We start from the raw sequence: 72,089 nt of genomic DNA, 5'->3' as shown, positions 1-72,089 counted from the left end.
TGGATAAAACATTGGTGCACAGGATTTGTTAAAAACACACTTCCCTGGTCAATTATACTACCTAAAACAGCTATTCAGCAATGCTAAATTAAGTTTATTGAAATATAGCTGTCTGAGTGGTCGAACAACATTAATTTTGTTGGAAGCTAACATTAGCATAAACCTTGGCAATTATGTAGCATGTAAGACCCACAAACTCAGAAGCTGTAATATAATACATGCATTACCCTTCACATAAACAAAAACTCCACATTTTATTCTATATAAAATCATTATTTAGCACTTTGCTCACTTACCTGGCTTATGCTGACAGTCGCCTCCGTTCCACTGCGGGATAAGAAAATGGCGGCAGAAACAAAACTTAAGAAGCGAAAATGGGCGTGGTCTTTCTATATTACTCCGATAGAATTTCCTCTGTTTTTTGGCTCCAACTCTAGCGGCCAATTGAAGTGATTAGGTTCCAAAACGTGCAATAACTACTCTTTTAGATGAAAATGATGTTGACTCTGGAAAAATTACTCTCTCCGTTTTCCTGTGTACCACAGGTGGAGGAGGCCAACTTCAAAAGTGTTTAATTTTTGTAGGGAACCTGGATCTGGATTTCGGGGCAGGAATTTAAGGGAAAATACTTTTATTTATAGATTTAAAAATACTCTTGAATTTTAATGTATATTGTGGGTCCCTCTTAGACCTAAAAAAAATGAAATTCTCTGTGTCAAATGGGGTGTCTGTAGCTCAGTAGAGAGAGGTAGGGATATAGCACTTAGTAGTAGTACAAAAGTACTATATAAGAACTACTCCATGAACCATTTACCACATTTTTTGGAGTTCCTTTTTTAGTGTTTGTACAATTCACCACATGGACTTTTTAGTTTTAAGCTGAGTTTGGGTTACATGACATAGGGACAGTTCATCAGCAAAGCTTAACCCCCTACTTAATTATTTTTCAGTTGAAATCAAATAGAGGATGAAAAACTTCCTGAAACAAATCATTGTTCATGTAGACCTCTTCACTGGGAAACCCCCACCCCCAAAACATACAGTATCTCCATCTACTTTTCCTTTCCTCTTTTTTTTCTCTCAACCTAAACCACTAACTTGAGCAAAATACAAAATTTACAATATATTTTCTGTTGTCAAATGTCAGTTTCAAGTCCTAAATTCCTCTCACCTCTTAGACACAGAGATGGGTTGCATGAATCATGACAACTACAATTTCAAATCTGTACAGTGGCTTTGCTCCCGTGACAAACTCCCAACACCAAGTGGGAAAAAACACATCAGTCAAACTGGCAAGCAACACACACACAAAGTTTTCACTAGCTAACTGGGGCTGACAAGCGAACTCAACAATCCAGCGTCGACTGAAGCTCAGCCACACAGTTAAACAGAGAAGCTGGCAATGAAAGTATCAGCTGCAACTTGGTGATGGCTGATGAGCCGCAGGTGTGGCTGCCTCCAGCAGCCTCCTCGGCCTGATGACACTTGTAAACCAGTCCTTCAGGAAACACATACACACGTCCAAACACCTATACAGATAAACAGGGAAACAGAGGACTTGGAGAGGAGCCAAGACAAAACACACGACAGCAGAGTATGCCTACACAGACACACAGGCAGGGCGACCCGTGAGGACTGCCACCCCAAGATAAATCCTAGCCCAAGATAAAGACATGTGCCCTGAGTCCCCCAGTCCCCAGACCAATGCTAATGGGGCCTAAGACAACAAAAGAGGCACAGTCTGACAGCTGACATGGCCGAATGCTGCCTAGATTCAGGGTCCATTGGGGGTCCAGAATAAACTTAGCTCTTGTCCTTAATCTTTGGAGAGGCCCTGGTCAGAGTTTCAGTCTCTGGGAAGACCAGGTTAGCAGCACACACCAACATCTCTGAAACTATCCCTGCCACAGACAGACACAAACCAGTCTCAAGATCAGGAAATTCAGAAACACAAACCACATTTGAGAGAGCACAGGTATAATATTTTACCTTAGAGCAAGGCAATTCGGCAGCATAATCAGTCTCAGAATTAGCTGCCTGAGTCATACAAACAGAGTCTGCAACTTCATAAATCGTCTGTGAACAAATTTCCTCCGTAGTTAGCTCTGGAGGCTAAGCGTCCTCATACCCTGGAGGTACTCGAGACCATGTTGGTGGTGAGGAGCACTGGTGACATAGTCACCGTTTCCTCTTGGCAATCTTCGCACTGTGTCTCCCATGGCGATTCTCCCCAAATCCCACACAGTGCTCGTGCCCGTGGCATGAATCGTGACAACTCCATCTCCATATCTGACAATAGGTCTAATATCACATAACATAACCCATAACTAAAGAAAGTCTGACCCTAATGATCTTACAGTTTATTACTACTAGTACACAGCAAATTCAAAAGTGTTAAATGTTTTGGTGTTAGTAGTCTTCTTGCAAAAGTAGAGTTAATTTTACTCTAAGCAGAGTCACATTCTTTTAATGTAACTCTGAGGTGTAAAATGATAGTAGTTAAAATCGAGTGTTAAAAATGAGTGTTTCTATTTCAAATCTGGGGGTGTTACAATGGAAACATTAACTCTTGACCTCTTAACTCTGAACTCCTAGAGGGGCTACGACACCAACAGAGTAAATTCACAGACTCCGCCCCCAGCACCATAGGCTCCAATCGAAGCTGAAGTGAAGCCGTTTCAGAACATTTTGCTCTACATATTTGAGTTGTTTACTATGCTTGGTAAGTCATTTTTTCAAAGATTGTTTCAATTATTATTATGAGCTTTTACGTCTGTGGCTCTTTGGAGTTGAAACAAAGCTGTGTGAAAGGCATTAGCCATGTTGCTCAGTGATAGCATAATATTCTGTTTTAGCTAGCTGAAAGGTATTGTCTGCGGGCAAATACCACAGCCTTGAAAAAAAGCTTGCATGTGAATTTTCAGTCAAACTTTTGGTCAAATACACCTAAAACAATGTCTAGAATGTGAAATATTGGTATAATGGTGCTACTTGAAGCCTGAAAACGATCTCCCATAAAAAAAAAAAAACGAGCACACAGCAGTAGCAGACGTCCTGACTGGGTTCTACATTAGCATTTAGATCCCTCCAGAGTTTTGTGCACACGGTTTAGGTAAAAATGAAAAAGGTTGAGGTTTTACATTTAGTTCAGTATTACCTGTTGCCTGTGTCCTTGTCTTATGGGAAAATACTTTACACAAGTAATGGCTCAAAACGGATTCCTTTTTTTTACTGTGCTGCAATTGATTACTGGATTATTTGTGCCATTAATCAACTAATTTTTATTCAATCTCCACATAGGATATGCTTGTGAAGATGGAATATGGGGGAGAGCAGAAGTGCGTTGAAGTTCCACAAAGTGATGAATGAAGGACATGCATATTGTATTGAAGAAATAAGTGATGAGAATGCTGTTATTTGCATTTACCAGCTCATCTATGTCAGACCTTTTGATAAACAAAATTCTAATGAAAGTGAGAACATGTACACTGTTACAGCTTTCAGAAAATGCTTTGAAATTGTGGTGCACAGTTCAGAATAAATGTTTTTCAAAAACCATTGCGTCTTTTTAGTAAATGTTTATTTCCAAAAGAAATTTCTAGAAGTTCAGAACAGTAAAATTCCCGCTTTTTAGAATTAATTAGAAGATAACTCTCACGTAGTTAAACTAAAATACTCTTTGAGAGTTAATATATAAACTCTTAACACCAAGTGTTAAATTATCAACTCCAGAAAGATTTGGTGTTTAACACTAAATCAGAGTTAACGTACCAACTCTCCAAAAAGAGTTAAATTAACACTCTGTGGTGTGGACCCATATAGACACTTTAATAGTGTTGAAATCAAATCCGACAGTGTTAATTTGGACATGCTGGATTTGCTGTGTAGTTACAACATTACTAACAAAAATCAAAACTAGAGAAAAATTTGTCATCATCGATAAAGAGGTACCACCTACAAACCATTTACTTTTTGGTGGTTTTCTTTGCCCCTCCACAGCATCTGTTGCCACTTTTATTTTCACCAAAGCAGGTGAAATTCAGAATGGTTTATAACTCCTAGCTGTCCCTTTACTGATTTTGCATTATACTCTGATAGTCCAGTGCTCCCAGTTTTTTCAGTGTATTTTTTATGCAATTATACTTTTTTCTCATTGCAGTCACATTTCAGATAAAATGTGTAGTTTTAAATGATAAAAGGTATAATACATAATAAGTATTTCTTGCAATTCTGAGCATTGGCCGGGAAACGAACCCGTGTCTCCCGCGTGGCAGGCAAAAGCTCTACCACTGAACCACCAATGCGAGGCTGTTCCAAAAGCTGAGGTAAATGTAAGAATGTAGAAGTAGAGAGGGCTGTAAGTTAGGCTGGTGTAAAAAGTTATACCTGTAACATGTGACACAAGGTTCAGTAAATAAGAAGCAACTGTATTCCCTGTGTGTGGATCATTGATTCCTAATTTGGTTTTTTTGAAGATGCAACACTTATGTTCAGATTTTTTTGTTTGAGTAAAAGCCCCAACACTAGATGTAAGCCTGTGTATCAAAGCATTTGAAGGAATTTTAGGCTTTTTCTTTTAGTAACACTGAAATTCCTTTGTTATTTTGTCACTTTTTGGAGAAAGAAGGGATAAGCATTTATTTTTGTAGACAAGCATAAATACATGCTACCCAAAAGGAGAACTAGTTTTAAGAACTAGCATTGCTTTTCTTTCCATGTAATGACAAAATTTTCACCCCTGAGACATTTATGGAAAAAGACAGAATTTCTTTACACTCTTTATCTATAACATGAAACATGACTGTTTAACTGTTCAGCTACTTGCCTGCCAAGCACTCCTTTAATTTATTGTACTACTTGTACCTCATGCTGCTCCGTGGTAAAGCTTTACTCACTGTGCTAAGAGTTTCATTCAACCGCAGCCATAACCTCCAGTTGACCCTGCTCTCTCACTTTCTCTCTCTTGCCACCTACTCTTCCAACACACTGCATGTGCATGACTTCCTGCATCCCAGTCTCAGAGAATGACTGAAGTATGATGAATCACTGCCTTGCTGAGAAATTGAGATGTATCTTCACTTGTGTGGGCAGAGAGGGGAAAGAAAAACAGTAAACCTCAGCAACGACATTACTTGCAGTTTCAAATTAGCTCACTCAATCAGGAATTTTATTTCTGCTTTTAAAAAGAATTCCTATAACATTTGTCTGTCACTGGAAATACCTGCTCTAATTTCTAGGGTGCCAGATAAGACTGTTTTGTCACATACAAATAGTTCTGAGGGGTTGCATAGCACAAAAAAAGTACAATTTCAAATAGGAGCAACATGTTTTGCTAGTGGACTCAGTTCTCCCTTTTTATTTCATTGCAAATGTCACTGGTAATTAAAAAAATAAATAGAAAGTACACTGGTATAAATAAGCTTCCCTTCTCAATGTGAGTCAACTTCAAGTCAAAGGAAATTAGTATGTGGTAAGAGACAACAGTCTCTACAAAAAGGATGTCAGGTAAAATAGCCACACATCAAATTCAGACGTTTTTTTTTTCTGGATAAGGGTCAATATCAAACTGCAAGAATTTCATTTACGTATGCAAAAAACAACAACAAAAAAAACAAAACATTGTATGGATGCACTCACCTCAACTATGACCCTCTTGATTTAATCAAACACCTAATATGTTGTTCCATAAACATAACTGATTAAAAAATAATATTCTGGTGCACATAAATTAAGTCAATTTTTTACCATTACAGTAAACCTCCAAATATGAATTCACTGAATTACACTGGCAAATGCTGTATTATTATAAACATTCAAACCAGAATAAATCGTTGGTTGACTGTCCATGCTACATATTCCACATATTAGTTGGCAGCACACTAATCGCTATTGTTTTTCAATTTTTTTGCCTGTCCTTTCCCAAGCAGATCATTACGGATTTTACCATACAGGACCACTTGACTGTCATAGTTTGTTCAATCTTTATTATTTATTTATTTTTTTACTTTTAAATTATTACAATCGAAACGGACAGGACTGGCAGATAGGAACGAGAAAGAGGAAGGAAAGAGAAGTTGGTAAGAGGCTCAACAGAAGGAGACGGAAAGAAAAATAGAGGAGAAAAGAGACAGAGTTAACCTGCTGGAAAACAAAAAAAGACAAGCAGAAAGAGAACAACACGATAGGAAATCCACAGCAACAACCAACATAAGCATAAGTAACAGTAAATAATAAGTATTGAATGCTACTGAGCAGAAAACAGTACTTATAAGGCATGATATGTTTCGAGGCAGCAGCCAACCAAGATAGTGTGTACAAACAGGTACTCAGGTGTGAACACCCATGTGCACATAAGTGTGTGTAAGCGCGCTTGTATTCACAAGGTTTCTCCATGTAAGTGTCTAATAGAAGGTGTGGGGAGCCATAGCCCTGCCCACTAGGACATGAAGCAGGCATGGAGGAGATCCAGGCCCCACACATCTAGAGGCCCCTCCAGAGCATTAGAGCTCCAGAGCCCAATGACTTACAAGTCTAATATTAAAAGATGAAATCTCTCCTAGCAATCTGAACTGCAATGACCTCAAAGGCATGGTCCTCAGGGTGTCCTGCTGCACTAAGATCATCATACATTCACCAAATGAACTATTGGATGCCAGATTCATGCAGTAGAACCTGATGAAATAGACTTGTTTAGTCAAGGAGGCCACTGCACAGAATTCTGAGAGAGAAGCACTTCGCCATGAAACCAATAAGGTGGAGAGACCACATACACCCTTGCAAGGGTTAACCTCACTGCCATTTCATATGCCTTTTGGATGACCTCAGCGAGAGAGTGTTGTCTTAGTTACCTGAGCAATTAGCTCTATAGTAGACAAACAGCTGGTCTGTTGTCCTGTGGGCCTGGGTCAAAAGAAGGTACACTATATTTGTCAAAAGTATGCACTCACCCATCCAAATCACTGAATTCAAGTGCTCTAATCACTCCCAAGGGTGACTGAAGAAATTTCTAATAACAAAATGGTATGGGGGCAGTTTGGAGCCACTTTGACCATATGCAGGAGGGAGTGAAGGAGAAAAAAGGAAGGGAAGGTATACAGTAGATATCCAGACATTCTGTACTGATTTTTCCTGTACCCTACCTGGGGGTGGGGTTGCTGGTAGTTCAGAGCTGGGCCCACTGCATCCCGGGGTTACTGCTGGTTCTGGGGGACATCTGTTTATCCACACTTCTTAGGGTGGGGTTCCAAATATATATTAGATTACAAAAGATGACTGACAACCTACATAGATGATGTGGATGGATGTGTGTATCTTCTCGCGCAGTTTCTCACCACAATCAAGATTTTGCATGGCAGAGGTCTTAGATATCTGTTGAGGCCCCTTAAGTCCAAAACACCTTCTTGGGAATGAGGAAATAAGGTGTGTAGGACCCAGCTGCCTATGGCCTATCATCTCCCTGATTGCCTTCATTGCAAAGGAGAATAGAGATCTCTCCTGTAGGAAACTCCCTGTATTAAATATCTGTTACCACCAAAGGGGTGCCTGTCCCCAGCACTGATAATTAATATAGGAACTGGAGATGATAAAAGCCTCCCAGGATAGCTCAATCTTATACCAATGCCTAGAGACAGACTGTAGAGGCTAACCTGGGATTTCCCTGAGACCCTAGTTACCCTGAGAGGTAGCAAGGAAAGATTGTGCTCTATGAAATAGGGCTTCTGGGCCTTCTGAGAGCCTATTTCATCCCACCTGGTCAAACTGCCTTCTGATAAGCAGTTGACTTGCATAAAGAACAATTCAAGGGTGGAGACAAGGCGAGATCTTCCTACCAATTCACCTGAGGAGGAAAACTACAGATAACCATCCAATGTTAGACCAAAAAAACAACAACATTTGGAACACTGCTATACTGAAATCTGGGTTTGTTGATCCTTGCTGGCACGCACACTCACAGGAGAGTCATTCACTTACAAATATGCACAAAAGTTTAACAGGTTTTCCACAGGGACCACAGTGTCATTGCCAAGGTTCTGTGGTACTCGTCATAAATAAAGTATTTAAACTTCATTTATGTTTACATTCCAATCCAATATTCGTTGTTTTTAAAAATGCTAAGTATAAGCAATATATATAATATACTCTTTTTTGTCAGTAAATGTAGATAAAAATATATTGAAAAGTAATTGCTGTCCTTAAACTATGAAATATAAGTGACAGTCTTTTTAACAACAAATCTTTTTCAATGTTTTGAGAGATTGAAATGATCAGTGATGTTTCTGCAGAGTGATTTTGGGAAACATCAGCTGTCAAAGGCTGACTGTAAAGGACAGACTTCCTGGCTCTGTTGCACAATTTATGAGTGAAGTTCAAAGCCTTAACAGTAACTTCAAACACTAGCTTCACTTTTTTGCAACACTATCGCAACTTCCTAATTGCTTTAAAAAATAAAAATTATTTGGTTGCACTTTCAATTACAGCTAATAGAAATAATAGAAATAAAGTAGTAATAGTAGTGAAAGAAGGTGGAAACAATAATTATTTTAGTTATTACTATTCATTTATCAAAGTAATAATCAGTTAATAGCCAAGTAATACCATGGTAGCAACAGCCAAGTAATACCATGGTAGCAACAGTGGTTACAGTAATATTACACTGAAATTTATGTAATGTACTTTATTTACATAAAGACACATTCAAGACGGTGCATTAAAGGTCCAGCAGTATGTTTTTCAGTTGAGTTAGTGCTGTGTGCTGTTGCAGTTTGTTTTCTATTAATCTAATATCAAGTAAACACAGGCCAGTATTGCAGATACCAATAATGATACAGATACCTTTAGCCTATAAAGGCAGCTTACGTAGGGGAGAGAATGTTTCATGATCAATTTGCAATTGCATCAATTAGGAACAAATTTTCATGACGACATAATTGGTGATTTTTACTTTCCACAATAATTAGTTAATACAACAAATCACACCTTTCAGCTTTTTATGTATTTTGAAACAGATTTTTGGGAGAGCTGGAATATAAATATGCCTCCCTAGTTTACCTTCCTTTGTTTAAATTTGCTATAGGCTATAAATAAAATAGATATGACAGTCAACACAAAAAGGTTCAGACATTTTTCATAGTGTATGACTGAGATATATATTTTTAGTTAAATATATTTAATTTAACGTAATTCATTTGGCTACATACTAAACTTAGAGGATAGAAACAAAGTATTGATCTTGTTGTGTTAGTATCGGTAGGATACTAATACTAGTCACTGTACTGATACCACCAATATTTGAATTGATCCACCCACCTCTAGTTTGTGCATATCACATTTCAATCTGGTGAAGTCAATATGTTTATTTTTATACTTTGGAACCATCTAAAATTGAGGAAATACAGATTACCTTAGCAAATGTGTTGTTTATTACCTTACTGTTTTCAAAAAGTTAAGAGTTAATTGTTATAGTTAGGCTTAGGTAAAGTACAGCAGTGTATAAAATATATTTATCAATACCTGAAGTCACCATACAGTATAGAACATGAAGTATTTTAATTGTAATACATAAGTATGACACTTCACGGACTCAGATCCCACCACACTTTAGTCGTTCAGGGCAGCCTGTGCACTTCTTCACCCTTACATAGTAGCCCCTTACACATACAAGGCTTCATCCCTCCCCCACATCGGACAATTGTACCACATCTCCATACTTCTCACCCCAGTCTACAGACCCATCAACAAACGGATTAGAACAACATTCAGAGAGGTGAGAATGTGGCCAGAGGGGGCCATACCTGTTAACAATAATAAAAATGGATTGCATTTATATAGCGCTTTTCGAGACCCTTAAAGCGCTTTACAGTTCCACTATTCATTCACTCTTACATTCACACACTGGTGGAGGCAAGCTACAGGTGTAGCCACAGCTGCCCTGCGGCAGGCTGACAGAATCACGCCATCGGCCCCTCTGTCCACACCGTGGACCTGGAGGAGTACACAACCTCAGTGACCAGCTACATCAGCAAATGCATTGAGGATGTCACTGTCTCAAAGACCGTCATCACCTGTGCAAACCATAAACCCTGGTTCCAACCTGGTGAAAATCAGAGACTCTGGCTTTAAGTCTAAGGACTGAGTACAGGCTCACTGCAGGGCTGTGTCCTTAGTCCACTGCTGTTCACCCTGCTAACACATGCCTGTACTTCACAGTAAAGGTCAAATCACATCATCAAGTTTGCAGATAACATAAGTGGTGGGTCTCATCACCAACAATGATGAGTCTGAATGCAGAGAGAAATAACAACACCTGGTGGACTAGTGTCAGAATAACAACCTGTCTCAGCAAATATCAGATGACCTCTCCTGGAACCTGAACACCCACCATCATGAAGAAAGCCCACTGTCAGGGTCCCTGTGCCTACCCAGTCGGCTCAGTATGGCTACATATGTTTTGTATTCTTTTTTTTTATTTGTTCCTGCTCTCTCCCTTCCCCTCTTTCCCTCCTCCCTCACCTGTGGGCTCCTGCCCTTGGCCCACGCACCTGTGGCTCATCACGAGTGATCCAGCTCCTTTATAAGATGGCAGCTCTGTGTTTCTCGTCGCTGGACCGTTGCCGACCCTCGTCAGTGTAACCCCAGCTCAATTACTTCTAAAGTGTTTTCACAGCGATTTGCCTTACTATCCCTTCGTGTCTCTGTGTACAGATTCCCTGGACCTACCCCTGTGTTACCCGAGTGAGTGGAGTGTGAAGAGGAGTGGACGGAGTGTGTGTGTGTGTGTGTGTGTGACTATCGGCGTCTTTCCCGTTCGTGTGTGGACCCCCGGAGCCCGGCTTTCCCCTCACTTTTGTAAATAATCACCTGGTGTATCATAATAAAGACTCTTGTGCTTTCAAGACCTAGAGCCTGCGCGTGAGTCCGTTCAGTCCCGTTGTGACACCCAATGTCTTCAGTTTCTTGGGAAACTGAAGAAAGCCAGTCTCCCTCCTCCCATCCTCACATAAATCTTACCAGGGAACCACTGAGAGCGTCCTCTGCTGCTACATCACTATCTGGTACGGGAACTGCACTTTCACTGAAAAGAAGTCTCTGCAGCGGATAGTGAGAACAGCAGAGAGGATTATTGGAGGCCCTCTCCCACCCATCTCCCAACTCTACGACAAACACATCATCCAACATGTGAACAACATAGTGAAGGACACTTTCCACCCTTCACATGCACTATTCTCCCTTCTTCCGTCTGGTAGACGGTTTCGCAGCATCAAAACTGTAATGGCCAGACACTGCAAGAGCTTTCCCCCCCAAGCAGTCAGGGCCCTCAACTCAGACAAAGGACTGATAAACACACAATTTTACAAACACCTTACAATACTCACCAAAAGACTCAAAAACAACTTCACAAGACTTCCACAAATGCACTATAAACTGGACCTGCAAACAATATGCTTATTTGCACACCCCAGTCACATAGCTGCTCATAAACATCTAAATTATATTATATTTGCACATTTTGCATCTTGCACATGCCCTCGTTCTGCCTTGTCTACAATATCCTAGAGAGAACTTGAACCTGGTATTCAATAGCAGACTTATCCGGCGCCCCCCATGTGTGGCAGCCTGTTACAGCAGCTCCGCTCATTCTGAGCTTCTTTCTTATCTCTTTATTTTCTCTTAATTTTTTTGTAACTAAAGTTTTAGCAATTACATTCTACAATCATGGACTATGGTTTTGTGCTAGTCTTGGTTGTTTTTCTCTGTTTTTTTCCACTTTTTTCACCCGTATTTGGGGACCCAGTGCATAGATCCTTTGTTTAAAGTAGGGATCAGCTGTTAGCTCTGTGTCCCGCAGCGGTGTGGCTGCCGGACAGGCACGACATTTCCAGCAAGCTGAGGAGGAAAAGACGGGGTGTCGTGCTGGGAGGGAGCGCCGTCGCCTGAGAAGGAGACGTTACAGGCCATCTATTCCTTCTGTGATCACTGGAAATGTAAGATCGCTGCCCAATAAGATGGATGAGCTCATGTCGCTAACCTGGTCACAGACGGAGTACCGGCAATATAGCATCATGATGCTAACGGAGTCCTGGCTAACACCGCTAACTCCGGACACGAGTGTGATGCTACCTGGATTCCAGCTGCTGTGGGCGGACAGGATGAAAGAAAGCAGTAAGAGGAAATGAGGGGGACTGGCAGTCTTTGTGAACGACAGATGGTGTAACCCTGGGCACATCACTGTGAAAGAACAACTCTGCAGCAGAGACATTGAGCTGTTAGCCATTAGCATGCATCCGTACTACATCGCCAGGGAATTCTGGCAAGTTATTGCGATAACAGCGTATGCCCCCCCCCTTGGCCAACGCGGATACAGCCTATGACTCTCTCCACTCCGTAGTCAGCAGACTGCAAACGCAATCTCTGAGAGCCCTTCTCCTAATATCAGGGGACTTTAATCATGTCTCACTGGACTCCACACTGCCCACCTTCACCCAGTATGTAACATGCCCAACCAGAGACAATAGAACACTGGACTCACTGTACGCCAACACAGAAGAGGCATACAGTTCACCTCTCCCTCCTCTGGGCAGATCTGATCACAACCTAGCTCAGTGAGATATGGAGCCATTCTCTGAGCGGAAGGCCTGGGTTCGAATCCCACTTATAGCAACATTTCTTTCAATTAACAGTTAAACTTTTTAAACTCTTTTCAACACAAATTTCAGCTTCTTCACCCCTTTTCAGCAAAAATTCCAGATTCTTCAGCTGTTTTCAGCTTAAACTTTAGCTTCATTACCTCTTTTCAGCGCAATGTTCTGCTTCTTTACCCCTTTTCAGTAGAAAGTTCTTCTTCTTTACCGCTTTTCAGCAGAATTTTCAGGTTCTTGGCCTGTTTTCAGCTGAATTTTCTGTTTTTTTCATCTCTTTTTAGCAGAACATTCAACAAGTTCACCTCTTTTCAGCAGAAAGTTCAAAAGTTCACCTCTTTTTAGCGGAATTTCCAGCTTTTTCACCTCTTTTCAGTTACCTGAGATCCAGTTTGGCTCAGTGAGATCAGTAGCCTTGAGACCAGGAGGACCCAGTTCGAACCCTGCTCATGGCAACATTTCTTTTCAGCAGACAGTTCAACTTTTTCACCTCTTTTCGGTACAAATTTCAGCTTCTACACCACTTTTCAGCCGAGTTTTTGGCTTTTCAGCAAAAATTTCTGCCTCTTCACCGGTTTTCAGCAGATAGTTCTACTTCTTCAGCTGTTTAAACAGATTCCACTACACGGCATTCACACTGCATTTTCGCAGGAAATGCAACTTTTTCTAGTTCCATAGTTCATGTTCATAGTGTTTCCCAGTTCATGTTCATAGCATCATACTCACGTAATCTGATATTTCATAGTTGACGTTCATTTGCCTTAGCCTCATTTCTAGCTTTAACACTTGTAAATATTGTTGTCACAGCGTCACTGTAAATAAAGTTCTTGTTCACATAATTTTGAGCCTCCGTTTTGAGTCTGTTTTTGGGTCCACCTCACATTCTGACTTTGGTCCTGACATGTTTGGGTTTTTTTTGTAATGTTTGTTGGATAAGGCTCTATGCAGCTGTGATAGTCATTATTAACTGATGTATTGGGCCATTAGGTGACAAGTAAGCAGAGTGGAGTTCAGCGAGGATCACTTTATTTGCAGTTGGTGATTTCTTAAATCATTCTATTAGCATGCCAGAGCTGCACTGCTGCATTTTTGCTGAGGCATTCTGTTTCATTTAAGCAAGTTTGATCCAGGACCCTTTTTTTCTACCTCACATTGTGAAATTAATTATTAATATGTAATACTCTTTTGATTCACTTATCAATTTTAAAGGACAAACATAATCTAGAGTAGGCTCTTTCTGCCAGCTCTTACCCCTGAGGACAGAGTCAGACTAGTAGAAAGTAATAAAAGAAACTAAGCAGTAATGTTCCTGAAATAATTTCATACAAACAAAACTTAAGCTGATGAGACCTGAATGGCTGCTGTTCCAAGGAATCCAAAGGAATAGTGGATTGTTTATTATTTCTAAGTGCACTGGCATTTAATGTCTACATCCTTCATAAAGAAATATAACACATACAAGGTGGTGTATATTAAAGGGGGGAAAAGCAAAAGGAAATTATACCCACATGAGTACTTTGCGGTATCAACATTTTAGGGTGTTACATGTCACGATGAGTGGCACTGCTGTTTTTCTGTTGCTCTTGTTTTTCAGGTGTCAAACTTCCACCTATTGGCCCATTCACAGTTAATTGGCACATGTGTATTGGCTGATCTCGACACTGTAAGCCAATCCCCTGCCATGGATCATTACAAAAGGGCAGCTTCCTAGCCAGCTAGGCCTGCTGTGAAGTGGTTGGCAGTTGTCGGGTGGAAGCAGCACGTGGAGGTTTTGTGGATTATCGGAAGACTGTTTGAGTGGATTGTTTAGTTTTGGCTTTGGAATACAGATTTGGATCACGGATTTTGGCGATTGGCATAAGTTGGTGTGTGACTGGACTAGAATGGCACACAGGTAGAGGACGATGATGACATGGATTTAGGAGACTGGAAGCCGGTTATAGGACAGGGTCAGGTAGAGGAAGAAGAGTAAGAGAGGATGGGAGTATGTTAGGAACTCAGAGTAGCAAACAAAGTTTATAGGGGAATATCTCAGATGACGGGGGTGTAATTCAGAAAAAGATTGTCAGAGAAGAGTTTAAAATAATATAGAGATTTACGCTGGAGGATAAGGGAGTGCAATTAAGCCTGATAGTTTTATCAAGACAGCTGAAAAAGAAGTTTGGAGATGTAACACTAGCTAAAGTACTAAGAGATGGAAGTTTGTTCATAGCCATTAAGACGGAAGCGCAGAAAAATAAAGTGTTAAATTGTGAGAGTACTTGCAAAAAGTGTGTCAGAGAAAGGAAAACATTGGGGGAGTTTAAGGTGGTGTGGGGAGTAATCAAAGGTACCAGTAGAGGGAGATCTAGAAAAAAAAAAAATCACACAAAGTATTTCTGGCAGTGATGTCAGCAGGATTAAAAGACTGCTGAGAACAGTCAGTGGGGAAAGAGTTGATAGACTGTCTGTAATGCTGGAATTCCAAGAACCGTTTCTTCCAGGTTCCTCTGTTAAAATAGGGTGCATGAGTTTTGTTGAGTTTGGACTTTGTTATTAAAGGGTATGAGAGTGTTTGAAGTGGTAGAAGGAAGGGTAGAGGAGGAGGTTGTGTTATATTTATGAAACAAAGAATTTAGTATAGAGCTTTGGGAGAAGGAACACAGTTGGAGTATACTGTAGTTGAAACTTGGACAGAAAATGGAAGCATCAAGAACTTGGGGTACACTTAGGGGGGAAAGTAATTTGGTGTGGGACTTTAATGCTCATAGAACATTATGGGGAGATTACAAAGACCAAAATGAAGCAGTAATTGAAGAGTTAATGGAAGTTAAAAATTTGCTATGCCTAAATGATGGAAGCAGTACAAGAATCAGTACTAGGGATGGTACATAATCACCAATTGATCTCACATTAGTATCAGATTCATTGGCGGGTGTTTGTTCATGGCAGGTAGTCAAAGAGATAATGATGGGGAGTGACCACTATCTGGCATGGACTGAGACAGAACTGAAAATAGAGAGGCATGGTACAAGAGGTGTGCAGAAATGGTGTTTTGGGTATAATACTGGATAAATATGGGTATCCAGTATTAAATGATGTCAAAGTTATAGCAGTGATATCACAGTCTGGCAGAGGCAGACTATATGGAGTGACGAAGAGCACCCATAATGCAGACACGATGGAACGAGGACGAAAACTTGAATATTTAAAGAAAGTGAGCCGTTTATTAAGGCTGGTAAAACATTACAAAACACAAGGCAGAGGCGAAGCTAAACAATGACCTAAACTGGGGAAACTAAAGATAAACTTTAAAAAAAAAAAAAAAAAACATGAACCCTGACGTGGATCCAAAGTTACCTGGAACCTGGAAACGTGGCACAAAGGACAACAGACAACCTGACATTGAACATAGGAGGACAGAGGACTTAAGTACACAGAGGGATAATGAGGGGATGGAGAACAGGTGGGAACACAGCTAGGACAAATCAGACCCAACGAGACAAGGGGAAGAAAAACTAGACACAGTGCACATAGGACAGGGACTTTCACAATAAAACAGGAAACAGCATGGAACACAGACATGACAATGTGAACTTGACAACATGGACAAGAAGACAAGAAACATGACAGACTAACACAGAAGACCAAAGTGAAACATAACTGAACTAAACTAAACTTAGGGCAACCAAAAAATAATCCTATTATACAACATAATTAAAGGGCTAACTTAAAAATTCAAAATGTAAACAAAATGCTGGGTCAGAGACCCGGGATAGTGATAAATGAAATTCACAGCTTAAATAATATTAGTAAAGAAGGTCAAAGGGGAAGAGAAATGACAATTGCAGAAAATCAGAAAATAGGGGGATACTGCAGCAAGTAGACAACACAAATGATGCATTGAATACTCCGTTTACAAAGACAGAATAAGCATATGATATGATGTGGAAAGAAGGTCTAATAATTAAAATTAGGGAAATGGGTATAAATAGTCGACTGTTCAGATGGATTAAGGATTTTATTTTGGTTGGAAGACTGAGCTATTCAGGAAGTTTGCCAATAGAAAATGGAACGCCACAAGGAAGCATAGTGAGCATATTATTGTTTTCATTGCTGATAAATGATGTGTTTAACAACATTGTGGGTGTGGGTGTGATAGCAACCATTCCCCAACTCTCTGTGAATGGTACTCATGTTCATTGATCAATGGCCTTTGATCAGTGGTCGTTGATCAATGGTCATGACAATTTGCATATTAATGATCAAGGAACTGACCTCACAGCCCATTGTTCATTCAGTGAGCTGGTTTCAGTCAATGTCATTTTCTACTGATTCAGATTTGGGAAGGTCAACAAAGGCCACTGAACTCACTCTTGCACTCATGAACCCACTTTGTCATGACTTTTGCTTTTTCTACATATGGAGCATTACTCTGATCGAAGTAGACATCAGAGGTATAAACAGCAACAATAATGACTCTGGCTGTGGAATTCTAAATATTAGATTTTAACATTTTTTTTTTACTTTACTCCCAAGTCTGTTTTGAGACTGCATACAAGTCATTTTTCATGTCCACAAACAAGTCCACAACCCCTTTATCCCCATTTGCACAATTCATTGTGTCAAAATTTAAAAGACACTGGAGAGGCAGCCTATGGAATCTCCAACCATTGAGACGATTTAGGGCACATATTGGCAAGTGTTTCACTTTAAGTGAACAACCTAATTCATTTGAATAGATGTGATAAGGTGCCCCAGCAAAGTTGCTCTTTATGTGGTTCAAAAACACCACTGCTACACTAGTGATGACACCCATGCTGGACTGTAGAGGGCTTTCAATGCCATTACTGCACAAAATAATTAGGAATTTGTTCAATCACAGGTCCCAGAGAGACACCCATTTCCCCAGAGAGGTAAAAGTGACCTTCTACTTACAGGACGGTCGGCTTAAACAGGAGGTTGCCCTTCATCATGCTGTCTCACATTCTGAGAATGTATTATATGTCCGTACTATTTAGTGCCTTCCATGATGCATTAGAAGTAAAGTGACTACAATGTTCATCTCTAGAGAGGACTGAATCCCTGTGCCAGAGACCAAAGTGATAATTCACTTCTGAAGCCATTTTAGCAAATACTACATTATTAGGCTGAAAAGATTGCTATGTCCGTCTTTGGGTCCAATGCACCTAGACAATTACAAAAGTAAGCCATGCATATCAGTCATGCGCTGGCTAGAAATAAAACCCAGCCATTGCTTTTCTCATGATGCATCCATATAAGCTTGTTTGGGAAATTGGATACTGTGGCAATCATTTATTACTCATCACTCATCTCTCTCTCTATCTCATTATAGACAGGTGTCACCTTTCATTTGTAAAAATCTTCATTTTTTTTTCCTACTTCCTAACAAGGATGAACACAAGCAGAGTAATCTGTGATGGAATTCAAAATCTAGCCTGACAAAACACAAAACACTTATTTGTGTTTTTTCCCCACACTCTGCATGTTAACAGCAAAGAGAAAGGTAGAGAGAATTTTTTCCCTGAGTGAATGATTGATTGAGTGAATGACAAGAGTATGATTGCTTCAAAAATATTGCTTTCTCCATGTGCTTGGTCCACTTTTAATACACAGGACCACTTGCTTCTGAACTTGGCCTATGTAAGACAAATGAAAACCTGAATCTTGCTTTTTCAGTGATACAATAAACATACTTGCTATTCATTAATGAGATATTTCATTTTTTAAGTGTGTTAAAATTTTAAGTGTTAAAATTTTGATACCTTCACAAAAGAAAAAATAAGGACATTCGCAATGTTTTGCCTTCCCCTGACACCCTCTTAGATCCATAGAGGTGGGTATCCAGTTCTGTGGTTTTGTCAGTCAGGTCAGGCAGCTCTATGGCAGTGTGTAAGCATTTGCATTATTTTGTCCAAAGGTAATCTTAAATGTCAGCTGCTAAGATGCTCTGCTTCAAATTTTGAAAAAGTAGCTGCAAGCTAATGGCCCTGCACCAGTGGTGGTGAGGCCCACTAAGGAGAAGAAGAATGAGCCAAGTACTGCAACATCTAGTTTTGAATTTGTCTCAGACCTTTGTTTAAATAAGTTTGGATCAATATAAATTGTGACTCTGTCTATTTTAGGAAACAAAGATAGCTAAAGTAGTTAGTAGTTAGAACTGGTTTAATAACAGTGCATTTATTTACTGTGAAGCAAAGGTCAACTAGAAAAATTTGCATTTCCTGCGAAAATGCTGTGTGGATGCCTTAACGCTGAAGATGTCTGCTGAAAAAAGCTGAAAAAATTGAAAAAAAAAAAAGCAAAAAATGTTGCTCTGAGCAGGATTCGAACCTGGCCCTTCTGGTACTCAAGGCAGGTTCTCATCTCACTGCGTCAACATCTTTCTGACAAAGAAGAGGTGGAGAGACTGATAATTGTGCTGAAATGAGCAGAAGAGGCTGAGAATTGTGCTGATAAGAGGTGAATAAGAAGAATTTCTGCTGAAAAGAGTTGAATGAGCAGAATTTCTGCTGAAAAGAGTTGAATGAGCAGAAATCTGCTGAAAAGAGGTTTTTTGCTGAAAACAGCTTAAAAAGCTTGGATTTGTGCTGAAAACAGCAGAAAAAACTGAAAATTGTGCTGATAAGCGGTGAAAAAGCTGAAATTTGTGTTGAAAAGAGTTAAAAAAGTTTAACTGGTAAGTGAAAGAAATGTTGCCACAACCTGGATTTGAACCCGGGCCTCCTACTCTGAGAACGGCTGCTTATCTCACTGAGCTAAAACATGGCTCAGCCAAGCAAGCAAAACTTGTGATCACACTGATAATGTGGTCCCATTCAGCAAAATGGGCCAAAAAATGACATAAAAAGCTTAATATCTGAAAAAGTATAAAAGTTATGACTACCAAAAGTCATAGCAGGCATCAGGAGAAAGAGCTGAACAGTTTAGAGTTTGAATGGTGAAAAACGGCTGAAAACTGAGGGAGTAGTTAAGCGGCAAAGAAAGTGGCAACTTGAAGAATAACTAGAAAAATTTGCATTTCCTGCGAAAATGCTGTGTGGATGCCTTAACGCTGAAGATGTCTGCTGAAAAAAGCTGAAAAAGTTGAAAAAAAAACAAAACATTGCCCTGAGCAGGATTTGAACCTGGCCCTTCTGGTCTAAAGGCGGCGATTCACCTCAGTGCACCAAACTCATTCACACAAAGAAGAGGTGGAGAGAGTGACAATTGTGGTGAAATTAGCAGAAGCTGCTTAGAATTGTGCTGATAAGAGGTGAAAAAGATAAACATTTGGCAGAAAAGAGGTGAATCAGAAGAATTTCTGCTGAAAAGAGGCAAAGAAGCAAAAAGATGAGCTGAAAAGAGGTGTAGAAGCAGAAGTGCTTGCTGAAGATGGCTGTATGTGTAATGACACACTGGAGAGCAGTGACACACAAGAAAGCAGAGCGCATGCAAGCAGGGAACATGTGTAGCAACTGTCACAGGTAGGATTCAAACCTCTGCCACCGGGTCTCACGGCAGATGCCCTACCCTCTGAGCGAAATGAGCTCTGGTCACAAGCAAAGATATGATGAGAGGGACAATGTGCACTGTGGAGCAGAAGCTCAAATTAGCAGAAAAGAGGTGAAGAGGAAGAACTTTGTTGTGAAATGAGGTAAAGAAACTGAAATTTGTGCTTAAAAAAAGTGAAAAAGCTGAACTCTGAAATCCTGCTAAAACAGCAGAAGAGGCTGATATTTTTCAGCTACTCATTGAGCCAAACTGGTTCTCACGTAACTGAAAAAAGGTGGAAAAGCTTACAATTCTAATGAAAACAGCAGAAGAGGCTGAGATTTGTGCTGATAAGAGGTGAAAATGCTGAACCAATCAGAGGTACTGCTTCTGTCTGCTTCATCAGGCTGTGTACTTGTATGTATTTCTGCCATAGACTGTTAACAAGAATCTGAGGTCCATATTAGAAAAGCTGCTAAAATCATAAAACTTTGCAGAATTGTAATAAATTATCAATATGAATTACCGGTCTGTGATAGTGTATAAATTTGTACTCAAAAACTAGGTGGGATAGAAGCATAATTCTTGCACTGGGTGAATCAGCGGACTTTGGTGTACTTTGACTGCGATTTACATAGCTCTTTGTATCTCCGTGGCGGAGACATGACGAGAGAAGAAATGGCTTAATTTTCGGAGTTTGAAAAATGAGAGGAGGACAGATTTCCACCCCTCAAACATGTTTTTGCAGAAACACTGTAATTTCGCTTAAATAGTATGAAATAGCAGTAATACTATGATTTGGCAGAAATACTACTTTTTAGAACAAATACTATTGTACAGAATGGTGTACGTCAGTTTAATGCTGGGTGGTGCTACAATAGTAACTATCCTCGGTCAGAAGGAGAGGCTGACATCCAGGGATTAGATTACCACAGGTGGAGTTTATTGGCGGTCAGATGGATGGTAGAGGGAGGCATGGCATACAGTAGGAGGATGTGGAGAGGTGATATGGTGTGGTTTCTATGATTAAGAAAACTGGCAACAAATTCCTCCACTACAAATCAGTCTGATACCACTTCTTACAGGGTTCAAGTTTACTAAGGCACTACCCAAAAGGCGCCACAAGAGGGCACTCCAACACAAGAGATGACCTATTTACACTGTAAACACCCCCTACTTAGCCACTACATACTACAGTGATATTACAGTATACAAATTCACACAAATACTATGATTTGGCAGAAATACTATGACTTAGTAGTAATACTATAACATAACAGTTCAATGTTCTTGCACAAATACCACAATATGGCAGAAATACTATGTTTTAGCATAAATACTGTGATTTAGTATAAATACTACGATTTGGCACACATACTATATTCCGCAGATACACTATAACATAACAGATATTCTACGACTTAGTAGTAATACTATAACATAACAGAATTATTAATTGGGCACAAATACCACAATTTGGCAAAAATACTATGATTGGGTACAACTACTATGGTTTGGCAATAATACTGCATTTTAACACAACTACTGAGATTTGATTGAAATACTATGATTTTGAAGAAATACTATTACTCCATACAAATACGATGCTTTGGGACAAATACTATGTTTTGGTTCTAATACTATGATGTGCAACAAATACTATGATTTGGCACAAGTACTATGATTTAGTACAAATACTATGATTTGGCAGAAATACTATGCCTTAGTAGTAATACTATAACATAAGAGATATACTATGGTTTTGCAGACATACTATGTTTTTGCACAAATACCATGATTTGGAACAAATGCTATGATTTAGCAGAAATACTATGATTGGGTACAAATACTATGATTTGGCAATAATACTGCATTTTAACAACAACTACTGAGATTTGATTGAAATACTATGACTCCATACAAATACGATGCTTTGGCACAAATACTATGATTTGGCAGAAATACTATGACTTAGTAGTAATACTATAACATAACAGATTTCCTAAAAAAAACTATGAAATTGCAGTAATTCTATGACTTGGCAGAGATACTACGTTTTAGCACAAATACTATAACAACGCAGAAATACTATGACTTAGTAGTAATACTATAACATAACAGTTCAATGTTCTTGCACAAATGCCACAATATGGCAGAAATACTATGTTTTAGCACAAATACTGTGATTTGGTATAAATACTACGATTTGGCACAAATACTATATTCCGCAGATACACTATAACATAACAGATATTCTACGACTTAGTAGTAATACTATAACATAACAGAATTATTAATTGGGCACAAATACCACGATTTGGCAAAAATACCATGATTCGGCACAAATACGATGACATGGCAAAAATACTATGATTGGGTACAACTACTATGATTTGGCAATAATACTGCATTTTAACACAACTACTGAGATTTGATTGAAATACTATGATTTAGAAGAAATACTATTACTCCATACAAATATGATGCTTTGGGACAAATACTATGTTTTGGTTCTAATACTATGATGTGCAACAAATACTATGATTTGGCACAAGTACTATGATTTAGTACAAATACTATGATTTGGCAGAAATACTATGCCTTAGTAGTAATACTATGATTGGGTACAAATACCATGATTTGGCACAAATGCTATGATTTAGCAGAAATACTATGATTGGGTACAAATACTATGATTTGGCAATAATACTGCGTTTTAACAACAACTACTGAGATTTGATTGAAATACTATGATTTAGAAGAAATACTATGACTCCATACAAATACGATGCTTTGGCACAAATACTATCATTTGGCAGAAATACTATGACTTAATAGTAATACTATAAAATAACAGATTTCCTAAAAAAACGATGAAATTGCAGTAATTCTATGACTTGGCAGAGATACTACGTTTTAGCACAAATACTATAACAACGCAGAAATACTATGACTTAGTAGTAATACTATAACATAACAGTTCAATGTTCTTGCACAAATACCACAATATGGCAGAAATACTATGTTTTACCACAAATACTGTGATTTGGTATAAATACTATGATTTTGCACACATACTATATTCCGCAGATACACTATAACATAACAGATATTCTACGACTTAGTAGTAATACTATAACATAACATAATTATTAATTGGGCACAAATACCACGATTTGGCAAAAATACCATGATTCAGCATAAATATGATGATTTGGCAAAAATACTATGATTGGGTACAAATACTATGATTTGGCAATAATACTGCATTTTAACACAACTACTGAGATTTGACTGAAATACTATGATTTAGAAGAAATACTATTACTCCATACAAATACGATGCTTTGGGACAAATACTATGTTTTGGTTCCAATACTATGATGTGCAACAAATACTATGATTTAGCACAAGTACTATGATTTAGTACAAATACTATGAATTGGCAGAAATACTGTGACTTAGTAGTAATACTATAAAATAACAGATATACTGTGATTTTGCAGACATAGTATATTTTTGTACATATACTATGATTTGGCACAAGTACTATGATTTAGTACAAATACTCTGATTTGGCAGAAGTACTATCTTTTGGTAGAAATTCCTGCTAAAAGGCACTATTTCTGCGTTTTAGCAGAAACACTGTAATTTGGCATAAATACTATGATTTGGGATAAATGCTATGATTTGGCACATATAATATATTCAGCACATATATTATAAAATAACAGAAATGTTTGGCCCCAAAACCATGATTTTGCACAAATACCATGATTTTGCAAAAATACTATGAATTGGCAGAAATACTATGATTTAGCAGAAGTACTAAGATGTAGTAGAAGTACTTTGCTTTAGCAGAAATACTATGATTGAGGAGTAATACCTAAACATAGGAGAAATATTGATACACAGACACACATACACAGACAGTAAAGGGAACAGGAGCTGTGGAGAGTCTGGGCTTGGTATATGTAGGTCAGTTAAATTAGCTGCACCTGCTGTAGTCAGCCCTTACACACACAGACACAGAGAGAGGTGTGAGTTTTCTTCAGTGTATTTCTGACATTCAGGATTCCCCTCGAACAAATGGCCATAATTTCCTAACCGTAGAGGCTAGAACGGTCATTCAGGCATCGTTTTATTCAGAAGAGATGGGGGAATCTTCAGGTCTTCATAATTCAGAGATAAAACATAAATTATTAAAGATATATGACTTGTAATACACTGTAACTGAGTAGAGGCGAAGCAAAAACTGCCTTGACTTGCGCTCAAACAACCTTTGGTAACTCTAAATCTATATGGAGCATCAAAATCATTCTTTCACCGTAAGAAACAGCAGGCTTTGGTGAACAGTCATGGAAATTTTCAGGGCTCTGTGGAAATCCATCAAAAAGATATGACGAGAGAAAAAAGTGGTTCATTTCCAGAGATTGAAATCTGATGAAATCTGAGCGAGGGACAAATTTCCTACCCTCAAACAAGTCCAACTCATTTCAGAATGGTAATAGGTGAGAAAGAAATTCTTGAATTGTGAGCGTCAGGAGTGTCTGAACATATACGGGGACAAGCCTCATGTCTTAACTTCGCTTCGTTAAGGAGATATGACAATTTGAAAATGCCTCTCATTAGAGAAATCCAGCGGTGATTTTGAACAAACTCTCCATTGAGTTTATATGGAGAGTTTTCTGACTTTGTGTTACTCTGAGGAGATTTGGAAAATATCTATGAGTCCCACAACAATGATAGTGACATTTTCTGAAAGCCAGCAAAAATACCTACGTTTTGATGTATAATTTGTGGGGCTTGAGTGAAAATTGAGCGAGTAGCAAGAAGTTGTTTGGACATGAAGAGAAAATTCAAACAGTTTCACTGTCCCCTCTGAGTTAATTGCATAGCAACCATAGCAACGCATGTATTTTCTGAAAAATCACAATTTTGCAACTGAAAACTCAAAGAGGGATAAGATTAAAACGGTAGAAGATCTGAAAAAGCTGAATCATACAGGAATAGCCAAATCATTTGAGAACATTTTAAAGTTTGAATGGAGTTTCTAGGTGAAAGTATGAGGCAGTAGTTAAGTTTCAAAGACAAGAAAGTTTTAGCAGAATTGTGGAAGTTTCCCATTCATTTCAATGGGACAAATTAAAGGAAAAAAGTGTAATATTTTAAAAAGTATAATAGTAATAAACACCAAAAGTCATAGCCGGCATTAGCAGAAAGAGCAGAACAGTTTAGAGTTTGAACGGTGAAAATAGCACAAAAATTGTGGAAGTAGATCCACGGCAAAAAGTGTACGGAAACACCCGGAATAATAATAAAGAAGAAAGAGAAACAGGATCTCAATAGTGTGGATGCCTATTAAGGCATCCACACAATAAAGGATAAAGAATAAAGAGAAACAGGAACACAATAGTATCCACACAATTATGATAACAACAGTGATTGTGAGTTGTGGTCCAGGGCTCCAATATTCACAAAAATCAAAGAAACTCTTCTTCACGGGAGTTCTAAACCCTTTACCTTTTAGGCTTCAGCTCACCACAACTGTGAATTTGATAAGTGGAAAAAGATTGCTGACTCTTGGTGGCGCTGTCGCTTGGTGTTCGCTCTCTCTGCGGTAGAGTATCACTTCCTGTTCCTGCTCAAACACAGTGGTGTTTTTGAGTAGCTTTTCTGCTTAGCAATTTAATTAAAAACTTTTAGATACATTCTTTTTTCATAGTATAATCTTCACGTGCTTCTTCCGAAGCACACTTTCTATGTAATCACTACCTAATTTATAGCCAAAGTATTCACTCACCATGTCTTTACTGTTTCGCTAGCTTAGCTTAGCACGTAGCCGACTCGCTAGCACCATGGCTACTTCACCTGTCCCTCCTGCCCTTTCCTGCTCATTGTGTCAGATGTTTAGTTACTCCTCGGCCTCCTTTAGCAGTAATGATACTTGTAACAAATGTAGCATATTTGCGGCTCAGGAGGCCAGGATTACTGAATTGGAGACTCAGCTTCACACCCTTCATTCACCCGTAGCTAGCCAGGCCTCTGTAGCTGGTTCAGCTGAAGATAGTGTAGGCCCCGCTAGCTGTTTCCTGGCAGACCCCAAGCAGCTGGGGAAAGAGGGTAGCTGGGTGACTGTGAGGAGGAAGCATAGTCTTAAACAGAAGCCCCAGGTACACCACCAACCTGTTCATCTGACTAACCGTTTTTCCCCACTCGGCAACACACCCGCCAGGGGTCAAGTCTGGTAATTGGTGATTCTGTTCTGAGACATGTGAAGCTAGAGATACTGGCAACCATAGTCAGTTGTCTTCCAGGGGCCAGAGCAGGCAACATTGAGGAAAATTTAAAACTGCTAGCTAAGGGTAAACATAAATTCGGTAAAATCATAATTCACGTTGGCAGTAATGACACCCGGAGTTCACTAAAATCAATATTGAATCGGTGTGTAACTTTGCCAAAACAATGTCGGACTCTGTAGTTTTCTCTGGTCCCCTCCCCAATCAGACCAGGAGTGACATGTTTAGCCGCATGCTCTCCTTAACCCTTTAAAGCCGGTTGGAGCGGGCATGCTCCGTTTTGCGTAACTATTTTTAAATCCCGGTAGAACTGCAACCACGTAAGCTAGCGCAATAAATTTTTTGGCATATGAAACCGGAGGAGTTGTACTTACATCTTATGCCATCAGCTTGATCTAGGTCACAGTTTCCTTCCACATATAGCTTTGCAAAAACTGCATAAAAAGCACTTGCAGCAACAAAAACATTCCACAAACACGCTTTGCCGATCCTATCAGCTGTTCGCAGTGTTGGGAAGGTTACTTTTAAAATGTATTCCATTACAGAATACAGAATACATGCCCCAAAATGTATTCTGTAACGTATTCCGTTACGTTACTCAATGACAGTAACGTATTCTGAATACTTTGGATTACTTAATATATTATCATGCTTTTTACAACAACGTGAATGTACTATTGCTGTGTGATTTATTACTATTACTGAAGGTCCGCGACTCCAAACTGTAGTAAAGGGACCTCTGACTGATACGGCGGGGTCCCTGTCGGCTCGTAGCCGAAAAATAGCTTTACTTTGTTGTGTGGGTCAACTTTTCTTGCGAGAGACAGAGAGAGGCGTTGAAAGGCTGCTCCAACGGAACTTATTGTTTTCGGAGGAAAACACGAACACGGTGTACAGTCGAGTCTTAATAGCTTACTTACAACTGGGCTCGTCAGGCACTCTTCTTGGCTGCAGTGGTTATTATTATATTTACATGCTTCCAGCTCCCGTTTTTCCTCGATGACAACTCGTACCTTTCCACTCCCCTTTTTCTCCCTCCTCGCGCTCACAGACCCATAACGTGTATGGCAGTCCATTCTCCCTGCAACATGGACTACACTGCTCATGATGCTACATTCTTTAGAGCTATGCTTGTAGCATTCTGCCTGTTAGCTTAGCACAACAACAACAACAACAACGAAAAGGCGCTCTCTCACCCAGGAAACACACAGTCGCAGAGAGAGAGAGAGCGCGTCGCCCTGTAACCATGGAACGTAGCTGTCAAACAAAACCCAAACAGTCCTGACCCGCGACAATATGAAACAGGAAAGTACCGCAGTGTAATCCATTTATTTCAACAAAGTAACTGTATTCTGAATACCACCTTTTTAAACGGTAACTGTAACGGAATACAGTTACTCATATTTTGTATTTTAAATACGTAACGGCGGTACATGTATTCCGTTACTCCCCAACACTGGCTGTTCGTAACACTTCCTACGTCCATCAGCTCGAACTATCGCATGTCCTTCATGACCTGCCCGAATCCGGAAGTGATGTCATTTTGCGGAAATGTAGTTTTTTTTTTACCATCAGGGCCTTATGAGCCTATAGTTGTGTTTTTAAAAGTTATGTTTGACTTTATGACTTTCTGTGTCGTTTCTGGGATGCTTAGGACTCATATTGCACTGCTGAAAATAGTTTATTTTGATCCATATCTGTTTTTTTGCAAATTTGCATTATAATATTTATTTTCGTTTTTCCTGCAGTATATAAAAATTGTGTATTTCAAAAATAAAACTATGAAGACTTCCTGTGGTGGGAAACTATTTTGTGCAACTTTTTTGTATTTACAGTTTTGAGGGGTAAGCCTCTTAAATTTTTCTAACTAGAAATATATGCTAAAAAAAACAAAAATGATTTTAAATTTTTTTGTAGTTTATTGCACTTTTCTGCAATTTATGTAGTTACTATGCACTTAATGCATACATATTATTACAATTTGGGCTATAATGGTTGTATTGATGTATATCAACTTGAAATGCGCCCAAAAATGGCACTACAGCATGTAAAAATATAATATAAGCTCTGGCGGACTTGGTTCTATGGTAGGTCTTAAAGGGTTAAATTGCTGGCTGTCTGAGTGGTGTCCAAAAAATGATGTGGGCTTCATAGATAATTGGCAAACCTTCTGGAGGAAACCTGGTTTTGTTAGGAAAGATGGCATCTATCCCACTTCGGATGGAGCAGCTCGCATTTCTAGAAATATGGACAAATATATTAAACCCCCCAAAATATGACTATCCAGAGTTGGGACCATGAAGAAGAGTTGCAGTCTTACACGCCTCTCTGCAGCTTCTCTCCTCCTGTTACCCCCCCCCAAAACCCTATTTCCACTCAGACTGTGTCAGCTCCCAAACAGACAAAAAACAAACTAAAAACCATCAATAAACGACTTAAACATAAAAAAAATCACAAAGAAAGAACAACATGTTATACACATCTGAACCAAAGAGTAAAACAGTGAAATGTGGATTATTAAATATTATGTCTCTCTCCTCCAAGTCTCTGTTAGTACATGACTTATTAATTGATCAACAAATCGATTTACTCTGCCTTACAGAAACCTGGTTGCAGCAGGGTGATTATGTTAGTTTAAATGAATCAACACCTCGAGTCATTGTAACTACCAGAAACCTCGAAGCACAGGCGGTGTGGCAGCAATTTTTTCACACCAGCCTATTAATCAACGAAAGACCAAGACAGACTTTTAATTCATTTGAAAGCCTGATGCTTAGCCTTGTCCATCCCAGCTGTAAAACTCAGAAACCAGTCTTACTTCTTATCATCTATGCTCAGTGATGGGAATAACGACCTTACAAGTAATGGCGTTACTAACGGCGTTACTTTTTTCAGTAACGAGTAATCTAACTAATTACTATTCCTATCGTTACAACGCTGTTACCATTACTAACAAGAAAATGCGGTGCGGTCGCGTTACTATTTTTCAACAAACAGACGGTTGAAGCTGTGTTTAGCTTACCGCATCTTATATCAGTTGCACGGAAGTAGCTGTAAGTAATCTGAGTGCTACCGCTTTAAGCAGCTGCGCACGCTCCTGCGGGCAGCAATCACTTTCTGGTAGACAAATCACTTTTTGGCACAACCCCCTTGAGCTAGGGGGAAAACAATCGCATGAATGCTGCTGTTTGACTGAGGAAGAATATAGTAGTCGTGGTAAGCCAATCACAAAACCACCTCAAGATGACAAAGCAACAAGGTGATATATATCAGTTTTTAAATTGTGTTGATAGGCCACATAAAACCAGAGTCATGATAAACAATATATACACAGTGTTTTTTTCCTCAATATTTTCATCACGTTTGCTGTCTAAGGACAGCGCTAGCAAGCACTCTCTGCTTATGACCAAAAAATAAAAAAGCAAAACAAAAAATGCCCGTTCGTGTTGGTGGAAAAATGCACCATGTCAACCAATCAAAAATTATATGGCGAGATGACATTTGGTTGTTTAGGGAAGAGGGGGAAGTTTTAGGAGTGACGGCGAGAAAGAGAGAGAGAGAGAGAGCAAGGGAGAAAGAGCAGAAAAAGAGAGAGAGTGAGTTTTGAGATATTGAGAGATTTGTGACGTTTAGCGTGTTTGAAGTGTGTTGTCTTGTGTAGTTAGTGTGTAGTGTTGTGAATAGTTTTGTGTTGTGTGTCAGAACAATGCTGTCTCCAGGTAGAAAACAGGATTGATACACCTGCTGCCGTCAGACCTGCAGGTGTCAGGCTATTCTCCCTTATAGTGGGCAGAAATTATCTTTTTGGAGTGGCACCAATAATTTGTGTGGCATCTTATTGAATGCAGAACACCTGATTGTTATGTAAATAGTTTGATATGGTTATAAAAAAAAGAGTAAAAGGTAAATGGCTGCAAATAACTTGTTGTTTGCACAACTTGTGCATATGATTTTAAAATTCACAATTTATATTTGCATTTAAGGTTATGAAATATGATTCAATGAACATTTTTGTGGTTGTTACAGTGAAAATATCACCTTTTCTACTTGGAATTGATGTTTTTTGTCTGATTTTAGATCAATTGTGTTAATACAGTATATCAAAATGAAAACATAACTGTAAATTCAGACACGTGAGGTTGTGCTGAAAAGAATGATACCAAACAAGGCAAAGTAAATAGTTTTTAAAGGTGAAATGTCGAGGTAAAGTCAAAAGTAGTTAAAATGGCCAATTATACCTTGGACACCAGAGAATTAAACATTTTTTTTATTAAAGTAACGCAATAGTTACTTTTCAAGTAATTAATTACTTTTAGAATCTGGTAACTCAGTTACTAACTCAGTTACTTTTTTGAAGAAGTAACTAGTAACTATAATTAATTACTTTTCAAAGTAAATTGCCCAACACTGTCTATAATCCACCTGGGCCTTACACAGAGTTTCTGTCTGATTTCTCTGACTTTTTATCTGATTTAGTGCTCAGCTCAGAAAAAATAATTATTGTGGGTGATTTTAACATTTATGTAGATGCTAAAAAGGACAGCCTCAACATGGCATTTAATCTGTTATTAGACTCAATTGGCTTCTCTCAAAATGTAAAAGAACCCACCCACCACTTTAATCACACTCTAGATCTTGTTTTAACATATGGCATAGAAACTGAACATCTAAAAGTGTTTCCTGAAAACCCTCCGCTGTCTGATCATTTCCTGATAACATTTACAATAATTGATTACACAGCAGTGGAGAGTAGACTTCATCACAGTAGATGTCTTTCTGAAAGTGCTGTAACTAAGTTTAAGAATATAATCCACCCACTGTTATCATCTTCAATGCCCTGTACCAACATAGAGCAGAGCAGCTATCTGAACGCTACTCCAACAGAGGTCAATTATCTTGTTAATAATTTTACCTCCTCACTGCGTACGACTCTGGATACTGTAGCTCCTGTGAAAACTAAGGTCTCAAATCAGAAGTACCTGACTCCGTGGTATAATTCTGAAACACGTACCCTAAAGCTGATAACTCGTAAGCTGGAGAGGAAATGGCATGTCACAAATTTAGAAGATCATCATTTAGCCTGGAGAAATAGATTGTTGCTTTATAAGAAAGCCCTCCGCAAAGCCAGAACATCTTACTATTCATCACTGATTGAAGAAAATAAGAACAACCCTAGGTTTCTCTTCAGCACTGTAGCCAGGCTGACAAAAAGTCAGAGCTCTATTGAGCCAACCATCCCTTTAACGTTAACTAGTAATGACTAGGGCTGTGTGATATGACCAAAATCTCATATCCCGATATAAGAATTCAATCGTCCCGATAACGATATAAATCACAAAAATGTAATCTTGAGCTTTATTGTGAAAGGTTTATGTGGAACATAAACAAGCGGACACACGATGGTGTTACCGTCGTTGTTGCTAACCACAACGCATAAAAACAGGCCCTTGTCCGTTCGTAGTGTGGTTATATTAAATATAAGAGAAAGAGAGAACTTTAAGAAATTAATATCCGATTATTAAGTGATGATGTGACGAATCCTACTTCCGGGCCTAAAGTAGTCTGCGTTTAATATAGCTTTTGTGTTGTTAACATGTTTAATGCTTTGTATTTTCTTCTATTTAATCTCAAAAAGCTCCTAAAAACAGTCAGTGATCCCCGCTGACCTCCCTCGGCTTTTATTACCGCTAGTCATTTATTTAAGCTCAGTTTTAAAACCTTACGATGTAACTACTGCACAGCCCATGCAGCAGTATATGAATGACTAACCTCGTATTGTGGATGGATTATCTCAGTTGTTCTCCTGGCTGAAGTTTGGTCCATTTACAGCATTCTGCCATGCGATGACATTTGTTCCTGACCACTGAGAACACTCACGTTAACTTTTATCGAGTGGAAAAAAAGTTAGCTTGTTTATATTATGCTAACATAGCTGTATACCAGCTAGCCAAATTCAGTAACCCTACAAACGTCACTGCTGTTTAGTTTTCTGTCTTAATTTATGTTGGGAGTGATAACAGAGCTGTACGTTTTAATTTGTTTCCAAACCCCCGCAGTCAGGACATGCTATATTGTATTTAGATGGAAGCTAGCGAGCTAACTTCCTGCTAACTTCTAACTCCGTTAAATGTCATAAATTCCATTTTCATGGATGCCTGGATGTTAAACTCAGTTGTTACACCTGGTAGAGCAGAACGCTGATCATTTTATTAAAGATGAAAGACTTTAGACAGTTATTTAACTCTCAGTAATGATATATCAAATTGATATATCAAATGATCATATCAATGACCACAGAGGGCTAGTGCCAAAGGCAGGACAGAATTTGAGGCTATGAATACTCCTCCCCTAAGTCCAGAATATTCCCTAGAGCCAGAAAATGCCCCGCAACCAGGACCCTCAAGGTTAGAAGAAGAGTTGACAGTTCAATGCTTTGCTGATTAGGTAGATTTTGTATTTGAATGATAAAACGTGATTTTGCCCTAAAAAGAGAGAGAGAGAGAGAGTGTGTGTGTGTGTGTGAGTCTACCTGCCTAATGCATTATAAACATATAATATCCAACGTCTATCTTATACTGTATCTAAACATTTATCTAAACATATATATATAATAATTGTGACAATATTTCCTGTGTTGTAGGCAATACATTGTTGGACGAAGGAATATTAGACAGGGAAGAAGGAGACTCAAGAATGAAATTAAAGAGCTAAAGGCCTTGTTGGAAAAGGAAAAGAGAAAAAAAGAAAAATACAAGAAGAGGTGCCAGCGTTTGGGTGGGGAAAAAAAATCCCCACGTTCTAAAGTGGATGCACTGCTGCGTCATGAAACAGTTAGCAACACAATTAGGAAAAGACTATTACTGCAGGAATCAATCATTGAGGAAATCAGGAATAAATACAAAAACACCAAAAAGGAACGAGAGAGGCAAATTATTGCAAAAACGACAATAGGAAAAATTATAAAGAAATACAGGCTACAGAGGGCTGCACAGACAGCTCTAGGCTTTTCAAAAAAGCGTGGTCAAAGACAAGATGGAGGGCTCATAACCTTTGAAAGAAAGGAAAGCAATAGATTACCAGTTGATTGCAAGCAGAAAATAAAGGCCTTCTTCTTAAGAGATGACGTCAGTCGGATGACAACAGGACGAAAGCAAACTGTAACTCAAAAGAAAATATAAAAACAGAAACGTTTGCTAACTGATTCACTGAAGAATCTGCACCATAAGTTTCTTTCAGAAACTGAGCATCAGGTCTCATATTCTTGTTTCTGCACCTTAAGACCATTTTGGGTTGTGGTGCCCACAGAAGCTGATCGTGAAACCTGTCAGTGCAGGACATATGAGAACTTACAGTTCATGGCCAATGCCCTGTACATCCAACGTCTGTCAGCAACAAAACACATTGAAGAGATGGTAGATGCAACAATGTGTGATGCTAAATCCAAAGTCTGTGCATACGGTGAGTGCAAAGACTGTTTCAGTACAACACACACACTCTTGAGACCTCCTAACAACACAGAGATAGCCTTTACCAAGTGGTCTCTAGAAGAGAATGAAAAATTAAATGATGGAGAGGTATCTGGTAAAAAGTCAACAATTACAGTGAAGACAACTGTCATGACAACAGAGGATGCACTTGCAGGGGAATTTCATGACAGACTACTCAGATTTAGGCGGCACGTCTTTAATATCCGATGGCAGTATAGGGCCTACAGACAACTGAGAGAAAATTTGAGAAACGATGAATGTCTGCTACATGTAGATTTTAGTGAGAACTACTCCTGTAAGTATTCTCAAGAAGTACAAGCAGTCCACTTCGGAGGGTCACACCAGCAGGCAACCCTACATACTGGAGTACTGTACACTGCAGCTGAACAGTCACCAGTAACATTCTGCTCTATCTCACCTTCCAGGCGGCATGATCCCCCTGCGATATGGGCCCATCTTGACCCTGTGTTAGACATGATCAGAGAAAGATACCCTCTTATCAAACACCTCCATGTCTTCAGCGATGGTCCAGCTACACAATACAAACAAAAGGGCAACTTTTACCTGCTCTCAAAAGAGCCATTCAAAAAAGGGTTCAAAAACATCAGCTGGAACTTTTTTGAGGCCAGCCATGGAAAGGGGGCTCCAGATCAGAATCAGAATCAGAATACTTTATTGATCCCTGGGGGAAATTATTTTTTGTTACAGTGCTCCATTTTAAACCAACATTAAGACAAGACAGACAATACGCTAACTAAGAATAGTACAATATATACATATATATACATACATACATACATAAGTCACTTATAAATAAATAGTTGGAAAAGAAACATGTGTAGCTGTAGCAGCAAACAGTGTGTTAAGTGGATGCGTTGTACAGGGAGATGGCCACAGGCAGGAATGATTTCCTGTGTCGTTCAGTGGTGCTTTTCGGTAATCTCAGTCTCTCACTGAACGAGCTCCTGTGACTGACCAACATGTCATGGAGTGGGTGGGAGGTGTTATCCAACATTGTCTTTATCTTGGACAGCATCCGCCTCTCCGACACCACCTTGAGGGAGTCCAGCTCCATCCCCACAACATTGCTGGCCTTACGGATCAGTTTATTAAGTCTGTTGGCATCTGCGACCCTCAGCCTGCTCCCCCAGCATGCAACAGCATAGAGGATCGCACTGGCCACCACAGACTCATAGAAAATTGGTATTGGAGCCACCCTTAAAAGGTCAGCTGACACAATTGTCCGCCATGGAGGAGATATCCCCAACGCAGAAGCTATGTTTCACAAGCTGAGAGACATGGGCACTTCAGTGGAACTTTTTTTTGTTGGAGAAGATGATGTTGAGAGGAAAGTAAAAGAAATTATTGATGGACCGACACTTGTGCCTGTCAAAGGAACCATGAAAATCCACCAAGTACTCAGTTTCTCTCCAGGAACAATAAAATACAGGGACATAACCTGCCTTTGCCAGGCAGACAAAGGTGTACTGGACTGTGAATGCTATGGCCTGAAGGAGATAAGCCTTAGTCAAGAGGCAAGTCCACATTGCACTGAGGGACCAACCCGGCCTGAGAACATCACAAAAGATCATATTGGTCAGTGGTGCATTATCAACTACGATGGTGAACCCTACCCAGGAATCATTCTGGAGGTTGAAGAGGATGTTAAAGTGAAATGCATGCACAAGAACGGGACCAACAAGTTCCACTGGCCAAGTCCACGTGAGGACATAACCTGGTATAGGGATGACCAGGTTGTGTGTCTGATGAAAGAACCAACACCTTTGAATAAGAGGTCAGTTCAGCTGGAGAGGAAAGTGTGGGATTTCCTTGAAAAAAACTGGAGTTGCTGGTCTGTTGCATAGGTAAAATGTGTGAGAAAAATGTTCATTATGTTGGGTGTACAGTGAAAATTTGCTTGTTTAATGTGGACATGTATCTACCTGTGTTGGTTGGACGGGCATGGTGAAGGTGTTCAAAGTTTCTTTAAGGTGGTATTTTTTGTCACTGATGTTATGTCCACCCTGTTACCTCCTGTCCACCCTGTTTCTCCTCTGTCCACCCTGTTACCTGTGTGTTTCTTTTGTTAATTAAATCAAATCAACAAACATAATGCATGTCTCTTTGGTTATTGGGAGGGAATGAATCAGCAAAATTAAGTTACTTAAAAATGGAGCCAATTTTTTTTTATATTCCCTTTGAATCTAAAAACAATCTTTTGAAATTACACTGTGTCTTAAAACTGAACCTGTCTTCTTTCAATATAATGCTTGTTTCAAATACTTCCTTGAAATTTCCTTGCAGATTTTAAAAAGGGAAATTGTAGCTTTTAGAAAATGTAAATATTACTATAACTGTGTATTCAAAACAGTTATTAATAGAAAATTGAATGTCCTGTAACAGGGTGGACATTTGGCACGTCATGGGTAAAGACTTTGATTTTAAAAAATATTATAATATAATATCCTTAGCTGGACCAATACATTTTTCTTATAGGTTGAAAATCCCTCTTTTAGATGAAATGTTAAAATAATTCAAAATTTTGTATTTTTTGATGAAGAGTGATCACACTGAAATGGCACCGAATAGTAGGAATGACCCATATATGGACCTGCAGCAGAGTTTAGGCCCAGACACGGCTAGTGACATCAGACTGAACAATCGGATAGCCACTACAGTGACCATCAAAACGATGAAAAAATATTGCCGTTGTCAGAGATATACAGTTATCAAACAGTCAGGTGAATAAACAACACTGAGACACTTGAGACTGTTAACGTGCTGCACGGGTGAAAACTCAGAGGGACCCAGTGCGAGGCACAGCTCTTTATTTATAGGTTACATTGTCAATATGCAAATGCTTTCTGGTGTGTGTGTGTGTGTGTGTGTGTGTGTGTGTGTGTGTGTGTGTGTGTGTGTGTGTGTGTCAAGAAGTTCGTGTGTGCTAATCTCTTGCGGTAAATGTCACAGGGTCAGCTTCCTGTTTCTGCAGAAAGCTGTGTCTGGTGAAATATGTGAACATAAGCAGAACATAACATTTGAAGCATAATCAAATAAAACAGTAAAAACTCTATAACATTCCCTCCTGTTGTTAATATATTTCACTCCTGAAGTTAATATTTTACACTTAATCATACTTTATTATCAGCCAACAATCACTTGCTTATAACATTTTCAATTGTAGCATCATTCAGTATGTGTGTGTGTGTGTGTTCCTATACTAAATCTTCTTCGTCCGGTTCATCTTCTTGTGGCAGTCCAACATAGGTGATTACTGTGGTCTGTACCATTTTGTCAATCATGGATCTTATGCATGGTAGGATACATATGGAAAACAAGCATAATAATAGAAGCAGAACTCCTATCAGTATGAGTCCTTTTATCACGAGGGTCTTCCAGCTGCCGCTCAGCAGCCAGGTCAGCCAGTCCTCTGTGTTCGTGACATAGTCTTGTTGCTACGCATTACTCAGTTGTCGCAACTTGTCTAGGGCGGTGGTCATGGTCAGGGAGTGCACGTTATCCGGGATATAGGTGCAACAAGTGGTGTTGAATAAGACACAGAGGCCCCCTCTCTCAGCGAGAATCATGTCCAGGGCGACCCTGTGTTGCATGACCACTATTCTGATCGCGTCGATTTCCTCATTCTGAGCCTTGTTTATCTTTGTTGAGCTGTTCAGGAAAAGTCCAAATCGATAGTCGAGAGTCTCAATTCTTAGCATGTTTTTTCATTTCCGACCCATCGGAACAGTGAGTGCAGGACCTTCTGTTCGGTGGTCCACAACTTGAACTCCGCTGGTACATCACTGCCCCAGATTGGGTCATGAGGTTGCACGTCATCAGTGCTCCTCTTGCGTCTTGGTTGGTTTTGATGGAATACTCTGAATGTGTGATCTGACACTAAAATTGGGGCGCAGAGTCCGGTGCTGTTGGGTGGGATGGTGAAGTATGTCTTTGAGCCACATGCCCACGCTGTCCCCTGCACCCAATATGTGCCATTCAGGAAGCTTGTCTGTGCCTTTCTGTCCTGTGGCATTCGGAAAGTCTGGGAGCAGTTTCGGTTCCTTCCCAGCCTTCTGTTGCCGTATGCGAAGGTGAAACATATTGGATGTTGTATTCCTGGTTCCCTCCTGACGTTGAATGATTTTCCCCTGTCATTGGTTGCAGGGGACACTGGAAACAGTTTATTTTGCGACACCACGAAACAAACGATAGCGTAAAATGAAACGATAGACGTTTTTATATCATCATCCGATATATATCGTTATATCGAACAGCCCTACCCATATGGAAAAGAAATAGTAAAAACCTATATGTGATTACTCATGAAAGTGGCCACTTTCATGAGTAAATCATATAAGGCTTACATGATTTTCTCATGAAAGTGGCCACTTTCTCATTACTTTCATACATTGTTTTAGTAAGTATCCAAAACATACAAGTTTCATTATATAATTTTTCAAGGGATCTTATATCTGTTTTCACTCTTATATGCTTTTCATACAAGTTTCACACAAGACAGATACAAACTTTATAAGATTTATATATATCTTTTCCATATGGGTAGTAATGACTTCATAAACTTCTTCACAATTTTTTTTTTTATCATTAGAGAAAAAATTACCAATAATTATCCCACAGATGTAATATTATCTACAGCTACTTTCAGTACCATTGATATTCATTTAGACTCTTTTTCTCCAATTGATCTTTCTGAGTTAACTTCAATAATTACTTCGTCCAAACCATCAACATGTCTTTTAGACCCCATGCCTACAAATCTGCTCAAAGAAGTCCTGCCATTAATTAATGCTTCAATCTTAAATATGATCAACCTACCTCTAATAATCGGCTATGTACCACAGGCCTTCAAGCTGGCTGTAGTTAAACCTTTACTTAAAAAGCCATCCCTAGACCCATCTGTCTTAGCTAATTATAGGCCAATCTCCAACCTTCCTTTCATATCAAAAATCCTTGAAGGCGTAGTTGTCAAACAGCTAACAGATCACCTGCAGAGGAATGGCTTATTTGAAGAGTTTCAGTCAGGTTTCAGAGCTCATCACAGCACAGAAACAGCTTTAGTGATCTTATGGCCTCTGACAGTGGACTCATCTCTGTGTTTGTCCTGCTAGACCTTAGTGCAGCGTTCGATACTGTTGACCATAATATCCTATTACAGCAATTAGAACATGCTGTAGGTATTACAGGTACTGCGCTGCAGTGGTTTGTATCATATCTATCTAGTAGACTCCAATTTGTTCATGTAAATGGAGAGTCCTCTTCACACACTAAGGTCAATTATGGTGTTCCACAGGGTTCAATGCTAGGACCAATTCTGTTTACATTATACATACTTCCCTTAGGCCAGGGGTCGGCAACCCTAGGCACACGTGCCACAGCTGGCACGCGAAGGGTTAACTGATGGCACAACCATAGCTGGACTGGCCATCGGGCATACCGGGCATTTGCTCTGTGGGCCGAAAGGTGGTGGGTATTTTTACACACTGGCCAGCTGGATGCTGACCAGTATGTAAAACTAACTCAGTTGTTTGGTGGTGGCTATGGCGTAGCTTCCACAGATTCAGTAGCATTAGTAAGTGGTGGAGGCCAGCAGGTGGATGAGGGAGAGGGGAGGCAGGAGGAGAGACCCGAGGCAGCCGCCGGTCCGAGTGTCAGGTGAACTGAACTTCAGGTAAGAAGTTATGACCTGCAGTCTATCTGGGTCAGTTGCCAACCGACCTGTAAAAACAGAATCGTCATGATATCGGTTTGGATATGTGGTGAGAGGGAAACACAAAGATGAATCATCAGAGCTGAACAGGTGATGGAGAAACAGGTTTACCTTTTAGGTGACATGAATGAGTTGAAGGGAAGTTATGAACTGTTTCTGAGAGACAAATAACACCAGGATCCTTTTCTCTCTAGATTTTATGTGTCTGACTGAGACGTAGCAGCAAAATAAGGATTATGTCCACTTGAATGAAATCTGCCCGTCTGGCTGTTCTGTCATTGGAACTCCGCGTCTTTTAGGACGTGGTGGAGGACTTGCTGCTGTTTACCAGGACAGACTCATATGCAAACTGATGACCTCGGACTTCTTTTCTTCATTTGAGTCACAGATGATGAAGGTCGGTTCTCTGAAAACTTTTTACTGTATTTTAATCTATCAACCTCCTGGAGCTGCTGGGGTCTAACTGAATTTAAAGACCTTCTGACATCGATCATTAAACTGGAGAAGGTTGTAATATTGGGAGACTTAAACCTTCATATTGATGACGCTTCCTGTAACACTGCTGCTGAGCCCATCACCATCACTGAGTCTTTTAACTTTAAGCAGCATGTTTCTGGCCCCACACATACAAAGGGCCACACTCTTGATCTTGTTTTCTCCCTGGGTTTAAATATACATGATGTATGTGTGGAAGATGTCCATGTGAGTGACCATAGTTGTATATTCTTTAATTTGTCATTTTACGTGGATCCTTCACCTCCTAAATTGATGATCCAAAGGCGGATTATAAACCAGGATGCTGCTAGAAGGTTTTCTGCCATTCTGAGTTGTATAAATTGTCTGTGAGGAACCTTGGAGTAATTTTTGACCAAGACATGTCCTTCAATGCACATATTAAACAAATATGTACGACTGCTTTCTTCGATTTGCGCAACATCTCTAAAATTGGAAAAATCTTGTCTCAGAGTGATGCTGAAAAACGAGTTCACGCATTTATTACTTCCAGGCTGGACTACTTCACTATTCATTATTATCTGGATGTCGGAAAAACTCCCTGAAAAGCCTCCAGTTAATCCAAAAATGCTGCAGCAAAAGTACTGACAGGGACTAGAAAAAGAGAGCATATTTCTCCTGTATTGGCTTCCCTTCACTGGCTTCCTGTTAAATCCAGAATTAAATTCAAAATCCTGCTCCTCACATACAAGGTCTCAAATAATCAGGCCCCAGTTTATCTTAATGACCTTGTAGTACCACATCGCCTTATTAGAGCACTTCGCTCTCGCACTGCAGGCGTACTTGTTGTTCCTAGAGTATTTAAAAGTAGAATGGGAGGGAGAGCCTTCAGTTTTCAGGCCCCTCTTCTGTGGAACTAGCTTCCAGTTTGGATTCGGGAGACAGACACTATCTCTACTTTTAAAATTAGGCTTCAAACTTTCCTTTTTGCTAAAGCATATAGTTAGGGCTTAGTTGTGCTGCAATAGACGTAGGCTGCCGGGGGATTCCCATGATGCATTGAGTTTTTCCTTTCCAGTCACCTTTCTTACTCACTATGTGTTAATAGACCTCTCTGCATTGAATCATACCTGTTATTAATCTCTGTCTCTCTTCCACAGCATGTCTTTCATCCTGTCTTCCTTCTCTCACCGCAACCAGTCGCAGCAGATGGCCGCCCCTCCCTGAGCCAGGTTCTGCCGGAGGTTTCTTCCTGTTAAAAGGGAGTTTTTCCTTCCCACTGTCGCCAAAGTGCTTGCTCATAGGGGGTCATATGATTGTTGGGTTTTTCTCTGTAACTATTATCGTACGATCTACCGTACAATATAAAGCACCTTGAGGCGACTGTTGTTGTGATTTGGCGCTATATAAATAAAATTGAATTAAATTGAATAAGTGGAAAAAGATGGATCGATGAATGGATGGGGGACAATTTTATTTTCAGCTCTTCTCCCACTCCGCTTACAACCTTATTACAAACTACAGAGTTGCTGCTCTATAGAAGCAAATCCTAAGGCTCTTTCAAGAGCTGCTCTGATCTACTCTTTTCTATTACAGTTTATTTTGTTCCTTTCCAAACTTTAACTTTGTTATTCTAGTCATCCCTGTGTATTTCTATCTCTCCAGTTATTGCTCTCTCTCACACTGTCTGTGTGTGTTTCTGTGTTATATGGTGAGCTACATCGAATTTGGAAACTACACTACTGAATGGCAACAGCTTCACTGAAAGTATGTCTCAGCCTTGTCAGCACAACTGGAACAGAAACAGTGAAGGAAGACGCTTAACCAGTGACCAACAAGAAGGCTGGGATAAGTTCCTTATGTTTCAAATTACATTCTTATATTAACAATGTCTTTTACTGCATTACATTCACATGTTTTTAGATCAAGTGGAAACATGGAAACAAATCAGCTTCCATCTTTTGGTCTCCTTGCACATACACAAAAGCTGACATTACAGTGAATGGCATAGATCAAAATGAAAGAGCACAAAATGCTCTGCATGCTTTCAAGATTCCACCAGATAAAGTTAATCTCTGCGCACACACCTACATGAAGGGGGAAAAATGTATAATTTTTACATGTTCAGTCTTTTGAGAATTTGGAAAAAGTCAAGGAGAGCCTTAAAGTCAGAATTGTCATTTGACATGCAGACACACTGTTGGGTTCATGATGTTCAGACGTTCTAGGCAAAGACCTTTATTTTTGTATCAAGCACCAGCCTAGTATGGAATGTTCGGGGGAAATTGGCACGGGGCATTGCCGTCCTGGGAAAAGCAAAGCATATGTTGGATCAGAAAGCACTGCACATTTTATACTGTGCTTTACTACTGCCATATATGAGCTACTGTGTAGAGGTCTGGGGAAACACATACAAAAGTAACACACAAACAATAACTATAATACAGAAAAGGGCCATTAGATTAATAAATAATGTAGGGTACAGGGACCATACAAATGCACTCTTTGTCAAAATGCAAGCTATTAAATTCCAAGACTTGGTGAAGCTTAAAACAGCGCAAATAATGTATAAAGTCAGAAATAACTTGCTTCCCAAAGAAATCTGTAAATTGTTCATAGAAAGAGAAGGTGGGTATAACTTAAGAGGGAAATGGAATTTAAAAATACAAAGTGCTAGAACAACTTTAAGAACTATGTCAATCTCAATTGCAGGAGTTAAATTATGGAACAGTCTAACAGAAGAAATAAAAGACAGTCAAAACATAAAACAGTTTAAAGTAAAATATAAAAACCTAATTTTAAATAAGTATAAGAATGAAGAAAACGGGGTTAACCCAGGACGGTAATGTTGCTGGTAATGGTGTTGCGGTTCTTTTTTGGTTGTTTTTTTGTTTTGTTTTGGTTTGTTGTTTTTCCATAACTTGTGTATCTGCAAATATACACATCTGTATTTTTCATATGAAAGAAACTATACTGTGGTGGGGCTTGCTAATTTCTTGTTTTTGATTTATGTATGTTATGTTTTGTTTTACTTCATATGTTTATATGTTTCATATGTTGTTTGTTTAATTTAAGACAAAAAAAAATTAAATGAATGAGAGGTAAAACTTGAGGGGGTAGGGACAAATAAGTAAATACTTCAGCCTACTCCTTTTCAAACAAATAATGGAATGATATTTTGTAATGATTGTGAAGGCACATGTTTGAAATGTTTGAAATAAAAATGAACTGAACTGAACTGAACTGAATGCCAGGACTGCCATAATGAATTAATTAAATACACCATTAAATAATTAATTAAATCTGGCAATAATTAATTAAAGTTGGAAATAATTAATTACATAAATATTTACGACACATGTAATTAATTAATTATTGACACATATAATTACTTATTGACACATTTAATTAATTATTTATTTATTTCACATTTTAATTAATTATTGCCACATTTAAATAATTATTTAATGGTGTATTTAATTAATTCATTTTGGCACAGTTGACTCCTTCAGGTCTCACCATGAAATTATTTTATCTGTCAGCCTATATCATTTTGTGCGGCTGGATCTGGAATGGTGTGCTATGACTTTTGGTGTTTATGACTTTTATAGTTTTTTAAATGTTAATATTTTAGTGCTAATTTTCCCGCGCTTATCTGCCGCACAGTATTGAGACATGGGTTACATATGTTATATCATTTTGTGCGGCTGGATCTGGACTAGTATGCTATGACTTTTGGTGTTTATGACTTTTATAGTTTTTTAAATATTTAGATTTTAGTGCAAATTTTGGCCCATTTCTAGGCCCATGGGAAAGATTCATCTTTTGGCCCCATAGAAACAGACTTCATTTGTGGTGTGTTGGCTCTCTCTAGTGGTATACCGGGAGTAGTACGGCCGAAAGGGTGTATGCTTGGTGGAAAACTCCATATCCCACAATTCATAGCACGCCTCTACACAGTCAAACAATGGCGGCCACCACTTCGTTTTATATGTCTTTTATTAGTGTTTCTAGGTCACAAAATAAACTTTTAAGACATTTTCGTGTAAACTTCAAATATCTGCTCGTTTTATCAAGACATCCCATATTAGCAACAGTTCTCTTACGATGTTGCTGCTAGCTGGTTAGCTAGCAAGCACGGCTAGCTAGCGCGGCTAGCGCCACTTCGCTAAAAAGCACCCAGGCTTGGCTTACAGTGAGGCAGCTCACACTCCTTTCACCCCCCCGATCGCTCGCAAAGAGTCTGTGTCTCAGCTGGACTTATTTTTAGTTTATATGGGACGATGATGCTGGTCGAGTTGTTTGGTGGTGGCTAACGCGGAGCTACAACAGAGGGCAGCTAGCCACCGGTGTATGACAGAAAGGACATGCAGGAAAAAGAGACATACTAGGCGGCCGCCGATCGACCGGTGGTGGCTAACGCGGAGCTCAAACAGAGGAGAAGCAGACCCAAGGCGGCTGCCGGTCGGAGCGTCAGGTTAACTGAATTTCAGGTAAGAAGTTAAGAACTGCACTCTATTTGGGTCAGATATAAACCGAGTTTAGGTGTAGTTTATTTTTGTTGTGCTGACTTTTTACAATCAGTTACAATAACTTGTACTGCGTGCTAGCTAGAAAGACCGAGTTTCTATACAGCTATGTGCGCGCTAAGTTACTGATGTTGAACTTTATTTTATTCATAAGGGTTAGTTCGTAGAGTTGCCAACCGTTTCGTACAAACGGAATTGTCCCGCAATCAGAGAAAATATTACGCGTTTCGTATTGAGCTGAAAAGGAACACAGTTTGTCCCGTACTTCAGGTAGAACCAAAGACGACACAAAGCTGGATTTATTCTGTTGTTACACAGCCTCCCCTGTCATTCTCTGGCCTGTTACAACTTCAATCATGAAACTGATCAATGATCGGCTTTTCTCTCTTGTTTGTTTGTCGCGTTAAACAACAGAAGCATGTTTAAGCTGTTCTAACTGTTGTTAGAATTCATTTGATTTTAATTTCTAGTATCAGCTGATGTTTGCTGGAGCCACAGCTGTATCATCAGAATTCCTTACCGAATCATCAGAGCTGAACTGGTGATGGAGAAACAGGTTTACCTTTTAGGTGACATGAATGAGTTGAAGGGAAATTATGAACTGTTTCTGAGAGACAAATAACACCAAGATCCTTTTCTGTGTAGCTGACAGCTGGTAATTATGCAGGGGCGGATCTAGCGAAGCTTTTGCCAGGGGGCCAGGTAGGGCATTAACAGGGAAAGGGGGGCACAAAGATATACTTTTCTTTCTTTCTGTTCATACCGAACGCAATAGACGCGAGCGAAAACGCCCCAAACGCCCCTAATTTGACACGTACACATTTGCACCTCAACGCGTGTCCAAGAAAAACCACCACGCCTCAAAATTGCATATTTTGACGTGCGTGAACCGGAAATGTGGAAGGGATGTGGGAGGAAGTCGTGCCAGACCGGTATCTTTGCTAGATGGCAGCTGTCGAGCTAGCGCTTGAAGAGAGAGTCTCCCTTCTCTATTTACTGTGGAGAGCAGAGCAGCGGCGTTAAGGTCGTCCTCGCCGTACCTGGGTCCATCAGGTCCTTCAGACGCGTGAGCAGTTTGGTGAGTTTCACCACTTGCTCCAGGAGCTGCGCCTGGATGACGGCCGATTCCAGCGATATCGCCGTCTTTCCCTCGCCCAGTTTGAGGACCTGCTGTCCCACATCGGTCCAAGCATCGCCCGCCTAGACACCAACTACAGCCGCTCAATCCCACCTGCAGAGCGCTTGTCCATCTGCCTGAGGTTAGTAAAAGTGTTTAATACAGTAGTCCTTTATTGATACCTGTGCTAATATACAGTGGGGCAAAAAAGTATTTAGTCAGCCACCGATTGTGCAAGTTCCCCCACTTAAAATGATGACAGAGGTCAGTAATTTGCACCAGAGGTACACTTCAACTGTGAGAGACAGAATGTGAAAAAAAAATCCATGAATCCACATGGTAGGATTTGTAAAGAATTTATTCGTAAATCAGGGTGGAAAATAAGTATTTGGTCAATAACAAAAATGCAACTCAATACTTTGTAACATAACCTTTGTTGGCAATAACAGAGGTCAAACGTTTACTATAGGTCTTTACCAGGTTTGCACACACAGTAGCTGGTATTTTGGCCCATTCCTCCATGCAGATCTTCTCGAGAGCAGTGATGTTTTGGGGCTGTCGCCGAGCAACACGGACTTTCAACTCCCGCCACAGATTTTCCATGGGGTTGAGGTCTGGAGACTGGCTAGGCCACTCCAGGACTTTCAAATGCTTCTTCGGAGCCACTCCTTTGTTGCCCGGGCGGTGTGTTTTGGATCATTGTCATGTTGGAAGACCCAGCCTCGTTTCATCTTCAAAGTTCTCACTGATGGAAGGAGGTTTTGGCTCAAAATCTCACGATACATGGCCCCATTCATTCTGTCCTTAACACGGATCAGTCGTCCTGTCCCCTTGGCAGAAAAACAGCCCCATAGCATGATGTTTCCACCCCCATGCTTCACAGTAGGTATGGTGTTCTTGGGATGCAACTCAGTATTCTTCTTCCTCCAAACACGACGAGTTGAGTTTATACCAAAAAGTTCTACTTTGGTTTCATCTGACCACATGACATTCTCCCAATCCTCTACTGTATCATCCATGTGCTCTCTGGCAAACTTCAGACGGGCCTGGACATGCACTGGCTTCAGCAGCGGAACACGTCTGGCACTGCGGGATTTGATTCCCTGCCGTTGTAGTGTGTTACTGATGGTGACCTTTGTTACTTTGGTCCCAGCTCTCTGCAGGTCATTCACCAGGTCCCCCCATGTGGTTCTGGGATCTTTGCTCACCGTTCTCATGATCATTTTGACCCCACGGGATGAGATCTTGCGTGGAGCCCCAGATCGAGGGAGATTTTCAGTGGTCTTATATGTCTTCCATTTTCTGATGATTGCTCCCACAGTTGATTTTTTCACACCAAGCTGCTTGCCTATTGTAGATTCACTCTTCCCAGTCTGGTGCAGGTCTACAATACTTTTCCTGGTGTCCTTCGAAAGCTGTTTGGTCTTGGCCATGGCGGAGTTTGGAGTCTGACTGAGGCTGTGGACAGGTGTCTTTTATACAGATGATGAGTTCAAACAGGTGCCATTCATACAAGTAACGAGTGGGGGACAGAAAAGCTTCTTACAGAAGACGTTACAGGTCTGTGAGAGCCAGAGATCTTCCTTGTTTGAGGTGACCAAATACTTATTTTCCACCCTGATTTACGAATAAATTCTTTACAAATCCTACCATGTGAATTCATGGATTTTCTTTCACATTCTGTCTCTCACAGTTGAAGTGTACCTCTGGTGCAAATTACTGACCTCTGTCATCATTTTAAGTGGGGGAACTTGCACAATCGGTGGCTGACTAAATACTTTTTGCCCCACTGTATGCTAAACTATCGTTTATAGACTGCTAACATGGATGTGCTATGCTATCAATGAATGCCATCGGTGTTTACTGATAGCAAACTGTGGTATGGAGACGACTGTTTATAATATTTCTAGTGATACTCGAAAGGTCTCATCAAGTCCCGATTTAATTCAATTTATGCTGTTATCAGTGTTTGCAATGATAGCATGGCTGTGGTATCATATCAATGTATGCTCTCGGTGTTTGCTGATATCAAATGGTACGAGGACCACTGTGGGTTAATCTTTGTTGTGATACTCACTCCTTTTTATTTAGACCTGGTTTAATTCTGGGATATATGAATATTTGTATATAATCCTCGCAGCTGTCAGACTCTATAACAGGGGTCACCAGCCTTTCTTAAAACTGAGAGCTAGATAAAACTGTGAAAAGTTTGGTTCATCTTTAGTTATATGGTTCTATCTTGATAAGCTGTCCTATCACAGGTTAATTTTTTCAAAAATATTAACAATGATATAAGCAAGGAAAGGGCTATATGTCAACATACAACTCTTTATTTCTATTAATGTCTTACTTCATTCCTACATGATTGACATGTTTAGGAATTATGAGTGATTGGCACACTGTAGTTGTAAAAGTTGCTACCAATCAAATTACGATATGTTAAAGTTAAAACAAAACACAACTGTTTTAGATATTATCTAATATACATTTTGTAATTATCCTTATAATTACAAAATGTTTTCTGTAAGATTTATGTTTTGTAATTTAAATCTGACATCACAAAAGTATTTTGGAATTTGAATAATGTATTTTGTAACTGCAGTACGCATAATACTAATTTTGAACAATTTTGTCCAGGTTCCTTGCCACCGGGGACTCCTTCACGACCAAGCGTTCAGTTACAGAGTCGGTGTGTCCAAGGTGTACCAGATCACCCCCCAGGTAGCGACGCCATCTGGGACTGTCTAGTGGATGACTTTATGGCTGTGCCTTCACCTGGAGACTGGTGGTCCATCACAGAGGGATTCCAGGAGCGCTGGAACTTTCCTCTGTGCTGTGCAGCTCTGGATGGGAAGCACGTCCAGACAAAGGCACCCCATATATCATATAGGAGACACACACATTGATATACACTAAATATTTATTTCATTTCTTTTTTTGTGGTGCCCAAATTTATGCACCTGCTTGATTTTGTTTAAACAGCAAACTTTCTGTAAATCCAGTAAACTTCTTTTCGCTTTTCAAATATCACTGTGTGTGTCTCCTGTATGATATATTTAACTGACATGTTTTATTGTAACAACCAACGATTTATACAGGAAGATAATGGCTATTAACAATGTTGCCTAAACTTTTGCATCCCACTGTATTAGTATATTTTGTCATTAGTATAATATGAAATAAATTCTACACGTGTCAAGTCATGTGCCAACATTTGCTGTGTAGTAGAACTGAGACATTAGTCATTATAAACATTTATTTGAAATAATATTAAAATTCTCAAACAGAAAAACATTAAACATAAATATATAAAATATAAGTATTTACAGAGAGACAGGAATAAAAAGGACCCCGCTGCTCTCCAGAGCAGGAACAAGGCTGAGGAGGAAATGCTCCATTGGAGACTGGTGTGGCCTCTTCAGGGACTCCAGGATGGCCAGCTCCACTGCCGATGGACCGTCCTGGGACCCGTCCCTGATCTGCCTTGGAGCCGTCCTCCTCTGTGGGCCTGTAAAACAGCACAAAACAGAAAGAAATGAGAAGGCTGCTACTAGATTTTAATTTCAACATTGAAAAAAAAACAAAAAAAACAAACAGGATATAATCAGATTGGTTGAAGATATTTAGTAAAGGTGATCACAAGGCAATCCCACCGACTAAAAAGGTATCAGTGCTTGCTGTACATACCTGTGGGTGCAGCAGCAGGAGCTCAGGGACTGGGGAGCCAGGAGAAGCAACAGGGGATGCGCTGCTGCAGAATCAGTTGGCTCTATCAATACAGTATTAAATGTTAACAGGTTGAATATAATAATCAGAGAAAGTATATACAGTGGTTCCTCATTTATTGCAGCAGGGGTTCTCAGAATAACTAGCCCCTGGTCACGCACTTTATACACTGTTTTCCCCACACACATGAACATTGGTCACAGTTCTCACAATTGATTCTCAAAGTGCAAACCTTTGTAGATTGCAAAACGTAAAAGTATTATTATGCCACGTTTTGTCTTCATCTGCCTGCCACTTTCGTGCGCCTTTTTCCCTCGCGGTGCAGGTGTGTATTTCCGAATGAGGGTCATAGTTATGGGTGTTTTTGTGCTGTTTTTTCTATTGGATGTGATGGTTATCAAAACCAAACATGATAAATTTGGCAAGCGCAGGCGACACGACACGCAGGAGATTTGTCAATCAGGCTACAGAATGCAATGCTGTACTGTGCAAAAAAAAGAAAAGAAAAAGAAAATCAGCGAAAAAGCGAAACAGTGACGAATGAACAGCGGGACCACTATTAATAAACAAAATATATTCCTATATGACAACATGCATGAAAGCAGAACGGTATTTGTACGTCAGTGGGATAATAGCGGGGGCTTGCTAGCTTTTGTGCGGCTTCCCCGGGTCAGTGAAAACTTTCAAAAGAGAAATGAATGAACTTACCAAGTTGCCCGATCTCTTCACATATCTTCCTCCAAGCTCGGTCCTTTATATTCCTGTCTCGGTACAGAAAGCAGCTGGTGTCGTACAGCTCCGGGTTGTTTGCTACGGCGTTTATTAGCCTTCCCTCCATTGAAGAATGAAGGGCTTTGGCTGGATCTGCCCCTTTGACCTAGGTCAGAGCCACGTCACCAGGCTCCTGATTGGTTGTCGCGGCGCGATTTGACGCTGGAGTTCAGATTTTTCCAACTCGAGCGGTAGACGCGAAAACGCGTGTATGCACAAAATGCAACACAAAAACGCTCTTTGGTTCTGTCCACCAGTTCAGAAGTTTTGGCGCGAGATATGTGAAGACTTATCGAAGTGTCTGAAATGTAACATTCCAACTTCCCCCTTAGTGTGTTTGTTACACCCCGGCCTAGGCAACCGGGGTGCAACGCAGGAAAATAAAAATAAGGAAAATAAAACCACGAAGGCCCTCCACCAAAATCCCAAAACGAAGGTGTCTCAAACGAAAATATTAACAAACCCATTCACAACTATTTACAACAGACTATTTATTTACAACAAAAACACCAAACTATTTACAACACGGGGGAGATCGCGACCATGACCAACTGAAACACAAGGCTTAAATACATAAAAGGAGCAATCAGGGAATGGACCACAGGAGGGAAACACAGCTGGGGCAAATTAGAACTGACGAGACAGGGAAAATGTAAACTGAACACACTAAGATAACACAGACTTTCAAAGTAAAGCAGGAAATACATAACAGTCACGCAAAAACAAAACACTGACACACCGAAACGTAACATTTCCCCCTACCCAAAAATCAAACATGTAACCCCAAGTGAAATGTTTGATCAAAACCGGATGAAGGCTGGTGAAGGCTGGAGCGGTCCCACGGACCCACCAGCGAAGACGGATGAAGTCTGGAGCGGTCCCACGGACCCTCCAGCGAAGGCAGACGAAGGCTGGAGCGGTGCCTCGGACCCTCCAGCGAAGACAAACGAAGACTGAAGCGGTGCCTCGGACCCTCCAGCAAAGGCAGACGAAGGCCGGAGCGGTGCCTCGGACCCTCCAGCGAAGGCGGACGAAGGCTGAAGCGGTCCCTCCAACGGACCCTCCAGCGAAGACGGACGAAGGCTGATGAAGGCTGGAGCGGTCCCACTGACCCTCCAGCAAACGACGAAGGCTGGAGCGGTCCCTCGGACCCTCCAGCGAAGACAAACGAAGGCTGACGAAGGCTGGAGCGGTCCCACTGACCCTCCAGCAGACGAAGGCCGGAGCGGTCCCTCGGACTCTCCAGCGAAGGCAGATGAAGGCTGGAGCGGTCCCACGGACCCTCCAGCGAAGGCGGATGAAGTGTGGAGCGGTCCCACGGACCCTCCAGCGAAGACAGACGGAGGCTGGAGCGGTCCCTCGGACCCTCCAGCGAAGGCGAATGAAGGCTGGAGCGGTCCCTCGGACCCACCAGCGAAGACAGACGGCTGAAGCGGTCCCTCCCTCGGACCCTCCAGCGACGGCGGACGGCTGAAGCGGTCCCCGGGCCCTCCAGCGAAGACAGACGGAGGCTGAAGCGGCCCTCGGACCCTCCAGCGATTGGACGAGCCCCCATATGTTACACCCCGGCCTAGGCAACCGGGGTGCAACGCAGGAAAATAAAAATAAGGAAAATAAAACCACGAAGGCCCTCCACCAAAATCCCAAAACGAAGGTGTCTCAAACGAAAATATTAACAAACCCATTCACAACTATTTACAACAGACTATTTATTTACAACAAAAACACCAAACTATTTACAACACGGGGGAGATCGCGACCATGACCAACTGAAACACAAGGCTTAAATACATAAAAGGAGCAATCAGGGAATGGACCACAGGAGGGAAACACAGCTGGGGCAAATTAGAACTGACGAGACAGGGAAAATGTAAACTGAACACACTAAGATAACACAGACTTTCAAAGTAAAGCAGGAAATACATAACAGTCACGCAAAAACAAAACACTGACACACCGAAACGTAACATTTCCCCCTACCCAAAAATCAAACATGTAACCCCAAGTGAAATGTTTGATCAAAACCGGATGAAGGCTGGTGAAGGCTGGAGCGGTCCCACGGACCCACCAGCGAAGACGGATGAAGTCTGGAGCGGTCCCACGGACCCTCCAGCGAAGGCAGACGAAGGCTGGAGCGGTGCCTCGGACCCTCCAGCGAAGACAAACGAAGACTGAAGCGGTGCCTCGGACCCTCCAGCAAAGGCAGACGAAGGCCGGAGCGGTGCCTCGGACCATCCAGCGAAGGCGGACGAAGGCTGAAGCGGTCCCTCCAACGGACCCTCCAGCGAAGACGGACGAAGGCTGATGAAGGCTGGAGCGGTCCCACTGACCCTCCAGCAAACGACGAAGGCTGGAGCGGTCCCTCGGACCCTCCAGCGAAGACAAACGAAGGCTGACGAAGGCTGGAGCGGTCCCACTGACCCTCCAGCAGACGAAGGCCGGAGCGGTCCCTCGGACCCTCCAGCGAAGACAGACGAGCAGCTCACTAGCTGCAAAAACAGACACGCAGCCCACCAGCTGCACACACGGACACGCAGCCCACCAGCTGCAGAAGGCTGGAGCGGTCCCTCGGATCCTCCAGCGAAGACAAACGAAGCTGATGAAGGCTGGAGCGGTCCCTCGGACACTCCAGCGAAGGCGGATGAAGGCTGGAGCGGTCCCACGGACCCTCCAGCAGACGACGAAGGCTGGGGCGGTCCCTCGGACCCCCCAGCGAAGGCAAATGAAGACTGAAGCGGTCCCACGGACCCTCCAGCGGAGGCAGATGAAACTGATGGAGGCTGGAGCGGTCCCCCTGACCCTCCAGCAGACGACGAAGGCTGGAGTGGTCCCACGGACCCTCCAGCGAAGGCGGATGAAGGCTGGAGCGGTCCCCGGGCCCTCCAGCGAAGACAGACGGAGGCTGAAGTGGACCTCCCTCGGACCCTCCAGCAACGGCGGACGGCTGAAGCGGCCCTCGGACCCTCCAGCGAAGACAGACGGCCGAAGCAGTCCCTCCCTCGGACCCTCCAGCGATCCCGGACGAGCCCCCATATGTTACACCCCGGCCTAGGCAACCGGGGTGCAACGCAGGAAAATAAAAATAAGGAAAATAAAACCACGAAGGCCCTCCACCAAAATCCCAAAACGAAGGTGTCTCAAACGAAAATATTAACAAACCCATTCACAACTATTTACAACAGACTATTTATTTACAACAAAAACACCAAACTATTTACAACACGGGGGAGATCGCGACCATGACCAACTGAAACACAAGGCTTAAATACATAAAAGGAGCAATCAGGGAATGGACCACAGGAGGGAAACACAGCTGGGGCAAATTAGAACTGACGAGACAGGGAAAATGTAAACTGAACACACTAAGATAACACAGACTTTCAAAGTAAAGCAGGAAATACATAACAGTCACGCAAAAACAAAACACTGACACACCGAAACGTAACAGTGTTTGTTGGGCAGCTTAGATAATGTCACTTCAGAAAAGAATATCGCCCATATGGTTTTCACTGCCCTATGCATAGCCAAGAAAACAGTCCTCATGAACTGGAAAAATAAAAATAATCTTAATTCTAACCAATATAGAAATTATCTATTAGATTACATTAGTCTTGATACAGCCTCTGCCACCACATCAGATCAATTGCTCTGGGCTCCTTTGATCAGCTCCATCACCTAATGGGGGTGGGGGGTCATAGTTTGGTCCCGCCTTCACTGTTGTGATTGGTGTGGGGGTAGGGACAGGCTTAGGGCGTCGGGGGATTCCCCGGAGGCATCTTCCTTGGGGGGCTCAACCCGGGGTAGCGGTCATGTCCGGTTAGGGGCTCTGTTGGCTCTCAGGTGACTGTTTCCTCGCGGCTGCGTGCAGCGGGGCTAGGGGAGGGTCTGTGCTGACGGACGTGGGTTACTGACCTGGTAGCCTGGCTGCCCCTGGGTGGGTCCGGGATGGGCGTGAGGTTCTGGGGGCGCTCCGTCTCTGGGCTGGGACCCGGACCGGGCCTCGGGGGCTTGGGTCCTGGTTGGTGTGTTGCCGGGGTTGTGGGCGGGTGGGTGCATGGGGGCCCAGCCCTGGAGCAGGGTGCCGCCGGTGCGTCGAGCCACCTGGGGGGCTCTTCAACTGGTGGGGGAGATTGTCACATCTTGCAGGAGCTTTCCTCTCCTCAGGAGCTCCCTCTGCAGGAGGGGGAGATACAGGAGAGGTGGAGGAAGATCTCAGCCTGGGTGTTTATTGTCTTATGTAGTCTGGAAGATGAGTGGATGGTGGGGTGGGTGCAGTTTTCTCTGTGGTGGGGTTGGGTGGACTGTCCCGGGCTCTGTGGGGCCGGGCGGCGCTGCTGCACTGGGCCCGGTCTGGATGGGCCTGGGCCCCCTTTCCCTGGCGGGTCGCGGAGTATGGGGGTGCCTACTGGGGTCAGCGGGGGAGCTGGCCCCAGGGAGGGGTCACTTGCCCCTCCCTTCCTTCCCTCCCCATCTCCAGCTGCCTCCCTCTTCCCGCTCTACCACAACCACCCACACATGCAGGGCCTTGGAATAGGGGTATGTCACCAGGGTGCAGAGGAGGCTACCCCCCCCCCCCCCCTCTGTCCCCTTCTGGCTGCCTCTGCCTCAATTTTATCCCACAACTTAGACATTCACATTACTCACACTCTCATTACACATACATATAGGATCTTGGGGGTGGGCACGATACACGGAGTCCAAAGTACCATCAGGGTGTACACCCCACCCCTGGCATCGTTGCCCACCTCTCAATTTTAAATACACGTAGACATTGAGGGCTAGCAGGAGGGACCATGCGCTTACCTGCTGCTCTCTGGCAGGTAGCTCCAAGCCCTCCTGGGTTTTAAATGCACCTTAGAACACACATGCATCAACATTACAATGAGCGGGTGGAGGGAGGTTTGGAGTCTTCTCTCACCCCCATTCTCTGCGACCTGCTGGAGCAGGGGGGCTAGGACTAGGAGGAGGAGTTGGCCGTCCGACTGCGGTCTGGAGTGTGGAGCCTTCCTGCTGCTGCGGAGTCGGGGCGGTCTGCCTCCCCCCACCGCAGGGAAAAGGGAAACACCACCTGGGTCTGGGTGCAGTTCCCCCCTCCAGGGGCGGGGGCACCTAGACCCGGTTTGTAGAGTACGCTTGGGGAGTGTGATCATGTGTACAACGTCTCTTTATGTCTGTCTCCACGTTGGTTGAGTGTGGAGTAAGTGCATATGAGAGCATGAGGGTGGGAATGGATGTTTGTATCTGTGTGTGCCTGTATGTCTGTGTCTATATGTCAGGTTGGGTGTCAGGCGCCACCTCTCTGGGGACATCTCAGGCCCTCCAAGGTTTGGAGGCCTATCTCCCCCTACCACCACTTCCCCTGCCAGTGGCGGACCCCCTCAGACATCGGTGCGTTGGTGGTTCTTTGTGTCCGGGGATGGGCGTCCAGGTACACACCGGCTCACTCCTTGGCGGCCGCTTATCGGGGCCTGGAGCCTGGGGCTCGCTCGGGCCACTTCGGAGGTGGGGTGCCCCCGGCCTCTCGGCCTGGGGCTCGGTCACTCAGGCGCAGCTGGCTGCCGGCGGAGCTCACGGGCGCGTCACTGCAACTCCCCCTGGCTTCTGCTCCGCGGCTGCTGAGTGAGCCCTCATCTGGGACTCTCCTCAGCTCTTTCCGGGACAGTGGCGCAGCTGCCCCTCTGTTGGTCTTCCTTGGTCTCTTGTGTTCTGGGGGCCTCTGGATGTCTGGAGTTTTGATCTCCTCCACACCTGCTTCACGCCCTGGAGGACGGGGCTGTGGCCCCCCCACACCCTCTAGCAGATTATTACATGAAGGAACCTTTTAAAAAACAAAAAACAAGCGCGTCCATGCTCACAGGTGTACACACGGGTGATCACACCCACAAACTACACCCTTTTTGGCTCCTACCTCAAAGCACACTGTGTTCTGTTGATCTTATGTGCTGCACAATAATGTTTAACATTTAGTATTTACTGTCATATTCCCATATATCATTGTGATGTTGTTTATTCTATTACTCTTGTTCTCTTCTGCTTGCTTTCTTTTTTCTTTCTCAGCAGGTGATCCAGGTGATTGATATATGCATTTTTTTTTCTCTGCCCGTTCTGTTGGTTTTTGTCTTTTGCCCTTCTCCCCCGTCCCTCTTCCCAGCTGTTTCTCTTTCCCTCTTTCATTCTCCCCTTCTTTCCCCCAGTCAAGTCTGTCCCGTATTCAGTAAGTGAAAATAAAATAAACAATAAAAGGTGAATCAAATGGACCATTACGGCAAGGCTGGGATGGTCAGTTTGGTAAAGTAAATCCGTTGGGCATCTTTCTTTGCCTTTAGACAACAATTCTGATGGCAAAAGAGCCAAACGGGACAGGCCAAAAAAAAAAAAAAAACACAAAAACTCACGCGCGTTTTTTTTTCACGAGTCAAACGCGCCAAACGCGCTAGACTGACGCGCGTTTCAGGTGTTTTGGTGTTTTGGCGTTTTCGCGACGCAAATCTGGTTCCGGCTCCCGCAATTGCGGGACGCTCTGTTCGCATCTATCGCGTTCGGTGTGAACACACCGTTACTCTCATATAAAATATTTAGCTTTTATTAAATAGTTATCTGAATCTTACAACCAAAGTTTGTATAATAATACACAAGACTTGCTGTAGACCATTGTTATTCATTCAGAACACTGTGTAAAAATAACAAAGTGAATGCAAACGTGCATAAATATTTATTTTACGTGTTTGATGTGTGGTCTGCAGTGCCGCTGCGGGGGAGGTGGATCCACCTGAGCGGCATCTGCAATCACGCCTCTTGGGCGTAAAGTCTTTGCTCTCTCGGCTGTTTTTTGGGTGTGTGTCGGGCTGTGAGATGAAAAGCTACAGCCGGCTGTGTGTGTACACCAACCATGTGTGAAAAGTGGTCCATAACGCAATGCTTCAAAGCGTGTTCATGCAAACATTGTCTGCCGTGGTACAATGGGACTTCTGCTCATGAACCTCTGTGCACAGCATCTGCAAATCGGGGCTGTACGAAGTCACCTCATCTTTACACAAAACTAAGCTGTCATCTGTGAGGCGTGAGCGGTGTTTGTTTTTACCCTAGTTCATGGTGGAGAATGGCTGCTCTACTGAGTTTTGCTCTCTGTAGCCGTATTAATGGCAAACTACACTGATTAGCAGCGGCATAGGCACACTTAAAATTTCTTATGAAATTTTCGCTTTCCAGTTGTATTTTATTGTTTTTTGCTCTCTCTCTTTCTCGTTCTCAGTTTGTGTGTGTGTGTGTTTGTTTGCATATTTTTCCTTGAACACCAGCAAATGGCAGAAGACATTATGGCAATGAACTAGAGAGGCAAAAACAACATTGTTTTCTCTCCTAAATGGATATTATGTCATGGTAGAAGCAACAGACAATAGTTATGGTTTCCTGTGGCAGTTTTCCTTTTGTTTAGTTAAGTGTGCTGTCAGTGAAGATAATTTCATAGCAAGTAATAAGTGTCTTGTGTATGTGTGTGTGTATTTTTCTTTTTTAAATTGAAGGCGGTGTTGGCATTCTCTTTAAAAGGAAGACATTTCATAAGGTGATGGCTGTGTGCCATTGTGGCATACTTTGGTCTGAAATGAAGGATCTTTTTTCTTTCAATGTTCCTGGTATGGAAAATGTCAATTTTTAGCTGTTCTTCAGGTGATAAATCATTGTTTTTCTCTAGCTGCTTTCGGTGGCACTTATATCTTGTTCAAACGAATTAAAGAAAGATTGTTGGCTTATCTGCAGTACTGCATTGTGTGTAATGTATAGGCTAAACTGCAGATATAGCTGAAGGATGTCAGAGAGGGATGCCTCAGGATCTCAAGATGATGCTAGCACTTAATGATAAGAATCTTTAACTGTATAAATTGGGTAATGAAGAGGGGTGGCTCTCTAAAAATTTTAAAAATTTTGCCCATATTTAATGTGATAGTAACTTTAAATTGCAGGCCTGGAGGATGCCCATCAGCATAACTATTCTCTCCCTCAAAAACTTTTGCTGCAACCCTGTCATTTGTCATACCCCTTCTGTACCATTCGGCGAAACTGACTGTTGTGATGTCTTTCCTTAATGTCTTTCCTTTGTTAAATCGGAGCCCACAGATGAAATCCACTCCCATTTTTGTCAGATGTCTAACTCATTCCTAACAGTCGTCTTGCTCTACGTCATGGAAAATGGTTTGTACTCATTCCTAGAACTGTGACTGTAAATAAATATGGTTGCACTCATTTAGGTGCAGGAGTACACCTTCACTGGCTATGGATCTCAGAGATTAATAAGTTTTTACAAGAATGGCAGCGATTATTCTTTAAAGTTAGACTATATAATTGTTGGCAACTATTTCAGATCTTATTAATATTTAGATTCATGTCACCTTCTAATTCATTGTGCTGTGGGTAAACATGCTTGCTACCTCTTGGTGGCTCTTGGTGGTGTTTCTAGGCTGCATTTATTTATTTTATTTTTTGGTTGTGACCATTATACTTAAAATATTAAAACATGTCAATGATCAAAATAAATCATGAATCTGAAAAAGTTACATTTTGTATGTTTTACATATCATTACTGTCATTCAATGTAAAGTACAATACTGTAAATTCACTGTGTGTCATTAACCCTGTATGGCTGAAACTGTGGAATTTTCTTTTCTTTTTTTAGTCATAATGCAAACCTATGTACAGTACTGTAACTGTAATAAAGACTCTTAATGTTATTAAATGAGGTGACACCTATCAACTGTGATCTCTGAAAATGCAGTCAAGTTTATAATTAACGAAGAAAAACTGAATTATGTTCAATTATAGATACATATGTGCCCTGCTATAATGAGCATGATTGGCATTACTGACTGTGTGAGCTTACATGCTACATAATACCTTTTAAAATTAACACTCTTAAACTTGATTAGCTTTGATTTTTGACCAATGCTAACAAATTCAAGTATAATATATTAAAGAAATGCTGCTCAGATAATATAGATACATGTCTAATAAGCCTTATTTTAAAGTTATTACTATGTTAGTTATATGCCACATAAATGCATACATTAACTACATGCCACATGCACCCTTTTAATTTTTTTTCTTCAGTTTCTCATTGTTCTCCTTAAGGTTGTTCTTGGAGCAATCAGTGGTGATCACTTATATGCAGGTACTCCTTGAGCATTTGTGACAAAATTTGTTTTTGTCAGAAGAGATTTATAATTATATTAATACAATTAATTAAGGTAATTAAGGTACTACCATTTAAAAAAATATATTTTGTGGGTATTTATTTGTGCCTATGTAGTCATATTTGTGAATTTTTAGTTGGATCCAACCTAAAAGCTCATGTCTTTTCACTGGAACATTATATTCTAATTCGTGAAGGACAGAGTCGTTTTACAGGCAATGTTATTTCCCATACAATAAATAAGAAATTAGAATCAATATAAGACTCCAATTTGGAGTCTTTGGAAAACACTGTGGAACAGTAGCCAACTAAATAGAAACTATACAAACAAGTGGGGAGCTTGATCAAGGAAAACCTACTATGATAAGGAGCTCAATTATAAAATGAATGTAGTAGGTATTATGGTATGATGTAGTAAAAATTTTGAGCTGAAACAGATGTTAAAGAAATTGCATGTCCAGTAAGTGGTGCAGAGAGTGGTCAAGATCCATTAATTATCCACAGCCATTTACCACAGACACAGTCATTTGGGTGACTTCTGCATCAGCTGACAGAGGAATCCACCCAGTGTGTTGACTCAAACTGCATTCAAACGGCAGTAGCAATGACAAATTCCCTCAGCAAGGAACCCGTGTCACCCCCTGTGCACAATCAATAAACATGTACTTACTTTTCTTGAGAATCAAATCAAATGCAACTATTCAATAGCTACTAGATAATTTCTAATAAATTATCCCCCAAACAGAGACAGAAGCAAGCAGGATGTAACAGCAAATGGCAGTGACAAGTGATAAGGCATTTATAAGTAGCAGTTAAAAAACTGTTTAATCCATTTCAGGAACTCGGGGCGGACCTCATCAACACCAGGGGCTCTGCCACCAAGGAGTTGTTTAACTGCCTCAGTGACCTCGCCCGCGGAAATTGGCGGGTCATTCCCCTCATCCCCAGACTCTGCTTCCTCCTCGGAAGACGTGTCAGTGGGATTAAGGAGGTCCTCGAAGTATTCCTTCCACCGCCTGACAATTTTCTCAGTCGACGTCAGCAGCGCTCCGCCAGCACTATACACAGTGCAGGTAGAGCACCGCTTTCCCCTCCTGAGACGTCTGACGGTTTGCCAGAATCTCTTCGAGGCAGTCCGAAAGTCTTTTTCCATGGCCTCTCCGAACTCCTCCCACACCCGAGTTTTTGCTTCAGCCACTGCCCGAGCCGCATTCCGCTTGGCCTGTCGATACCTGTCGGCTGCCTCCGGAGTCCCACAGGCTAACCAAGCCCGATAGGACTCCTTCTTCAGCCTGGTGGCTCCTTTCACCTCTGGTGTCCACCATTTGGTTCGGGGATTACCACCACGGCAGGCACCAACCACCTTGCGGCCACAGCTCAATGCAGCAGCTTCGGCAATGGAGACGCTGAACATGGTCCATTCGGACTCAATGTCCCCAGTCTCCCTCGGAATGCTGTTGAAGCTCTGCCGGAGGTGTGCGTTGAAGATCTCACGGACTGGGGCCTCTGCTAGACGTTCCCAGCACACCCTCACTACGCGTTTAGGTACACCAGGTCTGTCCAGCGTCCTTCCCCGCCACCTGATCCAACTCACCACCAGGTGGTGATCAGTTGACAGCTCAGCCCCTCTCTTTACCCGAGTGTCCAGAACATATGGTCGCAGGTCTGCTGATACGATTACAAAATCGATCATCGACCTACGGCCTAGAGCGTCCTGGTGCCACGTGCACTTATGGACACTCTTATGTTCGAACAGGGTGTTCGTTATGGCCAAACTGTGGTTAGCACAGAAGTCCAATAACAGAGCACCGCTCGGGTTCAGATCAGGGAGGCTGTTCCTCCCAATCACGCCCCTCCAGGTCTCGCTGTTTTTACCCACGTGAGCATTGAAGTCTCCCAGCAGGACAACAGAGTCTCCAGGTGGAGCACCCTCCAGCACCCCCCCCCCCCCCCCCCCCAGGGACTCTAAGAAGGCTGGGTACTCTGAACTGCCACTCGGCGCATAAGCGCAGATGACAGTCAGGACCCGTTCCCCGACCCTAAGGCGCAGGGAACAAACCCTCTCGTCCACCGGGAAAAACCCCAACGTACCGGCTGCAAGCCGAGGGGATATTAGGATACCCACCCCAGCCCGCTGCCTCTCACCAGGGGCAACTCCAGACTGAGACAGAGTCCAGCCCCTCTCCAGGAGACAACAACAACAACAACAACAACAATCTTTATTTATAGAGCACATTAAAAGCCAGGGGCATGCCAAAGTGCTTTACATAAGACAATAAAACAATAAAATGATTCACACTAAAACATCGGAGTCATATAAGTGTGGGATTATGTTCACAGGTAAAAACCACTAATAGGAATAATCTATAGCACACAGCTATAGCAAAGTAGAACTGTACCATCATACACAGTGATAGAGAACATAGACAACGCAACAATAAAATAATAAAATAATTAGCACTATAACGTCAGAGTCATATAAGTGTGAGATTATGTTCACAGGTAAAGACCACTAATAAGAATAAACTATAGCACACAGCTATAGCAGAGTAAAGCTGTACCATCAAACACAGTGATAGAAAACATTGACAGCGCAGGACAACGCAAAACAACCAGACACATTAATAGAATAACTCACAAGAAGCGAGGCGAGAATTTAACTAGTAGAAAAAGCAAGTTCAAACAAATATGTTTTAAGCTGTGATTTAAAAGATTGAATAGAATCAGACGCCCGGATGCCAATCGGGAGATTGTTCCACAGCTCAGGTGCCGCTAGAGCAAATGCTCGATCACCTCTAGACTTCAAGCGAGATCTGGGCTGAACCAACAATGACTGTGAGGAAGATCTTAAGGCCCTCGTAGGAAGATATGAATTTAAGAGTTCCTTAAGATAACTTGACCCTGTGTTATTAGTAATTTTAAAAATAAACAACAGAATTTTGAATTGAATACGAAATTTCACAGGCAACCAGTGCAGATCAGCAAGGACGGGAGTGATGTGAGCAAACTTCTTAGTTTTAGTTAGAATGCGTGCAGCGGCATTCTGGACTGTCTGTAATCTATGTAAAAGGGTAGAGTGGAGACCATAATAAAGTGAATTACAGTAATCTAGTCTTGACGTTACAAAGGCATGGATAAGCTTTTCCAAGTCATTGTGCGGGATGTAGTGTTTGGCCTTGGAAATAAGGCGAAGTTGGTAGAAACTAGATCTGACAACAGCAGATACTTGTTTATCAAGTTTAAATGAGCTGTCAAGTAGCACACCCAAATTCCTAACAGTGTCAGGGAAAGAACTAGTGAGAAAACCAAAAGCATCATGAAGTTTGGCATGAAGAGCGTCACTGCCAAAGATCATAATTTCAGTTTTCTTATCGTTAAGGATAAGAAAATTTGCCAGAAGCCATTGCTTGACCTCATACATGCACTCTCGAAAGTTACTCACGGACATAGCTAGATCATCATTCAGCTCAAAATAGATCTGGATGTCATCGGCATAATAGTGAAAGGCAATGTGGTATTTCTCAAAAATGACACTTAAAGGAAGCATATACAGTGAGAACAGGGTAGGGCCTAACACAGATCCCTGGGGGACACCACAGCAAACAGGTACAGCGGAGGAGGAGGAGGTGGCCAAGTGAACCGAAGAGAGCCGATCGGAGAGGTAAGATTTAAACCAATCCAAGGCAGCGCCCTTGATGCCTACAGTGTGCTCTAGTCTCGCCAATAGTATGTTATGGTCAACCATGTCAAATGCCGATGAAAGATCCAATAGCACTAGGACAGAGGGGCGTCCATTGTCAGCCATTAGTAAAAGGTCATTAAAAACTCGGAGCAGTGCTGATTCAGTGCTGTGGTGTTGTTTAAAGGCCGATTGATATTTATCATTAATGTTATTCTCATCCAGGTAGGTCTGAAGTTGAAGCAGAACTACCTTCTCAAGAATTTTAGCCACGAAGGGAAGTTTGGAAATCGGCCTATAATCATTTTGATCGAGGTTACTTTTTTTAAGAACAGGTTGGATTATAGCATGTTTAAGAGCTGATGGTACATAGCCGGACAGCAAGGAGGAGTTCAATATGGACAATAGACAAGGTCCAATTGCACTAAAACAATCCTTGACTATACGGGATGGAAGAACATCATGTACAAGATTAGTATTGTTCAGTTTTTCAATTAGATGCTTCAGAGTAGAGAGAGAAACAGGTTCAAATTGACAAAAAGTAGTAGAACAATCAGGGGTGGGCATACGGTTGGTCACCAAAGGAAGGGTAGATTTAAGAGATGCGACTTTATCCAAAAAATAACTTGAAAATTTTTCACAAAGGCCCGGGGAGCACGGCAGAGGCATAGAGGGGCAGGGGTTGACCACAGAGTTGAAAATTTTGAATAAAATTCGAGGGTTGTTTCCATTGGTGGTGATAATTTTAGATAGGAAAGCTGCTTTAGCCATTCTGGCAGCTGATTGAAACTTCGAGCGGCTAATGCATAAAATGTCATATGATGACTGGAGATTATCTTTCCTCCACCTCCTCTCATCCCGTCGACACATACGTCGTAAGGCGCGAACAGAATCATTTAACCAACATTGTGAGTAGGTTCTGGGGCGTTTCATTTTGATCGGTGCTACAATATCAAGGATAGAGGAACATGTAGTTAATAGAGTATTGGCGAAATTCTCAAGCGTATGTGGAGTAAGACAATCTGACGTAGTAAATGAAAAGTTCACAAAAGAATTAGAAAATTTCCTGACAATTAGTATCAGCATTCACAGTACGCGTAGGGCAAAGAGGAGCCTCAAAGCGTGATCCGGTGTTGCCAAGGTCAAGATCGAAAATAACCGGAGAATGGTCGGAAAGTCCAGTGTTTCTAATTTCCTTAATACATATATCCACATCATATGAAAAAAACAAATCAAGGGTGTGGCCCTTAACATGGGTAGGCTCATTCACCCACTGGGTAAGATTAAAAGAAGCAGTTAGTGCTAGAAAATCGTTAGCCAATTGGTCATCCATACAACAGACATGAATGTTAAAATCACCAGAAATAATAACAGAACCATATTTAAAAAGAATGGATCCCAAGAAGTCAGCAAATTCAGAAATAAACATCTTGTGGTATTTAGGCGGATGATAAACCACAACACACAGAGTAGTCCGAGGGCCAGTCAATTCCAATAACTGAGCTTCAAAGCTAGAATAGGTTGGGGAGGGTAGCAGTCGTGCTTCATGTTTGTTTTTAAAAACCGAGGCTAGGCCACCACCTCTACCAGTGAGCCTTGGTGAGCTAAAGAAGGCACAGTCAGGAGGGAGAAGCTCAGAAAAGGGGATAAACTCACCCGGAGAAGTCCATGTCTCTGTCAGAAATAGAACATCCAGTCCCGTGGTGAGGAAAAAGTCATTTAAGAGAAAGGCCTTATTTGAAAGAGACCTAACATTAAATAAAGCCATCCGAGTCCGAGGAGCTAGGTCATTAGCGGTAGCCCGTCGCAGGGTGTTGAGATTGCTGTGTTGAACACCGCGGCCAGGCGGTGTAATCCAAGACCGAGCAGAGTGATAAGCCACTGGGCAGGTAGGATAGGTTTGAGTAGAAGATAAATCGTGACAGCTCACGACTTGTAGAAGGGTAATCCATAGCCATGGCTCTAATATAAGCCTTGACGCAAACGCGGGCACCACTCCTTCTACCCCGTTTCCTGAAGCGTTTCCTACGCAGAAAGGGAAAAGGTAGGTAGGTCGTTTTGATGGAAGAGACGGGCGGCAGGGGAGTGGCACCACCCATGGTCCCATAACTGTCCAGTCGTTGAGGACAGGAGAACCGAAGATTCAGGAGCGTGTCTCTATCATAAGTTATTAGCGTACAATCGCCTAGAGAACATAAAACCAAGGATAAAATAACAAAGAGTACTACGCCGAGGCGCAGTCGAGGTCGCAGATGGTCAGCCATGCACACCGGCGCCATCCGGTAAGTACTGTTTAAAATACCAGAATAGGGAGACTGGTTCCAGAGCCCAAGCCATGTGTAGAGGTGAGCCCGACTATATCTAGCCGGTACCTCTCAACCTCACGCACTAACTCAGGCTCCTTCCCCACCAGAGAGGTGACATTCCATGTCCCTATTGCCAGTCTTGGCAGCCGGGGGTCAGTCCGCCAGGGCCTCCGCTCCTGGCCGCCACCTGGCACACAATGCACCCGACCCCTATGGCGCCTCCTGCGGGTGGTGGGCCTGGCTCCAGGGCGGGGCCCCGGTAACCCTATCCCGGGCAGGGTAAACTGTTCCCTCGGTGTCCTTTTCATAAGGGTCTTATGAATCGCTCTTTGTCTGGTCCCTGACCCAGGGCCAATTTGCCATGGGAGACCCTACCAGGGGGCAAGAGCCCCCAGACAACATAGCCCCTGGGATCCCTGGGACACACAAACCCCTCCACCACGATAAGGTAGCAATTCAAGGAGGCTATACATAATTTTTATGGACAGGATTTCTAGGCGCAGCCAAGTGGCGGAGGGCTTTCGCTTTGGTGGCCTCAGAATCTCATCTCTGATTTTTGCAGATGATGTGGTTCTGTTGGCTTCATCGGGTGAGGGCCTCCAGCTCGCACTGGAACGGTTCGCAGCCGAGTGTGAAGCAGCGGGAATGAGGATCAGCACCTCCAAATCTGAGGCCATGGTTCTCAGCCGGAAAAGGGTGGAGTGCCCACTCCGGGTCGGGGATGAGTTCCTGCCCCAAGTGGAGGAGTTCAAGTATCTCGGGGTCTTGTTCGCGAGTGATGGGAGAAGGGAGCCGGAGATCGACAGACGGATTGGGGCTGCAGCTGCAGTAATGCGGACGCTGCACCGGTCCGTCGTGGTGAAGAGGGAGCTGAGTGTAAAAGCGAAGCTCTCAATTTACCGGTCGATCTACGTCCCTACCCTCACCTATGGCCACAAGCTGTGGGTAGTGACCGAAAGAACGAGATCGCGGATACAAGCGGCAGAAATGAGCTTCCTCCAAAGGGTGGCTGGCCTCTCCCTTAGAGATAGGGTGAGAAGTTCGGCCATCCGGGAGGGACTCAGAGTAGAGTAGGTGGTGCTCCACATCGAAAGGAGCCAGCTGAGGTGGTTCGGGCATCTGACAAGGATGCCCCCTGGGCGCCTCCTGGGTGAGGTGTTCCAGGCATGTCCCACCGGGAGGAGGCCCCGGGGCAGACCCAGGACACGCTGGAGAGATTATATCTCTCGGCTGGCCTGGGAACGCCTTGGTATTCCCCCGGACAAGCTGGAGGAGGTGGCTGGGGAGAGGGAGGTCTGGGCCTCTTTGCTTAGGCTGCTGCCCCCGCGACCCGGCCCCGGACAAAGCGGATGAAGATGGATGGAATAATGGATTGGATTTATATAGCGCTTTTCAAGGCACCCAAAGCGCTTTACAATGCCACTTTAGTTATTACTAGGGGTGCAACGATATTCGTATCGATATTAAACCATTCGATACAGTGCTTTCGGTTCGGTACGCATATGTATCGAACAATACAACATTTGTAATTTATTTTATCAATTTTCCTTCTGACGATGCTGTCTGTGTTGAGCGCTCAGTGAATCTGTGTTCAACTACTCCGCCTAGGCTGCACTGTCCAGCGCAGATCCACTGAGCGCTCAACACAGACAGCATAGTCAGAAGGAAGAGCGCAGGGCATCTCCCCCACCCTCATTCAGTTCTGGCGTTTGGAATTATTTTGGTTTTCATGTGACGTATGACCCTGAAGGTAAGCGAGTCATGGACTAAAGTAAAACAGTATGTTGGATGTGCCATGCAATGCTCAATTACATTGGTGTGAACTAGTGTGTTAGCGCAGTTAGCTCGTTAACGTGTTGGCCGTCTAGCCCCATGCACGGAGCGATCGGCGGTAGCTCGTTAACGGAGATTTGCCGTGTTGTGGCGTTAAGGTCATTTCAACGAGATTAACCTGAAAGCACTAGTGGGAACACGACGAATATGACTGCACATTTACGCCGACATCATCCTAGTGCAAAGACAAGTGGAAGCAGACAAAAAAAAGCAAGCATGTTACTAACTTTAGCCGAGTCATTTAGACAGCTGTTAGCACATGATTCTCCTTATGCTGCTGAGAATATAGCCCAGAAGAAGCGGATAGTATAGCTTTTATTTTGGAAAGAGCCATTTCTCTGTAATAAACTCTCTTTTCCAAAGATGAGTGATTCCTCAATCAGATACAGGGCTTGCAATATCGCTAGCCCGACGTCCCGGAGCTAGCGATTTTTTCAGTCGGGCTACCAAAATCTATCTCTTCCCTGCCCGTCGGGCTATTGTAGGAAAAATATATGTCAATGCTTTTGCATTCTTTCAGAAATGTAGCTGGGTAATTATGTCATTGGCATCGGTGAGCCACTGTCAATATATGACATATTGAAGTCGCGTTTGAATTTGCGCTTGTTTTTTTGCTTTCACTTTGCAATCGTGCGAACTGTGTATAGAGAGCGACAGCACTGATCTGTGAGTGATGATAATTTGTGCACCAATTCCTCTGACATCGTCTTATTAATCGTTAGCTTACTATGCAAACATGACAAGTGAAATCTCCCGCAGCAAGCTTAAACATTTGAGAGGTTGATTGCGCAGAGAATCGCTGAGCTTATGTGAGTGAGTGTGTAAAAGCATTTCAGTTCTGCTGAGCCAAATAAGACAGGTCAGGGTGAAGAAGTGACAGCCAAAGAAAAGCTTACCACAAAACGGAGAAGTTATGACAAATCAGACTATAAGGCAAAAAGAAAGTGCAGCTTTATGGTTTCATGGACAAAATAATTTCTGTGGCTGCAATATGACGAGCTAAATAACCAGGGGTGCACATAAGTGGTCCGAAGGTGCGCATTCGCTGTCAAAATAAAAAACACGCACAAGGGTTAGGGTTAAATTTAAAAACTGTACTTTTGAGTTAAAATATATATTTATAATTTTAATAAATGACAAATTAAAAATGCATGAACATTTTTTTGTATCAAAAAAATATCGAACCGTGACACCAAAGTATCGAACCGAACCGTGAATTTTGTGTATCGTTGCACCCCTAGTTATTACATATAATAAAAACATACATGATTTGGAGGGATTTGGTCCAAAACATGGTCAGCAGACATTTTATCGGTAGAAATGTATGTGGGTAAATTCTCATGAATATGACATAAAATAATAAGCAGTGTTGGTCAAGTTACTTGAAAAACGTAATTAGTTACTGATTACTTCTCCAAGAAAGTAATCCTGTTACATTACTGATTACTTATTTTCAAAAGTAATTAGCTATTTATTACTTTGTTACTTTTAAAAACATGATACACAACCTGAATATGTAATAAATCAATAGACCTTTCAGCCCAATTCTATTTTTGCATATATTGCATATATTGCATATTATGCATAATCCATCATATAAAGTTGAATCAAATGGGAAGCCTCTTTTTAAGAATTGTTGTATTAGTTTTAATCTTTTAACATTATGCACATTGCATTAAGCAAAATTTTACTTATATGCAACTGTCTTTGACTTGAAGAAATTGTTTAACATTTAAACATATTTGCTGCATATTCCAGCATATAAAATAATGTTTTGTGTTTATACTCACTCCTTCAAATAGATGTAAGTAAAACAAACGAAAAAATAAATAAAATCAAAGATTCAGCTGCACCAAGTCTTGTCACTCTTAAATTTATTGTCACCTATTTAGTAGAAGTGGTGCTGGTGGTGGTTTGTCCAGTGCCACAGTGGTCATGTCAGTGGGGGGATCCGGAGGTTTCTCTGTGAATTTCACATTCCCGTTGTAGCATGCTAGGTGCTTGCTCAGATTGGAAGTGAAATTTTCCTCTTCCCACGCAGAGTGTACAGCGGACGCTAATGTTTTTGTCACTTTTTATGGAATAAAACTTAAAGTAATGTCAGTACTTCCAATCGTTAAATGCGGCATGGTCGTACTCTCTCCCGCACTCCATATTATCCACTGTTGAGCTACACACGCCTGTTGCTGCCACAGTCATCACACGCTCGGACGTCGTAGCCATGAGACACTCTCACAAACAAAATCACGATGTTTTAGTAATGCAGAAACGCAGCATGCTTATCGGAAAGTAACAGTAATCTAATTACTTTTTTGCAATAGTAATCCCTTAGATTACTCATTACTTGAAAAGAGAAATCGTATTACAGTAACGCGTTAGTTGTAATGCATTACTGCCCATCTCTGCTAATAAATCATGTAATGACAGTTTAAAATATTTTACCTATAAGTAGTAAAAATTTACTTTGAGAAACACACAAGCTTTTGAAAGAAGTTTAACCCTTTGGGGTCGACCGACGCGCCGGCTCTTCAAATTGATGTCAGCAATTAAAGATGAATTATCGATTAATTATATTCGGCATACTTTTTCCCGTGCACTGCTGTAACGTTTACTGCAAGACAAGCCAATAAACACCGGATTTTCTAAAGAAAGCGCTCGCATTGCAAGTGAATCCGCACCCACCCACACCCCACCCAACAACACAGCATCCCCTTTCCTATTGGTGGAAAAATTAACCACATCAACCAATCAAAAAAAGATATGGCAACATTTGGTTGCTGAGGCTGAGAGGAAGATTGTGGGAGTTAAGGCGGCAAGCGATTGACAGCGATATTGATTTTGAGTTGTGAAAATTTGAGAAATTTAGGATATTTAGCGGTTTTGGAGTGTGTAGTTAGTGTCTTCTGTAGTTGTTTATTTGTTGTTGTTTGACGTGTCACGTATCAAAACAATGAGATGGCTACTAAATGTTGATCAGGCACTGAAACTCTTTTTTGAGCTGGAAGAAAATGTGGAGGCACTCTGAGCCGGAGAGTGACGAGTGTGACGATGAAGTGGATGATCCACTTTTTGTTCTAGAAGAGGTAAAGAGAGAAGGAGAGGAAGAGCAGCCTCTGACATCTACACAGAGTGTTAGTAGGAGGTCTGCAGAGAGATAGGGAAGGCATGACACGCCCACCAGGTCCAGATCTCCACTGCCTCAGGCAGCGGAGCCACATCTCAGCTCTGAGCCCTGGAAGTCAGAGGGGGATGCTGACATTACCCCAGAATGTAGCAGGTTTCAGCCACGGAGAACACCAGGAGTCCAGATAGAGACACTTTGTCCCCAAAGCCCAAAATATCTTTTCTTATTGTTTTTTGTTACTGACACAGTCAGTACAATTTGTGCAAACACAAACAAAAATGCTACCAAAACAATCAGCATTTAGGCAAAAAATACAAATGGACTGGTGTAGAGACAAAACATCTCTATCAGTTTTTTGGTCTCCTGATTTACATGTCACTTGTGTCACTTCCAAGTCTCAGAGATCATATCTTGTCTGTGCCCCTTCCATCCAAAGTGATGACGAGAAACAGGTTCCACGGCATATTTTGGAACATCCACCTCAGTGATCCTGAGGAGGATCTAAAAAATGACGCAAAGAAGGGAACACCAGGCCATGACAAGCTTTTTAGAATCAGGCCTCTGTATGATGAGATCCTCAGTGCCTGCCAGGCTTATTACCACCCAAGGAGGGAGTTGTCAGTAGATGAAAGGATAGTGGCAACCAAAGCAAAAACTGGGATGACACAATATATGAAAGACAAACCGACTAAATGGGGGATGAAAATGTTTATATTGGCTGAATCGAGAAGTGGCTACACCATCAGCTTTACCATATACACTGGCAAGAATCAAGCTGCAAGTGAGCATGGGCTGGCCTATGATGTAGTGATGAATTTTATTCAGCCTTCCTGTCTTGGCACTGGATACCATATTTACATGGACAATTTTTATACAAGTCCCAGACTGTTCCTGGACCTGACAAGCGTGAGATTTGGTGCATGTGGCACCTACAGGGAAAACAGAAAAGGGTGTCCCAAAGACAGGGAAAATGCTCTGAACAGAAAATGTCCAAGGGGATCTATGAGATGGATCAGTGAGGGCCCACTTGTTTTTGTGAAGTGGATAGACACACGGGAGGTGTCTGTGTGCTCCACCATCCATCCTGCATTTTCAGGGGAGACGGTGAGGAGAAAGGTGAAGGATAGAGATGGACACTGGGCTACGAGAGAAATCCCCTGTCCCACTCCAATCATGGCATATAACAAAAATATAGGTGGGGTTGACCTGTCTGACCAGCTCATTCAGTATTATTCCACTCACAGAAAAACTGCCCGCTGGTACAGGACCATGTTGCTGCATTTTTTGGACATTGCAACCACAAATGCATTTATCATGCATCATGAGATGTGCAGTGCCAAGCAGGTTCAGCCCATGGCACACAAAGATTTCATGGTGGAGCTGGTGTGTGAGCTTTGTGGCATGGATAAGACAGGTGTTCGCCACAGCAGGAGAGCTGAACACATTCCTGTTCCCATTCTCACAGACACATATGCTGTCCAGAAAGCCACTAAAGGCAGACTCAAATGTAAGCGCTGTCTCCAGGAGGACAACAGGAGGAGTGACACACCCTGGAAGTGTCAAACCTGTGGTGTGCCCCTGTGTCTTGTGGTGGACAGGAACTGTTTTCTTGAATGGCACAAATTATTTGTGTGAAGTCTTTTTGTGACACCTGGTCATCTTGTAAATAGATGGACAAAAACACCTGAGGCATTGGCTGCATTTTTAGGCAAATAGTTCCATATAAGTTTGTTGTTTCAAAAATT

The 72,089-nt window shown here is 41.8% G+C and overlaps 2 protein-coding genes across 2 annotated transcripts in view; one reads left to right on the top strand and one right to left on the bottom strand.

Annotated features, from left to right (window-relative positions):
* The window catches only part of LOC147313414 (uncharacterized), a 6,598-nt gene extending 6,186 nt beyond the window's left edge, over nt 1-412 (bottom strand). The window contains exon 1 of the mRNA XM_086264344.1: nt 297-412. The gene's annotated coding sequence lies outside the window, so the exon portion shown is untranslated. The remainder of the gene's footprint in view (nt 1-296) is intronic.
* A 33,611-nt stretch (nt 413-34,023) lies between these two features.
* On the top strand, nt 34,024-36,151 carry LOC147313413 (uncharacterized). The gene is made up of 2 exons (XM_086262942.1): nt 34,024-34,544; nt 35,096-36,151. Exons 1-2 carry the CDS (start codon nt 34,024-34,026, stop codon nt 35,757-35,759), a joined length of 1,185 nt encoding a protein of 394 aa, XP_086119068.1. The 3' UTR covers nt 35,760-36,151.
* Nucleotides 36,152-72,089: the final 35,938 nt, after the last annotated feature.

The sequence above is a fragment of the Aulonocara sp. 'chitande type north' Nkhata Bay genome, linkage group LG15 (assembly GCF_057382095.1).
Source record: "Aulonocara sp. 'chitande type north' Nkhata Bay isolate Kocher_YH1m ecotype deep benthic linkage group LG15, A_spYH_male_GT1.1, whole genome shotgun sequence".
Lineage (NCBI taxonomy): Eukaryota > Metazoa > Chordata > Actinopteri > Cichliformes > Cichlidae > Aulonocara > Aulonocara sp. 'chitande type north' Nkhata Bay.
Note: the sequence above shows the minus strand (reverse complement) of the source record. Positions and strands in the feature narration are given on the sequence as shown.

What these genes read in the sequence shown, in the direction of transcription:
- LOC147313413 (XM_086262942.1), top strand. Translation starts at nt 34,024, where the DNA reads ATGACAACAGAGGATGCACTTGCAGGGGAATTTCATGACAGACTACTC. An exon ending in CATGGAAAGGGGGCTCCAGA is followed by an intron (nt 34,545 to 35,095) that starts TCAGAATCAGAA and finishes CTCATAGAAAAT; the next exon opens with TGGTATTGGAGCCACCCTTA.